The sequence below is a fragment of the Astatotilapia calliptera genome, chromosome 9 (genome assembly GCF_900246225.1).
Source record: "Astatotilapia calliptera chromosome 9, fAstCal1.2, whole genome shotgun sequence".
Lineage (NCBI taxonomy): Eukaryota > Metazoa > Chordata > Actinopteri > Cichliformes > Cichlidae > Astatotilapia > Astatotilapia calliptera.
Window position 1 is genome coordinate 31,454,570 of NC_039310.1, and position 61,517 is coordinate 31,516,086.

Here is a 61,517-nt window from a genome sequence, read left to right on the forward strand (position 1 = left end):
ACTGATGACAGTGACAGAGCAAACATGGCTGCTGGCGGGTGCAGATATTTGGTTTATTCAGGGTAAGGGGCAGAGAGGAGAAGTATCACCGAGAGTGTGTGTGTGTGTAACGTGAGCATTTGGATGAGTATTGTCAGACTCGTCACCTTCACATAAATTTATCACATGTGAGGATGATGAAGATGAAGATCGTGGCCTAGTGTCTGCTTGAAGAAGATCCCGCCTGTGGAAACATTGTTTGCTCACCTGGTACTTAAGGTGCAGAAAATCCTCTTATATTTATATCTTATATCTTTACATTTTACCGTTCAAATCTCTTTGATATGAAAATCATCATCATCGTCGTCATCCTACTGGAGAATAGTTTTAACTCTAACCTCGCTGTGTACAGCATTATGATGTGAGCGTGTTTTCTTTTAGGCTGTTGGACAGAAGCAGAGTTTTGATATCTCAGTTTCAGATTTGTTATGGAGTAATCTGCAGGATTGTAGGGCAGGGATAGCTCAGTAGGTGGGCAGGGATAGCTCAGTAGGTAGAGTGGTGGCCCCATGATCGGAAGGTCGGGGGTTCGACTCCACTGAACGGCTACCCTGAGGTACCCCTGAGCAAGGTACCGTCCCTACACACTGCTCCCCGGGCGCTGCACTGGTGGCTGCCCACTGCTTCACTGGGTGAATGGGTTAAATGCAGAGGAACTATTTCCCTATGGGGACTAACACGCACACTTTACTGTGAGTGTGTGTGCGAGGATCAGACTGGGTGGCTCCGCCGCCTGCCAGCCTCTGAACATAATCATCCACTGATGGATGTTAGCGTACACTGAAGGCAGGTAACAAGTGAGCTGAGGAGTGAGCGATCGTAATGGATCGTAGTGAAAGAGAGGAAGATGAGGCGGTCGAAGAACGTCTGCGAGGACATAAAGGTTCACCCTGAGGACAGCTCAGTGAGTCCTGTCCCGACATGCTCTTGTCAAAACAACATTTATTACTCAGACCGAAACCCGCAGATGTCCAAACAGCAGCGCTTTGATCCTGTGCTGCAGGGTGCTCACTATGAGGCTCGGAGCCCACAAGGGGTCCTTCTGACAGTGGTCTCAGTGATGACTTCACATCCATGTTGCTGAATGAAGCTGGACTCACTAAAGGCCGCCTTCACCTGTGCACTAGGCTTACCTGTGACTCGGAAACACCTGTGGCAGTTTTAGATGTTAATTCGTCATCCTGTTAAACTTTTCTCTAAATAAGCTCTGAGATCAGCAAACTCAAAGAAAGAAAGTCCCACTAACATTCAATATTAATATTCCTGAAAACATCTGCGTGCCTGAATTAGCGTGAACTGTACTGAGGACGAGCCAGGTGTGAGTCGCTGTGTGACAGACGCTGATAACTTCATGGTGTTGTCTCCTTTCCAAGGTCATTGTGACAAAACTGTGTAACCTTGAACCGACTCTGGTACAGGTAGACCCCTGGTTGCCTAGGTAACCATTCAACGTATTAACTACACACTCATGTCAGTCAACAGTATCCTTGTCTGGGTTATTTTGTCTGTTATTGATGAAGGTTACTCACGTTTGGTCTGTTGTCCACTCACTGCTTTACACTTTCTCAGCATCCATTTGAAAACACAGTTTTATTTATACGGTTTTAATTCTGCACAACAGTCCTTCTGAAGGTTTCTGCTGCCCTGTAAAGTCCCTGCAACACCACAGCTGATTCACTCTGCCCCGAATCAGCTCGTTGCTTTATTAAATTCACAATCTGTTTCATTTTATAGTTAGCACAGTCTCACACTAAAGCTATAGGAACCATTTTTATCTGTTTTTATCATAATGATAAAATTATAACTGATGATGTGTACTTATAGTCGATATTGTGTGTTGCTGATTGAGAGCCTGCTCATTTAACCCCTGTCAGATCTTAAAGGGCCATTCCACCAGTTTGTTTCATACTGTTAAAGACATGAGTGTGGGTTTGATTTCAGAAAGAATCGAGAAACAGCAGAGTGTGAAGATCAGCTGCTTTAATGTGTCACTTCAACAGGTTCAGATCTCCTCAGTCAAACGTTGTTTGTTCTTCCAGGTTCAGGAAAAGGCAGTGGCTTTAACAGATAGAATAAATACTCCAAGTGCATACAGGTCATTATGATTTCTGATTGCAGAGTGTTTAAAAGTCTCTCACGTGAAAGTATTTTCAGACGTTTTAGTTCTACTTTATTTATGGATATATATATATGTTTGGATCCAGCTTTCAGTCACATCTCAGGGTCTTCCTCGGCACACAGAGACACTTATAGTTCAGTTTTGATCTTTGACATCGCCCCTTTGTTGCAGCCCTCTGTTTTCAGATGCTCACAGAAATTTGTTCCAGTGAAACTAATAAAATGTTCTTAAAAATATGAAACATGATTAAATGGGTTTTGAAATAAAGGAAATCCAGTCCAACAAACAGTGCGACGTGTGTGCTGGTTATTCAGTAATGAATCTCAGTCTGCTGATGGAGCCAAATGTTCTCATTCTGACATGATGACTTCCTGTACTCACTGCCAGTTTAATTCTGTGACTCTATATCTTACGTAGATGAGATGGGATCTATATAGGTTATACAATCTATGACTATCTCTGTGACATCAATGTGATGTCATATGATATTTAATGATAATTACAGATACAGAGTGTAGTCTCTTTCTCTCTCTGTTCCCTCTGCTCGTCTGATCACAATGGGAGGGAGGGCCTTTAGCTGCTCTGCCCCTCGACTTTGGAATTCCCTACCCCCGGACCTCAGAAATATTAGTTCATTCTCTCTTTTTAAGTCCACCCTCAAAACTCATCTGTTTAAAATTGCCTATTCTTAAATTTCTGTATGTTTTAACTTTTATCTTCTATTTTTACCATTGTGTATATTTCCAGTTTTTATCTGTTGTACAGTGTCCTTGGGTGCTTTGAAAGGCGCTATTTAAATAAAATGTATTATTATTATTATTATTATTATTATTAAAAAACCCAGCAGGAAACCAAGTGTTCAGAGCAGTGAGCTTAGCTTTAGACTGTTAGGCTCTGTTATTTGAAACTTTGGCCAAAGTTGATATGAAGACTATCCATCGAAATACAAATTTGTGTTTTGTGGTGAAAACATAAAACCTTCTGCTCAAATATGCTGTACAGTTTGTTGTGTCTTGACTAGATTTTGGAGATTACCACGAATCAGCGTGTCAGCCTGTTTCAGGAAATATCAGAAAGTTGAAAGATAATAAATAATATACACAGTATTTTAATGATTTATGCTGTTTTTCTTTTGTGAGAAGCACCTAAAGGGTGAGCTCCAGAAACACCAGCCCAGTAACAGGATACTGGTTGCAAATATTCCCATTTGCCTGAGTTCCTCCCCTGAACGTCTCCAGAGGTGATTCTCTGACGTCCGACGTGAAAAAGATCATCGTTTGATAAGTGAATTTTTCCAGAAAGTCTCTCAGGGACCAAAACCTGGATTCAGACTGATCCTCTTGGTACCTGAATGGTCCAGTGATACTAGCAGCCATAGGAAGTTTGCGGCAGTGGTAACAGTGATGGATGTATTGCTCCCTCAGTAGTCGTCGTAGCGGTACGTGTTGGGGTACGAGTAGCGGTAGTCGTAGCCGTCAGCCCGTTCGGTTTTGGTCTGAAGAGGCTCAGGCTGGAAAGATAGAGACTTGATGACTCCACCCGAATCCTCTGTCACCTTCACCTCGGTGGAGTATGAGGATGAGGAGGGGTCGTCTAGTAAGGAGGAGCAGCCAGGAAGGCCAGCAGGTTTGGAGGGAGTGCAGGGCTGGTAAGAGGGCAGGCCGACAGAGGGTTTGGGACACGACTGGTAAGGAGGGAGGGCAGCAGGAGGCTTCGGACACGGTTGATAGGAGACCTGAGGAGGAACACAGGAGGTGATAATGTGACAACGACATTATTTACAGGTGAAACAGATATTCAAGCTTCTATGTCAGCCAATTGTTTTCAGTTTACAGTGAAATACACAAGGTCAACCATGTGCAAGTCCAACTACAAAACACGTATCTCATACCTGACTCTTACGCATGTCTCCTGCAGGCTCTACAAGTTGAGACAAACCTCAGGTTTTGAGGGTTACTCACCTTGGTTGTCGTTGTGATGATGGTCTGCAGTGCTGCTGGTGAACCCGGGTTGTTGCTGGCATAACGGCAAGGGTACTCTGTGCTGTAGTAATGGTGGTTGTCACTGTAGGGGGCAGAGTTCTTCAGCAGTTCTTTCCATCCAGAAGGGGTCTTTGTCTGGGGGTCAAAGGAGGTAGAGGAGGAGGAGAGAGGAGCTGACGATGGAGACGAGGACGACGAGGAACCCAGGACCGGGGCCACTCTGCACAGAAACCAGAATCTGGTTTAAACCTGTGAAACTTTACATGTCATTTATGGTGCATTTTATTATTTTTACACTACCAGAAACTGTTTTGAGGAATATCTGAAGCTAACCTAGGGTCGCAAAGGTCAGAGGTCACAGGATATGAAGGTGAGGTCAGGTATCCTTGGAAGTCATATCCGGGCCTGCTCATATAAAGCCTGGGATTGGCTGGTTTCTGAAGTGTTGGTGTGCTCTCTCCCAGTGCATTGTGGGGGTTGTAGTAGGTTTCTGGGCTTTGGAATGCTGGGTAGTGCTGAGGGAAGTTTGGTTCAATGAAGGAAATCCTATCCGTTGGTTCAACGCAGGAGAGGAGCGCAGGGCCAAGAGCCTAAAGGGAAAATTACAGGGAAACAGTAAGTAAACAGCAGAGATGTGAACAAACAGTGGTTATTGTTTGTGGCTTATTGGTAGCAACCTGTGTTTCAATGAGTCGTCTCTTTGGTGTGAATGGAGGTGAGTTGACTCGTCTCTTTACTGAACTCCTTCTGGCTTCAGTCTCTGATTTGGACTCTGGTCTGGGATGATCATGAACGCCTTTTGCCTGGAGGACAATAATAGTAACATCAAATTCACAAAAATGTCATTTAGATAAATAGATACATAAATAAAAACACTGAATTTGATTTGTACCCTAATTTTGACAGTTGTAGTTTAAACCTGTTTAAAACTGTACCGAATAAAATATGATGGAAATCATTGTTTCATGATAAACAGAACAAAATCAACACATCAAAACTTAAATCTTTTTAAAGATGCAGCAATACATTTCAATAAAGTTGCAGTAAAGGTTGTGCAATAAACACCTGATGGACCAGCAACTATAGATAATTCAACAGTTCAAACCGAACATTGTTAGCGTTAGCGTGATCCGAGCCTTAATCCAAAGATTGATTTTTATCCTTCTCAATCATCCAGGTAAGGAAATCCCAGAAAACATTAAACATTTCTCTCACTGAAAATGCAGATAAACACAATTAACGTTGTGATTCTATCATCAGTGTTTCATCATTTGACAAAAGATTTTGGAGAATCTGAAAAACCTTGTAGACACGAAAAGGCTGCAGTGTTCAGAGGGTTGACGAAGACCCGATGATGCCCTTTGATAACTGCTTTATTCAAATGTGTTGCAGTTAGTTTTAAACCAAACACAAAATGAGCAAATATTTCTTATTAGCTATCATTTAAATATTTATTCATGTTTAAATATTTTAAATACAATTTTTTTTCACTGACAGTGTTACAGCTAGAAAACCAGTTGTGCTGATAATCAAATTGGGGCGATCGTGGCTCAAGAGTTGGCAGTTTGTCTTGCAATTGGAAGGTTGCCGGTTCGAGCCCCGGCTTGGACAGTCTTGGTCGTTGTGTCCCTGGGCAAGACACTTCACCTACTGGTGATTGTCAGAGGGGCCGATGGTGCGATATGGCAGCCTCGCTTCTGTCAGTCTGCCCCAGGACAGCTGTGGCTACAACTGTAGCTGCCTCCACCAGTGTGTGAATGTGAGAGTGAATGAATAGTGGAATTGTAAGCGCTTTGGGTGCCTAGAAAAGTGTTATATAAATGCAATCCATTATTATTAGTCAACCTGGAAGAAGATGGCCTTTCCATCGACTCTCCAGAAGTTGGTGACAGGGTAACCACTGTGACCACGGCATGGGAGCAGCTCCAGAGCAGCATTACAATTGGGACAAAGCTTCTCTGAAACACACAAGAAAAATAAACTGGTCAGGTGAACGTGAACACAGGTGAGGAAGTCCTGAGAAGTCTTTGGTCCAGGCTCTTCTTACTCTGCTGCTTCTGCCGGGCTTTGTCACAGATGGCAGGTCGAAGCTGAAGTCTGGATCCATCAGGCAGTGTGCAGCCTCGAGAACAAACCACCACACCTAAACACGATTTCTTCAAGATCTGACAGTTGTGGTTGTTGGTGTTTCTCATTGCCCAGCCAGACAGATGTCTCTGAGCATTCTTATCTTCAGCTGCAAAACAAAATCCACCAAACAGTGACTTTTAGACCACTGAGCAATTATATTTCCTAATTAAATCATTTCATGGTGTATATTTTAAAATGTATTCAACCAACTCCAACATCTCATTGGTTAGCCACAGCCAATCAAGACAGAAACAGCTTTAGTGAAGGTTACAAATGATCTTCTTATGGCCTCTGACAGTGGACTCATCTCTGTGCTTGTCCTGCTAGACCTCAGTTCAGCGTTCGATACTGTTGACCATAATATCCTATTAGGGCGATTAGAACATGCTGTAGGTATTACAGGTACTGTGCTGCAGTGGTTTGTATCATATCTATCTAATAGACTCCAGTTTGTGCATGTAAATAGAGAGTCCTCTTCACACACACTGAGGTTAATTATGGAGTTCCACAGGGTTCAGTGCTAGGACCAATTCTGTTTACATTATACATGCTTCCCTTAGGCAGCATCATTAGAAGACATAGCATACATTTACACTGCTATGCAGATGACACCCAGCTCTATCTGTCCATGAAGCCAGATAACACACACCAATTAGTTAAACTGCAGGAATGTCTTAAAGACATAAAGACCTGGATGGCCGCTAACTTTCTGCTTCTTAATTCAGATAAAACTGAGGTTATTGTACTCGGCCCTCAAAATCTTAGAAATATGGTATCTAAGCAGATTCTTACTCTGGATGGCATTACCTTGGCCTCCAGTAACACTGTGAGGAACCTTGGAGTCATTTTTGACCAGGACATGTCCTTCAATGCACATATTAAACAAATATGTAAGACTGCGTTCTTCCATTTGTGCAACATCTCTAAAGTTAGAAATATCCTGTCTCAGAGTGACGCTGAAAAACTAGTTCATGCATTTATTACTTCCAGGCTGGATGACTGTAATTCATTATTATCAGGATGTCCAAAAAACTCCCTAAAAAGCCTTCAGCTAATCCAAAATGCTGCAGCAAGAGTCCTGACAGGGACTAGAAAGAGAGAGCAGATTTCTCCTGTTTTGGCTTCCCTTCATTGACTCCCTGTTAAATCCTCACATTTTTAACATCCTGTTAAAAGGGAGTTTTTCCTTCCCATTGTCGCCAAAGTGCATGCGGTGTCCAACTCCAGGCCTCGAGGGCAGGTTTCAGATCTCACCCTGGGTCAACACACCTGAATCACATGATTAGGCCTCTGGAGAACTTCGAGACATGTTGAGGAGGTCATCTAGCCATTTAAATCGGCTGTGTTGGATCAAGGACACATCTAAAACCTGCAGGACAGTTGGACACCCTGCTGTGGGTCTCTACTCTACAACATAAAACTCATGAATTTGGGACTATATTGGTAAAAAAATTTACTAAACTGAACTAAAATGCTTTTTATTTACTTGTTGCCATGGTAAGTCGTGACTTTCTTTCTCTGGTCAGACATGCACTTAACTCAGCTGACTGAACAAACTCCTTTTATTATGTTTTGAGTAATTACCCAAACACTGCAGCATGTTTATGACATTTTAAAACAATTTCACAATAATAACTTGTACATATATATTTTGACATGTAATCATGCTCCCTAAAAGAAAATGACTGAGAAGGTCAAATAAAGTTTAAAAATGATTAAAGCTGAGTGGGAGTCAACCTACAGGCTCATAAATCTTCACATCATGTCTTTTATGTTTGGACAGAATTTAAATAAACAAAAATTTAAAAAAATCTTAGCAACACGAAAAAGTTTCTCACCGCTGTAAATGTACCGAACGTAACCGTCTGTCCACTCCTGGAACGGGTCAAACTGCTTCGTGTCCTGCAGACAGATGAACACACACACGGGTAAGACTTTGAAGCTCTGACTCAATGCGCTTTATGTATTTATTGTTGCTGACATAATAATATAATATGATATAATAATGAAAATAAAGGCGAAATTATGAGTCAAAGGCCGCTACACAGGAATAGATTACTGCAGTGATCGATCAGCTGATGACGGTGTGACGCACCGATGCCCTCACACTGAAACAGACCTGGGCTGTACCCCAATTCAGGGTCTAAAAGTACGCAGCCTCAACGGTCCTCAAGGGCCGCGTACTCAAAGACCGCTAAGGCCGGAAGTGCGAGGCTTGTGAAATGGGCGGTCTAGCCTCCATCGCGCTGCCCAGGTTGCCTAGCAACCATGATAGCTGGAAACGTGTAGTTGACAGAAATGAAGGAGAACATATTTTGTTCATTTGTTTGTTTGTTTCTACACGAGCTTTGTGTGATTTAATAAGTATCTGAGGCTGAGACCACAAGACTGTAAAACATGATTGTTGGGCTTCATATCTGTACTGAACAGTCATATAAGATTAGTTAGTAAATAACAATTAGTTAATGTTGTTCATGAGACTAAAGTCAGTGTAAATATAATATGGCCAATATTATAGTTATTATATTAATCATTATTAGTTATTACAGCAGTGAGTTTGAACTCTCAAATCAAATCACTTCTATTGTCACATCACATGTGCAGGTACACTGGTACAGCACATGTGAGTGAACTCTGTGTCAAACACTGAGCTTCAGTAAAGATTCAAGTTGAAGTCATTTATGTTTCCTATCACCTTAAATCTTCACTCAAAGACACTCAAGTATCTGTGACAGTGTATATACAGATGTATCATATATGAGAGACAAATATTGTTCGTTTAATATGTTGGCATTACTAAATTTGGCTCAATGCTTACAAATATGTGTAAAAAGAAAATGTACGAGCTGTGGTAACTGTGTCTGATAGAATGAAGAGTAGACTGATATATGAAATATTCCTTTATTGGGTGAGAAAATCAGACCATGTCATAACTGCTGTAAGTCACACAGAATAGATATCAGAGCCTTAAACAGGCTGACTTCTGCTAAATGGGTCAAACTGGGCAGAAAGTCTACAAACACATAACATCCTTATAGAATATGATGTAACACATCCTGATCGGATACAGCCCTGAACGCTGTGTGAAATGTACGGTGGCCCCGAGAAAACACACGTGCTTACTGATGTTGGTAAATCTTTGTCTGATTCTGTGAATAGATGTGTGAGCGTTATCAGTAAAGTGTGAAAAGTTTATCTTTAACAAAGAAAAACGCCAGACTCACAGTCAGGAAACAGAAAAAACACTGAAAACGACCTTAAATTCATACAAACATTCAGTTACATCATTTCACTCAAACAAGGAACCGCACATTTTAAACTCGTTTTATTTCCACGTTACACTGGAGACACGTCTCGGCTCATCGCCGTGGTGGGAACACGTCGGTACCTACGCGGCTAATAGAGTAGACCTCGCATCACAGGACAGAAGCCAGCTCCAGTCTGACCAGCACCAACTTGCTGCTTATTATTGTCCTCACTGGGAGGGTTTCTTCAACAAAGTCTTCAGGTAGCAGCGACTTCACACCACGGCCCGTTCCACGGAGTTGCACTCGTGTTTAGTTTGAAACAGCGGCCGGTTTATATCTCCAGAATCCAGTCTTAGGACGTCCAGTCAGAGACATCAGAGGATCATAGTGGGCCAAACCCAGGAGACCAGAGACAAGAGCCCGGTACATGAACCAGCCCACGGCACTTTAAGCGGAGGAGCCCAGATTAAAAACGGCTGGTTCAGTGCGATCGTGGAAAATCCTCTGCACATATTTTCACGCAGCTCTCCAAAAAGCGATTCTTTGAATCACTTTGAGTTAAATGTAGATGACTAGTCAACGGTTTGTTTATTGAAATAATTACTGATTATTTATGTCTATTTATATCTATTAATGTCTCACACAAAGCACCGCAACAATTTCCTAATGTTGCAAATCTGCTCAACGTTTGGCAATAAAACTCTTGATTCTGATTCGTACAAACAAAAAAATCATTTGACCCGATTCGTGAAATGTAATCTCATTACTTAAAATTATTTGGGCGTAAATATTTCTGGAGCAAATTTTGAATTTCTTGTCAGGCAGTGAATTAACAAACAACCAAACCCCGTTTCCACGTGACCCGAAACCATTCGGCAAACATTCTTACCCATGTCCACGTCCAGGATCATGACACGGAGCGTGGACAGTCGGCTGGGAGTCAGGCTGTGAAGCCAGATAAAGTCTAGTCCAGGCCGTGGCCCTCAGCGGCCTCTGAACCACACTATTTATCCTGCATCAGCTCCATCATTTGAATTCGATCTGAAAAATCAGCTCTGAGTGTAAAAGCTGTGTCCCGGATCGATCACAGATATCGATCAGCGTGGGAGCTGTGTGCGATGGGAGATGTGTGTTTGGTTTCACTGGAAACAAAAATATACAAACCAGTTTTTTCTGTTTGAGCAACAACAGAGCGGAGAGCCGAGTCAGCACGGGTCACACGAACCTTCACATAACCTTCAAACAACCTCCAGAAAAACAGAGTCAAAGAGCCGAGTCAGCGCGGGTCACACGGCGGCTTCACGTAACCTTCAAACAACCTCCACAAAACCTCTGACTCTGCACCGGTCTGTGGGAATGTGTGAAACTTTCACGCGTGACACATTCTCCTGATTCAAACCACTGAACTGAAGTAATAATACAAATATTATTTATTATCAATAATAATTATTGATTATTATTACCAAATTAATGAAAACGTGTTTGTGAAGGCTCGTCTGTTTGGATCTGCGCATGTCATGAAAAAAAATAAATAAATAAAAACGTGTCTGAAAAAACGCCTGCAGGAGAAACATGATTTTATTCAACGGACATTTTTCACATTCATTACATTAAAAAGAACTGAAATATAATTTGTTCTGCTTGTTCTTAAATGTGGGGTTTTTCAGTCCGCTCTCTCTCTCTCTCTCTCACACACACACACACTACAAATAAATGTCTTTATTTTTTATTAAATCCTCTGAACAGTTTGTTTAAATAAAGTTTTGTAGAATAAGATACTGGAGAACGTGTTTAATGATGTGAAAGTGACCGATTATCGATAACTGATCAATAATCCAATCAAACTTTCAAAGACTCGACCTGTGAATGTAAATAAAAACAGGTCGATGGTTTGATTATTGATCAAACACGTTCATGTGTTCCATACAAGGCAGAAAAATCCAGAAACTACAAACAAACATTTTCTCGATGCAGAACAGCTGATTTCAATATTGTGTTTTTATTTTGAAGCGCCTTGAGGCGACTTTTGTTGTGATTTGGCGCTATATAAATAAAATTTAATTGAATTGAATTTTGTAACCCTTTTAAACTTCGACCTCTGCCCTCCTCTAATTCCTCATGCACGACTGAGTGTTTGTAATGTCAGTTACTGCATCATATATTCATTATAGATTTTTAGTTAATTATCGATAATTACGTGCATCAGGAATGGACGTGGTTTCGCGCTGGGATGTGTCAAAGCTTCCATGTAAATCACACACTGGACCGTTTTCTTTAGACCATCTCACAAAATCAAAATAAATAAAATAAGAAACATTTATTGAGTTGCTCACTTTGATTTCTGTAGACTTATAAATTCAAATAATGTTATAATATAATAAGCAGTGTGTACGCTCTTATTAATGAACGAATTCCTTTTTATTGTGACACTTATATGTGTGTAAATATTCTGCATGAACGAGTTATTTTTCAGATATTTGTTTAGTTTTCAAAAGCTTATTTTTAAACGTGGATATTTGGGTTTGTCACTGTGTGTTCGCTCACACTCTCAGACCTGCTGCTCTTTCACATTTTTATTTTATTTATTTCTTTTTTTTTCGTTTCATTTTCTCGAAAGCAAAAAATCTAACTAAATTCAAACACTTTTTTTTTTATTTAATTTGAGCTCCAGATGTGACGACAATTCTCCAGAGGTGGCCTGTAATTCTAAAACAAACTCGGATTATTTCTATGCAAATTAAAAACATCTGACTTTAATTTTATTTTCGTGTTTTGCTTTTTCTGTTTGTTTCTTCTTGCCGCGTTTGTGCTCGGAGCGGATCAAACTGTGATCACTGATGAACAAACGTCTCCGGCCCTGACTCCCTGCTTCTCCAGACTCCGTTCATTGTCTGCCTAATTTAAGCTTCCTTCTTATTTCCTCTCAATCTTTTTTTATTGATTACATTTAAAATCAATAAAGGATGACTGGGATCACGTGGTACCTGGGGCAGCTTGGGGTCATTGATGTCCCACGTTAACTTCATCCCGACGGAACACACGCAGTCCGCCTCCTCGCGCTCCTCGGCACGGGACATCCTCCTGCCGCTGGCGGGCCTGACCCTGTCCTCTTCGGCTCTCCAATGGTTCTTTCGAAATCAAAGAATTAGAATCTGAGCCAAATTAAAAGTTTTCAAACCTCTTTTCAAACCGGAAGTCCGCAGGTGAAATAAAACATTCAAAATGATCCGCGTGACTCCGGACAGCGCGTGCAGCTCTGTAGAGGACTCAGGTAGAAGTGAGAGGACAGGTGAGAGAGTCGCGAGCCTGCGGAGGGAAGAGGGAGCGGGAGGGGGTGTGTACAGGTGAGAGAGGAAGAAAAACTAAAAATACAAACGAGACAAAAACAAGTGTGCAGCCTCGTGACGATCACCAATAATCAATCAATGCTCTGAACAACAGCCACATTAATAACAACAGCTGTTTATTATTCTTATTAATTCTTTTTCTTCTAAATAAATAAGCTGATTTTGAAAAAATCTGTCCGTGTGTGTTGTGTAAACACGTCAGTGTTTCTCCCAAAACAAACAAATTCATTAGTCATCTATTAGAGGACACACCTGATGACCTGCTCACCTGCGCGCCCGCCTCCGTGTGTGTGTGAGAGAGACTTTTGGTGTTTCTCATTAAAACAGTTTTTTTTTAAATGAAAGTTGATTTTTAAGATTTTCATTAATTTTATTTACAATTTTTTGTGAGAATCTCAAAGTACACAAAAAAGAAGCCGATATTCCTTCGCGTGTCGGAACTACTTTCTCTGTGATGAGTTAATGACCTCCAGCTGTGCGCGCCCCCGTCACATCAGAAGCTGAGGGAGGACGAGGAGACGCGATGGTAAACTCACAGTTTGATATGATCACTGATCATTAAGTCAAGTATCGATTGGAAGTATATTTATGAACTTTGGTTGTTTCCCTGCTCGATTTATGAAACTCCGAAAACTGCAGTGCGTCATAGATCAGGGTGATGACATCACATACTAGGAATCAATAACGCTTCTATATCGATTCAAAATCGTTTTTAACTTTAAAAACGTGTTTAACAGCAGCTTCTGCGGGTGTTTCTGTTATTTTGTCCACCCCTGTGCCACACAGTCCAGCCTGTACTGCCCCCTGCTGTCCGTCACCGGAAGTGATCCTTTTGCATTTAAACTGGGAGCAAACAAACGTCTGATTCTTAAATCAGAGTGAATGTCAGTGGGGTCTGGTGCAGGGAGCACACTTTATGTCTGATGGTTTTACACACCTGCATCTCCCTGTCGCTCAGTTCGAGGTTCAGGTGGAGGACTGTATGCTCCATGGAGACACGTCCCATCTGGCTTCTCTGCTCTACTATGAAGGACTGACCAGCAGCACCCTCACCCGGCTGGACCAGCTGGTTACCAAGGTAAGGGGGTAACTGTTTGTTCTCTATGCATGACTATCAGACAGGAGTTCTCCATGTTCACCACAAATGTTCACTTAAGCTTTAAAAGTTTATGCATTTAACAAAAACCTTCACCACCAAGGGGCAGTGTCTGCCCACACTGTGTTGGTTTGTTGACCTGTGCCATTAGAAACCACCTGATGCAGTGCCTGTCCTGAGGTCAGGGTGGTGCAACAGTTGGTGCTGTTACAGACGGAAGATTAAACGTCCTGTCTGGGCCAAGCTGACCACCACATTGCCATTCAGGTGCACCTGCCTCTCACCTGGTGACAGGTTAGATCAAAGTTAACATAAAGATGCTGTAGAGCTCAGGCATCATCTTATCCTCCTGTTACAGCTTTTAGAAAACAATGAAGTTTAAATGATGAACAGAAAGGTAAATGATGTCATTTACCTTTAACAAGTCACATGACCTCAGGATGTTTTCTGTGATTGGCTGAAAATCATTGGCCAGAATGAAGTCAGACTGAGCATGCTCCTCAGTCTGTCTGCTAAATGAAATGGGCTTTTGTGTTGATGCCTCTGAGAGTGCCTGGGTTTGGGACTAAAAATCTGCACGATAAGTTCATATTTTCATACCAGCTGATGTGGAAAGTCCACTGATTACATTTAGTTTTGTCCATGTTAAAGCAAGCGCTCTGGAAGGTTCCAAGCAGCCATAAAGACCCGACATGTTCATAATCAAAGTTTCATGTCAAACAAAGTATTCCATGTGGAGGTGTTTGAGTCACGCTGTTGTACGTGAAACGTCTGGCCTGCCTGACGTTAAAAGGCCTCAGCGTGCCTCTGTGGTACGTTTTACTTGGTTTGTAGTAGGTTTGTGTTCTTTATGCTCCTGTTTGTGTAACGTCCGTTTCCACTGCAGGATCAATAAAGCATCAGAGTGATGTGAGCATGACTGAGTCTTACCACACACCTGTTTGCTTGCTTGGTTGTTAGGAGCTGCGTGATTCTGGTTTCAGCAGAGCTATGCTTGTCTTGAAGTCTTTGGGGATTCTGGCAGAGAACAAAGAAGACCTGCAGATGCTCATCGGTCATGGACTGACTGCTAAAGTAATCTGTCTAAATTTGTCAGAATAAATCGGGTCAGATGTCATGCGTCACATTACCTTCATGTTGTTGTTTGCCTTTTAGGCATTGATGTGGTTTGAAGCGGTCTGTGAACGGCTGACTTCTGACCTTCAGAGAATCTCCACCCCCCTGCTGAATCTCACTGAGGAGTTCTTTGACTTCTTCCTGGTGAGAACATTTCTCTACCCAGAGGGCTATAACTGTGGAGCCACATCCATGTGTTAGCTAGCTGTGTCGATAAGGCCAATATTGTTTTACTTGTTGAATCGCCATGGTAACAGATGCTAAACATCTCACCTGGGACTTATTCTATAAAGTGAGTTTAACATACCCAGGGTTGTCTAAGGAGCTTGGAAAGAAAAGCGTCTGGACTTCTTTAAGTTGCTTGAAGATGTTTCACCCCAAAGTATCCCCCCCAAAGAGGTACGAAGGAGTAACCCAGTGGGATACTTCCACTGGGTTTAATTCTGGGACTCTCCACCATTTGACCTTAGAACTGAAGAAGCTTCTCGGATGAGAGGTGAAACGTCTTCAAGTAACTTAAAGAAGTCCAGACGCTTTTCTTTCCAAGCTCCTTAGACTACGATGACGTGGATGTCTGAGAACCTTCACAGACATACCCAGGGTTTTTTTATCTGAATCCACTTACCCTGATGTTAGCAGTCACCATAAACTGTTAAGCTGGTTATCAACTCGCTGTGTTCACACCCTGCATGCTGACATTAAAGGTGGTGTTGGTAGCATTCTATCAATCTGAAAGGAACAGCTTATATGACTTGATGTAGCTCATTGTCTTGCACAGGAAATTATTTCTATCCACTGGTGATTAAAAATCTATAAACAACATGAATAAAATGCTACAGTGTTGTAAAAGGTAGCAGAATGTTGCAGAAAGGTCTTGATGCATGCTCAATCATCCAGGTAAGGAAATCCCAAAAGGCTGATTCTGGACATAGTACAGTTCACAGAGAGTTGGGGAATGGCTGTGATTACAGCACTGTAAGATGGTGAAAGAAGAAACTGACCTCACAGATTTCAGATTGTGTCTAAGGTTGGGGAAACCTGCAGTCAGCTGACACTGAAGAAGTCACCTGACGATGAAACGTTTGTCCCACTAAAAATGTCCAGATGAACAGAATCAAACTCCTGGGATTACAGAAATGGGTTCTGGTGATTTGGTGGTAAAATGCAGTACTGCTGATTATTTCACAGGTTATACGTTAGAGCTGTAAAACCTTCAAATGGATCTGTGTAAATTTAAAGCGCTGTTCGATACCGCTGAATGAAGCCCAGCTCAGACGGACTGTCCATGTGTTCACGTGCCAAGTCTCTGGACAAGCAGAACGCACACAAAGAACACCTGTCCAACCAATCGCATTCATTCATCAGGCTGTGGAACAGGATGCTTTCATGTTTCCATGGGTCCAGTTTAAACTTTCATATGTGTAACTGTTACTTTAGAAATAAAAAGCACCACTGGACATGCTCAGACACACCTTTTTCCACTCTGTGCCCCAAATGAATACATCACACTTCATTTACTGTTTCGTACCGTTAAGTATGTGAGATCAAATCTAACGTCCTGTTGAACACATATAGTGATGGACCTGGAAATGATTCCCTAATGTGTCTGGGTGATTAGGATCTAGCTGTACTTCATTCATCCATGTCACCTCCCGGTCCAAGTCAAATCATTTCTGCCATTGGTTTGGATCCAAAGTCCTGTACTGGGGTCACTGTAAAGATTCTGCTCTGGTCTTGGACTCTGGCAGCACCAGATGTGGTGGCCTTCAAGCTCTCTCTGCTACAGCTTTATTTTAGCATTACAGGTAACCGACACAGTGATGACCACTATGACAGAAGAGCTCCTTCACTTTGTTGTGATGAGAGATGTTCTCCTGGAGGTTGGCCAAAGCTGCATCCAGCTTGTGTTTCTGAACAGTCTGGGATTCATGGTGAGCCTGGAGCTAAAACTCACAATAAATGGCCTGTATTTATATAGCGCTTTACTAGTCCTTAAGGACCCCAAAGCGCTTTACATATCCAGTCATCCACCAATAAGAGGCCAACACTGTAGACAGTTTCTGCGAGCTTTAAGTTTCCTCTCAGTACATGCAGCTCCTGCTAACTCTAACAAAGAGAGTTCATAACGTAAACAGAACTGGTCCTACCGCAGAACCCTGAAGCAGAAAAACCCCAAACATTTGTTTTGTACAACTTTGTGCTCGCTACAGGCTCTGGCTGCAGATGTCTGATTAATGCAGTTAATTTGATCGATTTTATAACTGGGTCAATGCTAAACACTTTGCTGATGGAGTGAAACCGTCATTAAAATCTTTTCCACATTAATTCAGTGTAACATAGGATGTAAGAGTTGCTGTTTGCTGGGAGATGAACCAGGCTCATTAAATACACTCTCTATCGTCTCGTTTCAGCTGCTTGGCCAAGCTTCTCTTCCAGGTTGGTTTCTGTCTTTGCTTTGATCTTCATGTGTTAGGCTTCATTTAGACTTCTGCTGGAAATGATGATGTCCTAGCTTCGTTAACTGGCAGCTCCTTTCATCCCTAAACCACAACCTTCCAGGTAGTTCAGTGACATGTAGGTACATTTCTTGGAAGGTTACAGTGTAGGGATCAAATGAGTTTCTGGTGGCAGTGTAAGTTATGATGTAGATTTCCCACCGAAGCATGAGTCTCACCTGTCCGTCCTGTCATCTACTACCTGTCCGTTTCTCAGTGAGTCAGCTGTCAGTAGTTCTTCTGCAGTTGGTTCATCTGACTCTGGAAACAGAAGTTCACTTCCCATTGAGACTGGAGGTAATGCACGGACACAGTGTGCTTTTCATTGTCTGTGCTGGGCTGTGATGTGTTTTTGTACACAGCTTTGCTCTGACTCTAAAGAACAGCTGGGTCACATAGTATTTGGACAATACAGAGGCAATCTAAGGAGCGTGGAAAGAGAAGCGGATGAACCAAAGGAGCAGTTAAGTTTCTCAAAGAAACTCAAAGAACTCCAGTGGCTTTTCTTTCCACGCTCCTTAGATCACCGTGATCTGGATGACTGACCTCAGTGTAATTTCTCTTGTTTCAGGCCATCAGGACTTTCAACAGCGTGCTGGAGTCTCTGAGCCGAGAACAGAGGCGACTGATCCAGAATGACCAGAATCAAAACCAAATGCTGTCTGTAGTGCACACTGAGATTTTTACATTGAAATGTTTCTAACCAGCACATGTATACCCATCTAAATTCAGTACTATCTGCTTGATTGCCTGTCTGACAGACCCCAGGTGGCTGCAGCAGTTCTGACAGTTGGAGGTGAGTTACAGCAAATCGCACCGAATATTCAACATGAGCGATTCTTGTTTTCTTTATTGGGATTGTTTTCTCTTCACCTGTCATAATGCTTTACGGATATTTAGAATCGCTGTGGTTAAACGATGTCCTGAGGAAGTCTCATGAGTGTGAACAGAAGAGTTTAGAGCCGAGTCTTGACTCTGCACTTGGAACACCTGAGCACACCGTCCCCTCAGTGCTGTTAGCAGTGAATATATAGAAGCGTCATGTTTGTCACCTCTATGTTAGACAGGAAGCCCGTAAACAGGAAAGGGCCTAGAATAAAAGTGTTATTACAGACAGCCACGTTTGTAGTTCTCCGTTTCAGACTATGAGCTGCAGGTCAGCCTGTCAGAAGCTCTGTGTCGCATGACTCCACGCAGAGACCGCATGCAGAAAGCCAGTCAGTGGTTCTCCATCCCTGACATCAGCATGGCTTTCTGTGACATCAGAGATGCTGATTTTGAGTCGGTGAGTTCTCAGCTGTCTCACTCTGTATGTCATTTCCAAGCTTTCTGTTTAAATTCCACAGTGTGATGAACACAACACACACAGTTCAGGTTGTTAAGCCTGTATTGAACCTTCTGAGTAATCAAAGTGAATCTTTAAATTTTCTCCAAGTCTACCTCGGGTCAGCCACAAGATTGGACTGGATTCATACCCTAAAAACAAGTACATCCACAAAGCATTATTAGTATTTCATTAATGTGATCTTGAAGGGAAAAAAATGTTTTTTTTTTCTGACAATTTGTATATTAAAAAAACAAACAAACAACAATCTTCTCTAATATAACTTGAAGCTTTTAGGCTAAACATGCAGCATTAATGTAACAGCTTATTAGCCAGCTATCATTCTGGCATCACTGTTTTCCGTGTTTCACATAAACATTATTTGTGCAAGAGTCATTTGATAAAACACCTTAAGGCAACTGTTGTTATTTGGTCCTATACAAATAAAACTGAACTGACTAAAGTGAACCAAGGTCATTTTGGCCACAGTAGAAAATAATTTATTTTCTGTTTTGTTTTTTTGTTTGTTTGTCTTTTTTGCCTGTCCCGTTTGGATCTTAGGCGTCAGAATTGATGTCTGAAGGCCAAAAAAGATGCCAAGCGGATTTAGTTTACCAATTGGATCATCATGGCCTTGCCATATTGGTCCAATTGGTAAACCTTTTATTATAATTAAAAAACAAACAAAAAAGAGCAACATAATAAATACAGCACCATCACAATAAACTAGCTAACAGTAGATACTAAATATTACATGTTATTGTGCAGTACGCAAGCTCAACAGTGCACAATGTGCTTTGAGGCAGCAGCCAAGAAAGGTGTAGTTTGTGTCTGTGTGCACACCTGTGTGGATCAGCACACTTGTATTCAAAAGGTTTCTCCATGTAATGGTCTGCTAGGGAGTGTGGGGAGCCATAGCCCCGTCCCCCAGGGCATATAGCAAGTATGGAGGAGATCCAGGTCCCAGAGTACAAGAACCCAAGGAGGACCACCAGGGGGGCAACCGTGCCACCCTCCTGGGAAGAGCTGAGGAGAGCCCCAAACGAGAGGTCACCCAGCAGCCACGGAGCAAAGGCCAGAGGGGGTTGCTGTGACGTGCCCGCATGCTTTGCCGGCAGCCAGCTGTGCCAGAGAGGACCGAGCCCCATGCCCACAGGCCTGAGGGCACCCTATCCCCCGGAAGAGGCCCACCTGGGCCACAGGCGCCAGGGCCCGCCAATCGGCCATGAATCGGTACATACATGAGCTCTCGGCCCCAGACACCAAGAACCACAAACACACCAACGTCTGAGGGCATCAGCCACTGGCAGGGAGTGTGGTGAGGTGAGATGGGCCTCCATTCCTCAGAGAGCCTAAGATGTTCCCAGAGAGGTGGAGTCTAGAAAATAATTTCAATAAAAACCCAACCAGACAGCCAATTGCTCTAATCTAACCAGCATGTCCTGGGTCTAGCCTGGACCTCCATTCCTGCAATACCTCACCGAGGAGATGTCACTTTTGATGTGGAGCAGCAGCAGTTCTACCCCTCCTAAATGACCAAAGTCCTCACCCCATCTCAAGGAAGAGCCAGAGGAAGCTATTTTCTGTGTCTTTTAGTCCATGCCACGGCTTGTGACCACAGGTGAGGTTGGGATAAACCAACAGGGTCTCATCACGTCGTGGATCGATGACGCCAACTGAACCGCATATCTGGGAAACTGGCTTAACTGTCTTTATACAGGTTTTTAATTTTTTTATGAAGTAAGTCAGCCATCTGTCTCACTGTGCAGGACTGCAGACGATTCTTGAATTTTGTCAACTGCTACCATGGAAACCAGGGGAGGTGATGAACCATATTTAAATATTTATTAATATAAAGTAAATCGGAGAACTCTGATCACAGTAGTTACCTGTGTTCTGTCTCTCAGCGTCTACACTATTCCCTGCCTCCGTGCCTTTCTCAGTTCCACTCAGGTACATTTTTCACCCTTTGAAAAATAAATTTTTTTTAAAAAGGACGTAATTTTTTTTGGCATTTGTATTCAGACTCTGTATGTTTTCTTGTGCAGCTCTTTCGTCCAAAAGATGAGAAACTAGATGAGTTCTGGATAGACTTTAACACGGGCTCAGGATGTGTCAGCTTCTTCATTGATGAGCCTCAGGTAGTACTCCATACTATGAAGTTTTACTGTAGAACTGACAGACTTTAGGTTGTTTTGGGGGGCTTGCTTGATAAGCTGTATTCAATTCTTCGGCAGCTTCACTGGTTGCCAATAGAAGCCAGGATAAACTCTAAAATCTTACTTCTCACTTGGAAGTGTATCCATAAATCTGCTCCTTATCTCTGTGATCTACTTCATTCCAACACTGTTTCCCGCCTCTCAGATCCTCGTCTGCCATTCAAGTTGTTCCTTCTCCTCGTCTTACCACTATGGGGAGCCTTCAGTTGCTCTGCTCCTCGGTTCTGGATCTCTGTTCCTCCAGCCATAAGAAATGTAGACTCTCTTCCTATATTTAAGTCACAGTTCAAAACCCATCTGTTCAAACTGGCTTATTCACTTTTTTGCTGATTTTTATCTGTTGTCAAGTTCTGTTTTGCAATTTTAACTTATTTTATGGGCAGCACACTGGTTAGCACTGTTGCTGCACACCAAGAAGGTCCTGAGTTCAATTTCACCATCAGGCCGGGGTCTTTCTGTGTGTAGTTTGCATGTTCTCCCAGGTACTCCGGCTTCCTTCCACCGTCCAAAGACATGCAGTTTGTGGGGATAGGTTAATTGATTAAACTAAATTGTCCATAGGTATGAATGTGGGAGTGAATGTGAGTGTGAATGGATGTCTGTGTGTGTTAGCCCTGCGACAGACTGGCGACCTGTCCAGGGTGTACCCCGCCTATTGCCCTATGACAGCTGGGATAGGCTCCAGCGCCCCCCACAACTCTGAAAAAGAGAAGTGGATGGATGGATAACTTGTTTTATAATTATTGCCCCTTTCATTTTTTGCTTTGTAAGGTGACCTTGGGTTTCTGAAAGGCACCCTCAAATAAAATGTTGTGTCAAATAATGCAATAAGGTTTTGTTTAAAAGCACCAAAGGGAACAACTGCCTTGAAGTTTTAGTTGGACACTGAGTTTGGCTGCATATTCACATTTTTCTCCTGCTGTGTTCTGGTTATGTTTTTGTTCAGGGTTTCCTGTGGGGATCCATTCATGTGCCGAAGGAGGAGGTGGATCATTACAGTCTGCAGGTCAAACAGAATGGTCAGAACTTTAACCCTAAAATCCAGCATGTTGAAGCATTCAGGTATGTTAGATCATGTATAAGTAGGACCAGAGCATGAATTGGACAATTCTGTTTTTCCCATGATGCCCTGGGGAAGAGACGGTCCTCAGTTTCTGGCTGAACAATCCCATCATGCACCACAATGTCAGAGGCCAGACAGTGGAGCTGACCTTCAACTCCAAACACCACAAAGAACTGGAAGAGGCAGCTGGGAGAGTGTTCATGGTAATGGTTTGTCTCACCACCTGTCCTGTCAGCCTGCCGCTCTGTCTCGCCAACTCGCAAAGACAGTGATGACTGTTCTGTTATTGGACTTCTAATCAGTTTTTCCTGTAAAAAAACAAACAAAACAAAAACCCCTACCATGTTTGAACAAAAAGGTTTTGATGACTGCTGGTCAAGGATCAATATTTGTAATTGTATCATCAGATCTGCAGTCTGCGTGTCTTAGACAGGTGACACAGGTAGTTTAAATCTGTCAGTGCTTCTCTTCTGATAACCGGTCTCTCTTCAGACTTGAATTTGTACCTGAGCCATGGTTTTATTTTTTGTTTGATTTCTCGGTGTTATGAGAAGCTGCATCAATGGTTATAAAAGTCTAACAGCTGCTGGGAGGAAGGACCTGCCATAACGCTTCTTTGTGTACTGTGGATGCGGCAGTCTGTCACTGAAGGGGCTCTCCAGTTCTGCAACAGCTTCATGCACGGGTTGGGAGACATTGGAGTTCTTCTGTCTCCTACTACCTGCACTGGGGGCATCCTTGGACAGAGCTGGCCTCGTATGGAGCTTATCCAACTGCTTCCTCTCAGCTGTAGAGAAGCTGCTGTTCCAACAGACAACACCATAGATGATGGCCGAGGCCACAACAGAGGTCTTGGAGTGCAGGGTATGCTCCTGAAAAGATCTTGTTGTCCTCAGCAGGTGGAGTCTGCTCTGACCCATACTGTAAATAACGTCAGTGTTGGGACTCCAGTCCAGTTTATTGTTCAGGTGAACACCCAGGTACAGGTCCGTTCCCTGAATGTTCACTGGTGTCAGTGTGGGGGGTCTGTTGTCGTCCTCACATGTTCAGGAGAGGGAGCAGTTTAGATGGCTTGGGGGAGCTGGTGCTGTGGCTCGTCTCCAATTCAGGCTAGTTTGTCTTGTTCTTCTGTCTTCACTGTCGGTTGAGTGATGTGCTGGTGCTTTGAGAGGTTGAGCTGGAGTACTCGCTGTGGTGGGGAGGAAGGGTGCTGGCCTCCAGTTTGGTGCTGCACTCAACACTGGTCCGTTCTTTCTTGCCCTGTGGCAGGGTGTGAGAACTGGCGGTGCTTACTGAACCTCTCTCTTTCCAGGGAGTCCCCAACATCTTTGTGGGGGCGAGTACACTGCACCCGGGATCACTGCAGAGCACGGGGCCACCTGCCCATCCACGCTTCAGAAGGTGTAGGTGGACAGGCCTGGATCTAGGGCTCGCTGCATCTACATCCCTTTGTTATTAAGGGTAGAGGATTGGTCTGGTTGCTGGGTCTCAGAAGGGTTTCTTGATTGCAGCCTCACAATGATTTTTAAATCACTGAACACACACACACACACACACACACACACACACACACACACAAGCTGTATATTTGTTTGTGTGCCCCCTCTGTTTTGTCTTTAGGTGCTGTGTATCATATGAGTGAGCTTTGTTAGAGAACTCTGTTTACTTCACCCTTTTCTTTTATTTCTATTTCTCTGCATTCCTTTTGTTTTACCAATCTAACCTGCATAACCAGCATCCAGCATAACAACCACTAGAGAAGATGAATAATAAAAAAAAACAAAAACACCCCCCCCCCCCCCCCCCCCCAAAAGAACTTGAGAAATTAAAGAAAATGATCCCCATACTGCTTGCAGACTCCAGTGAGTCAGAGCTTGGTGCAGGAGGTAGATGTTGGCATCATCTAGCCCAGTGCTAGGGTCGTAGGCCAACTGCAGCAGATCCAATTAAGACGTCAGAGGGCGAAGATGTTTGAGTACCAACCTCTCAAGGGTCTTCATCAGCTGTTGAGGTCCATCCAGGATGTGTGGTCTTCAGTACTAGTACCACTCCACAGCTGTGGAGCTTCCCCTGCTCGTGCTGAACATGTATGCCAGGATGCCACACAATTGGTCTGCACAGCTCCTCAGGAGCCTGGAGCTGATGCCATCCAGACCTGCAGCCTTTCTCACCTTGACCTTGAGCCATTCCTTGCCTGAAGTACTGACAGGGACAGGATGGTGGTGGAGGAGGGGAGCTGTGAGATGGAGTCTTGTGTAGCAGAAGAGTGGGTGAGGGCTGAGAGGTGTGAAATCATGGGAACAAAAGCTGACATTTGTCGAAGACGCGGGGGTTTGCAAAAGAGATGATTGGGCTGGGGGAGTGGAGTGTCTGTTCAAACCTGTTTGGACATCAGGGTTGGGACAGGTAAAGATCCCTGGGTACTTCACCTTAACAATAAACTGGACACACAACGCTCACGCACTGTACAAGCTGTTTTAAAGTGGGCTCCATGTGCTAGACAGGCATGTGCAGGATATTAGTGAAGAGTGTTTATTACACTGTGATGGCTTCAGCTATCTTTTATGCAGTTGTCTGCTGGGGAGGCAAGGGAGAGATGGAGAGCAACAGATTAATAGGTGAAGAAGGCAAGCTCTATCCTGGACAGTCCTCCAGACCCCATAGAGATGCTGGGCCTTGTTCATTATGGACAACACTGGTCACCCCCTGCATGAGACTGTGGAGGCCCTGAACAGCTCCTTCAGCAGTGGGCTGTTAGTCACGGTGTAGGAGCAGGGTCGTAGGCCCTTCATCCCCACAGCAGACTGCAGTACACAGCTGTGATAGCTGTCTGCAAAAATATTCAGACTTTATTTACTGTAAATAGCATCCATTTGTAAGTATTATAGTGTTTAGCTTTATTGCACACTGTTTGTTCTATTAAGTTTTTCTAGTAATCACGAATTTATTTTCGGGGGCGACCATGGCTCAGGGGGTTGGGAATCGCATCTGTAACCGGAAGGTCACCGGTTCGATCCCTGGGCTCTAGTGAGGTCCTGGTCGTTGTGTCCTTGGGCAAGACACTTTACCCTACTGCCTACTGGTGTTGGCCAGAGGGGCCGATGGCGCGATATGGCAGCCTGGCTTCTGTCAGTCTGCCCCAGGGCAGCTGTGGCTACAACTGTAGCTTGCCTCCACCAGTGTATGAATGTGAGAGTGAATGAATAGTGGTATTGTAAAGCGCTTTGGGTGCCTTGAAAAGCGCTATATAAATCCAATCTATTATTATTATTATTATTATTATTATTATTATTATTATTATTATTATTATTATTATTATTTTGTCTTCCGGTCTCTTGATGTAACAAGTAAATTTCCTGTGTGGAATTAATATTAGTCTGTCTATTTCATGTTGATGATGTCCCACTCTGACAGAAAGTGCAGAATACCCCACATGTCAAAGATCCAGGCGGTACAGCCCAGGCCTCGACTACAAACAAACATGGCAGACGAGCGTATGGCCATAAGAAGGCGCCAAGTAAGAGCCAGCTTAAGAGTGAGTCACATCTTCATTGAACTTGTACATAATTGTTATCACCGCACCATCATCAGAGGGAGATGGCTTTCATTGTGTTATCGTTACAAATTAACTAACCTTTCTCCTTCCATAGTTTTACCTCTGTCGTCTCCGAGCAGTGAAGACGACTCCACTGTATCCAAGGTAACAACAATCGCCAACAAATAAAGTTTGTTTCTGATGTCTAACCTTCAGGGTTCTGCTTTTAGCCTGCAGCCAGAAGTGCAGCGGAGGTCCTGTTTGATCAAATCAGACACACGACGTCTGGATGTCACAGTAAGTTAGCTTCTTCTTTAAGCCCCGGGTTATTTCGAAGTTTAGAGTTACTGTAAAGATCTAAACAAATGAACGTCTCAGTGGTTTATCACTGTGAATCACGGCTATTCAACTCAATCGTTGGGAAAGATTTTGAAACCGAGGAACTGATCTTTTGTTGCAGTCAGTAAGCAGCAGATCATGATCCATTTCAAACCCACACAAGTGAAAAACAAGTAATGTTTATTCTTTTTTTTTTTCCCTGTGAATCTGGTGACCGCTCACAAAAAAGGGCCATTAAAAAGGGGAGCTCTAACTAAACTCTTTGCACATTTGAAATAAAAAAACAAAACATTTTGAAAATTCCCTTTCAAAATAAATATTTTGCTGAAACAGACACATTTTAAAGGACAATGGTCACATCTGCAGTTTCTGCTTTTTTTTGCCTGCTGTGATCTCCTCTTTGACATCACAGAAATGCTCCAGTGCCCTGGCTTTGGACAGCCACCTGGCATCGTTGTGCAACAGCAGGTTATGGTGCTCAGCAGACTTTTCTGCGAGCAGCATGCGGAATAAGCAGTGCTGGAGGCTTGATGTTGAGCGAATAAAATAAACTGCAGCCATGACGCTGTCCATTGTGGTTTTGAGCTCCGCACTTAGTTTTGTGTACAACACAGTCTGATGAACAATGCAGTGCAAGGTTCAAGGTTCTTTATTTGTCACATGCATAGTTATACAAGTATAACACACAGTGAAATGTAGCCTGACACGCTCCTCGACATGTGCAAAAAAGGAGTTGATAGTGGACTTCCGGAGATGCAGAGAAGTACACACCCCCATCACCATCAACGGCGCTGCTGTGGAGAGAGTGAGCAGCTTCCGGTTCCTTGGTGTACATCTGGTTGAGGATCTTACGTGGTCAGTACACACAAACAAAACAGTGAAGAAGGCGCAGCAGCGCCTCTTCTTTCTCAGGAGACTGAAAAGATTCGGCATGAGCCCCCGCATCCTCAGGACCTTCTATCACTGTGCCATTGAGAGCATCCTCACTGGATGCATCACCACCTGGTATGGCAACAGCACCGCCTACAACCGCAAAGCTCTCCAGCGAGTAGTGCAGTGCTCTGAACAGATAATTGGAGGTGAGCTTCCCTCCCTCCAAGACATCTACAGGAAGCGGTGCCTGAGGAAAGCGGGGAGGATCATCAAGGACTCCAGTCACCCCAGCCATAAACTGTTCAGACTGCTTCCATCAGGAAGGAGGTTCTGCAGCATCCGGTCCCGTACCAGCAGACTGAGAGACAGCTTCTTCCATCAGGCCATCAGACTGCTGAACACTTCATAGACACCTCAGCTTCACTACTAGAACTTTAACATTATGCACTCCATACTGTACAGTAACGCCACTGTTTTGCACATGTCTACACTCTGTATATTTTATTTTATATATTTTATTTATTGTTTACTCTATTTAATTTGTAAAATATGTGTGTACACACACACACACACACACACACACACACACACACACACACAAAATATTTAGTATACACATCCAGAAATGCATATACTATTATATATTGTACATATATTTATTAGTTTCAGATGTAGCCATTCTTGTATTTTGCTTGTTTACATTATTGTATTTTGCACAACTCTGTTGCTTGTGAAGCTCGCACACAAGAATTTCACTCACATGTGCTGTACCAATGTACCTGCACATGTGATGTGACAATAAAAGTGATTTGATTTGATTTGAATATATATAGTGTGTGTATATAGTATATACACTGGGTGAATGTGCAGTAGCAGCAAGCAGGTGAATTCTGTACATTAATATGAATAGACATCTGACTATTTTACAGGATAGACAATATAAACATATTAAAGTTAAAGGAATTGAAATGTACATTGTGCCTTGGTTTAGTGTCTGGAAGAGTCCTGTCTCAGTCAGTTATAGATGATGTGAGAGGGCGGGTGTGTGTGTTTAGGGCACGGATGGTTTGGGGATAGAAGCTCCTCTTGAGTCTCTCTGTCCTTGCCCGGATGATGCGGAACCTTCTACCAGATTGCAGAAGTTGGAACAGTTTGTTGCCAGGATGGGACGGGTCCTTCAGTATCTGCGCTGCTCTAGTCTGGCATCTCCTGGTGTAGGTGTCCTGAAGCGGGGGGAGAGCAATCCTGCAGCAGCGTTCTGCTGTACGGATCACTCTCTGGAGAGCTTTTTGGTCCTTCACACAGCTGTTCCCAAACCACGATGTCATGTTCTGTGTGAGGATGCTCTCCACAGCGCCTGTATAGAAAATCCTGAGGATCTTTGGAGAGACCCTGAACTTCCTCAGTTGTCGTAGGTGATACAGGCGCTGCCTAGCCTTTTTGGTCTGGACCTGAATGTGGGCAGCCCATGTCAGGTCTGAGGAGATGTGGACACCAAGATACTTGAAGGACTGCACCCTCTCCACTGGAGCTCCATTGATGATGATGGGCTTGTAGTCTCTGTGCTGACCCCTTCTGAAGTCCACCACCAGCTCCTTGGTCTTGCTGACGTTCAGCTGGAGGTGGTTGTCCTGGCACCACGATGCCAGATTCTTCACTTCATCCATGTAGGCCGCCTCATCGTTGTTGGAGATGGCACCCAACACCACTGTGTCGTCAGCAAACTTCACAATGGTGTTGGAGCCATGGGTGGCCACACAGTCTGAAGTGTAGAGGGAGTAGAGCAGTGGCGAGAGGACACATCCCTGAGGTGCTCCTGTGTTGATGGTGATGCTGTTGGAGAAGCACCTGCCCACCCTCACCACCTGAGTTCTGCCAGTGAGGAAGTCCAACACCCATGCACACAGACGGCTGTTAAGTCCCAGATCCCTCAGCTTTGTGAACAGTCTGCAGGGCACTATTGTGTTAAACGCTGAACTGTAATCAACAAACAGCATTCGCACATAGTTACCCTGTTTCTTGTCCACGTGGCTGAGAGTGGTGTGTAGGACGTGGGCGATGGCATCCTCTGTGGATCTGTTGGATCTGTAGGCGAACTGCAGCGGATCTGTGGTGTCTGGGATGGAGGAGGAGATGATGTTCTTCAGCAGCCTCTCAAACACCTTCATTACTACAGAGGTCAGTGCAACTGGCCGGTAATCGTTCAGGGATGAGGGTTTGCTGTTCTTGGGCACGGGGATGATGGTGGATCTTTTGAAACATGTGGGGACCACAGACTTCGCCAGGGACTCGTTGAAGATGTAAGTGAACACACCTGCTAGCTGGTCAGCACAGCAGCACAGCAGACAGCCGGTGATGCCGTCTGGCCCCGCCGCTTTCCTTGTGTTCACTCTCCTCAGTGCCGCTCGGACGTCATGCTCTGCGATGCTGGTCACCGGTCTCTCGCTGATGACGTCACTGTCCTCGGTAGTCAGGCGGTAGATAGCATTAGCCGCCTGGCTAACCTCGAAACGGGCGTAGAACCGATTCAGCTCGTTGGTGAATGCAGAGTCGGCGTTGATCGGCGCAGTGTCCCTGGCTTTGTAGTCCGTAATGGTGCGTAGTCCGTGCCACATACTCCGTGTGTCGCCCTGGTGGAAGCGGGACTCCACACGTTCCCGGTACCGGCGTTTGGCATCTCTCACCGCGCGCCGCACGCCGTATGAGGCCGCTTTGTAGGCGCTCATATCGCCAGTGGCGAGACCCGCGTTGTAGGAGGCGGTCCTGGCGTTTACTGCAGTGCGGATCGATCTGTCCATCCACGGTTTCTGGTTTGGGAATGTGGTGACTCTGGCAGTGGGGATAATCTCCTCCGCTAGCATATTGACGAAGCATACTGCTACTTCCGTAAACTCGTTGATGTTGACTGCGCATGCTCTGAACATGTCCCAGTCGACGTCGTTGAGTGCGTCCTGTAGCGTAGCTTCTGATTGGGCAGTCCACCGTTTTACCTCCCTCTTGGTCACGTCTTCCCTCTGTATGCTTTGTTTATACTGGGGAATGAGGAAGATGGCGTTGTGGTCAGACTTCCCAAAAGCCGGGTGTGAGACAGCTTTGTAGCCCTGCTTGTATGGCGTGTAGCAGTGATCCAAAATCCGATCCCCTCTCGTTGGACACGAGACATGCTGGTAAAAGTTTGGCATGACTTGTCTGAGGTTCGCTTTGTTAAAGTCTCCTGCTGCGCCCGGGTCCTTGTTTTGAAGCGAGCTCAGCACATCATGTAATTCGGACAAAGCCATACCTGTGTCCGCTTGGGGTGGGATGTAGACCGCCGTGGCGATGACTGAGGTGAACTCACGGGGCAGATAGAAAGGGCGGCACTTAATGCTCAGGAACTCCAGATGTGGCGAGCAGCCGCTGGAGAGAGTAGAAATGCTCATGGCATCACACCACTTTCTGTTTATCATGAAACACACTCCCCCACCTTTGGTTTTGTTCGACTCTGCCGTTCTGTCCACGCGGAGCACAAAGAATGAATCCGACGGAGTTACGGCCTGGTCCGGCATGGTGGGGGTCAGCCATGTCTCCGTGAAGCACAGAATGTTGCAGTCCCTCATGTCACGTTGGAAGGTGACCCATGCTCTTAGGTCATCGAGCTTGTTCTCCATGGATTGTACATTGGCCAGTAGGATACTGGGCAGTGGTGCGCGATGCGCCTGCTGTCTCAGTCTGTTCCTAATACCAGCGCGTTTTCCCCGGCGCTTCTTTGTTCTGTGCCTCGGATGAGCGGCCCGTCCTTTGTTGTTCTCCGCGCCGCGTAGAATCTCTGGCGGCCAGGAAGGGTCAGGTTTAAAAGTGGCCAAGATTAGATGTGCAACCTTGGCACCGATGTTTACAAGTGATCCGCTGTCGTATACTATAAGACTAGAGGATTTTGGGATGTAAACCAGAGCAAAAAATAGGTAAAAAACAAGAAAAGTGGATAGTCGGAGCGGAGCGGTCAGGAAGGCGTCTGGACGTGGCCGCGCCATCTTGTTCAACAGCCAACCACCGTGCTGCCAAAGCACTCACTTCTCCTGCCATGGATGGAGCCTCCTCCGTCACAAGTATACAGACAAGTTTCAAATCCAGACCACTTTCCTCAAAAAAAGCTGAAATCTTCTCAAGCATTATTTCGCCAGCTGTGTGTCCCTTTAGTGGTAGTAAGCCTAGCAATTTGCCATCAAAAAAACGGACATATATGCACAACTGTGCATTATCAGTTCTGTCTGTGAACCCATCTCCTGCTATAGGCATCAGTTTTCTTCAGGTCATCTAACAGCACTTCGAACTCGTCTGATGCCAGAACTTCAACTCTATGAATATTTGAACTGTGTGACAGGTTTTTAATAGCAGATGTCACACTCACTTTAATTTTTTCATCATTTATCACCACATCCACCACGGCCAGCATGCAGTATTTCACTGTTTCAGAATCTGTGAAAGGCCTTTTCTTTTTCACCAAGATCCAGCAAACATGAAGGGAAGCTGCTGCATGTCTCTTGGGCTGTGCAGGACCCTCATCATCGTAGTGCAACTCCGGTTGTAAGATGCAGTTAAACTCGCAATTAAACTGTGCTTTTGCAGCCCTCTCCTTCGATCGCTCTGGAAAGTTTGTATAGGAAGTCTGGTGTTTATCATTGTGTTGCCTTCACACACTCACGGCAAATTAAACACATAGGTTTGGTGTTTGGATTTGGCGGTAAAATGATTAAGTACTTGTCAGTCCAGGCAGGGTTAAACCGAAAGGTTTTCATTGTCAATTTTACGCGTTTGGACTGAGAAAGACATGCTGTTGTCGCATCCTATATTACGATGATTATTTAATATGTTTACGTCACAGTGCATTGTGGGTTAAATATTGCTAGGCTACTAGGAGTGTTTCATTCAGTCTACACTATGCTGTAGGAATTTCAATTTTTAATTTTTTTAAATTAATTTTTTTTTGCGTTTCTTCCACGACCACAGACGGGGCCACTCACAGGTTGCTTCTGGGCTGCATGTGGCCCGTGGGCTGCCATTTGAATAGGCTTAACTGTGGATAATATTGTGCTTTGCTAAAGGCCAGTCCCATCTATAGGAAAATAAATGAACCTCTCTGAACAGGAAGAACTGTAATGATCTCCTGTCCTCTACAGGTCTGTTTTTTGTTTTCTATTTCAGGTTTTCATACTGTCAGCGACGTCACTGTTGAAACTCACCTGCCAGATGCAATAGAACCGGTGTCAGATGACCCTAAAGGGGTGGAGCTACAGGTCTCCCAGGACTTTGAAGAAAGCAGCTTCCCTTTGGAGCAGGTTCATGTCCTTTGATAGTTCTTTTCAGATCCATTGTTCCTTCTTTTTTTTTTTTGTTTTGTTTTTATCAGTTTCCTGTTTCTTCCTGCAGGAAGTGTTCAGGAAAAGAAAAGCTCCAGACTCAGGTGTGCTCTTCTCAGCCTCCACATTTGTCACTTCCAAACTGACTTTCATGACATCTGAAACACCTTTTTAATCATTTGTTTTTGCAGACCTGTGAGAAATGTAACAGAAAAACACTGACAGCAAAAAGAATGACCAAACCCACATGACTCATTTTAGCTGATAATTTCTTTTTTTTTTCTTTCTTTTTTTTTTACTCACAACCTGAAGACTCTTTTTATACACTGAACAAAAATATAAATGCAACACTTTTGTTTTTGCTCCCATTCCCCATGGGATGGACGTAGAGACCTAAAATTCATTCCAGATACACAATATAACCATCCCTCCCAAACAGTGGTCACAAATCAGTCCAAATGTGTGGTAGTGGGCACATCTGCTATATTGAGATAATCCATCCCACCTCACAGGTGTGCCACATCAGGATGCTGATCTGACATCATGAGTAGTGCACAGACCTGCACATTCCAGGGTGGCCTTTTGTTGTGGGCAGTCTGAGGTACACCTGTGCACTACTCATGATGTCAGATCAGCATCCTGATGTGGCACACCTGTGAGGTGGGATGGATTATCTCAATATAGCAGATGTGCCCACTACCACACATTTGGACTGATTTGTGACCACTGTTTGGGAGGGATGGTTATATTGTGTATCTGGAATGAATTTTAGGTCTCTACGTCCATCCCATGGGGAATGGGAGCAAAAACAAAAGTGTTGCGTTTATATTTTTGTTCAGTGTATAAAGGGTTTTATACATTTATCTATTTAGGTTACCTGTTACCTGTTCCTGTATTTAGGTTACCTGTCAGATCAAACTGAGGGTGAGTTGGTCCACAAGAGAAGGGCAGCGTTTCAACAAGAGGGAGAAGGATCTAAACCACTGTCGACAGGTAAATTCTTATACTTTTCACACAGTTTGCCTGAAGTTAAAATGATTGATAATCTTGCTCCAGCTCACCTGGTTATAGACCGCTCACCTGAAGAGCTGGGGCTGTTAACAGAGGAGGCGGGACCACCTGTGGACAGTGAGACTTGTGAGCTGAGAGCAGTGACAGAGTCAGACCTGATGTATGGTATCACAGCTTCCATCAAAACCTTCAGAGCACAGCTGGAGGAACACTTCACTGTCAGTAACCACATCTTATTGATTATTGGTTTTATTATTGGCTGTGATTAGATAATCAGTAACTCAAATTTCAGGGCCACTGGCAGAAAGTTGAAACTGAAATTCTTCTTTCGCTAAAGGAGCAACAACAACATGTGTCCGCCCTGCTCATGGCTCTACATCAACACAGGTACAGCATACACCATCCCTTTCCCCAGAATCCACTTCTCCATACCCAGGATCTCTTTTGACTTCTTATTTTTACATCATCACTCACAAGAAGTTAGTTTTCTACTTGATTAGACAACTCAGGGGTTCATCTATCGAGCTATGAGCATGTTCATAAACATGCACAGCTGTACTGCTAGCAGAGCAACTGATTTTACAACTAAAACTATAATATTATAAAAATCTGAACAAGCTTAGGCAGGCTGTCACCGGGTGTTCACTCCCTCTATGGTAGAATATCACTTTCTGTTCCTGTTACAACACACAATGGTGTTTTTCTGTAGCCAATTTAATTGTTTAGGAAGTCCTGAGGATCCCTGGAGAGAAACTGAACTTCCTCAGTTGTCGGAGATGATACATGTGCTGCCTAGTTTTTTGTTTTTTTGTTTTGGTCTGGACCTGAATGTGGGCAGACCATGTCAAGTCTGAGGAGATGTGGTCACCGATGTACTTGAAGGACTGCACACTCTCCACTGGACCTCCATTGATGATAATAGGCTTGTAGTCTCTGTGCTGACTCCTTAAGTCCACCACCAGCTCCTTGGTCCTACAGATGTTCAGCTGGAGGTTAAGTACTGGGGGTGATCAACCAATTATCCAATCCCAGGACAGGAACCAACTCCACCAAACAACTCAGCAGGCACACCCAGGTGTCCATCCCTAAGAGACAGAGAAAAGGAAAAACCCACAGCCATTGTCTGGTGGGAGGAGTCACACATAAAGAACAAACACTCATAACATTGAATAATGACAGAAGTTATTACAGGTACTGCACTGCAGTGGTTTATATCTATCTAAAAGACTCGAATTTGCACATGTAAATGGAGAGTCCTCTTCACACACACTGAGGTTAATTATGGAGTTCCACAGGGTTCAGTGCTAGGACCAATTCTGTTTACATTATACATGCTTCCCTTAGGCAGCATCATTAGAAGACATAGCATACATTTACACTGCTATGCAGATGACACCCAGCTCTATCTGTCCATGAAGCCAGATAACACACACCAATGAGTTAAACTGCAGGAATGTCTTAAAGACATAAAGACCTGGATGGCCGCTAACTTTCTGCTTCTTAATTCAGATCAAACTGAGGTTATTGTACTCGGCCCTCAAAATCTTAGAAATATGGTTTCTTAATCTGGATGGCATTACCTTGGCCTCCAGTAACGCTGTGAGGAACCTTGGAGTCATTTTTGACCAGGACATGTCCTTCAACGCACATATTAAACAAATATGTAAGACTGCTTTCTTCCATTTGTGCAACATCTCTGAAGTAAGAAATATCCTGTCTCAGAGTGACGCTGAAAAACTAGTTCATGCATTTATTACTTCCAGGCTGGACGACTATAATTCATTATTATCAGGAAGTCCTAAAAACTTGCTGAAAAGCCTTCAGTTATTCCAAAATGCTGCAGCAAGAGTCCTGACAGGGACTAGAAAGAGAGAGCATATTTAGTATTTTAGTATTTTATTTATTTATTGTCATTGTCAGAGAACAATGAAATTGCGTTTGGGGCTTCCGTACAACCCGTAAATAAAATAGTGAAGAAAATAATAAATACCCCTTAAAACCCAAGTGTAAATATTTAACCCAGTGTGACTCCAGTGCAATAAGACAATCCTTAGCAACAACATGAGAACATGACAAGTAATGTTCATAAGAAATTCAGACAAAGACCTGAGAAACATGACATGACATGTACAACAATGCATCCCGTTCAATATTATTGTACTGTGAGATATGATATTTCTCCTGTTTTGTCTTTCCTTCATTGGCTTCCTGTTAAATCCAGAATTCAAAATCCTGCTCCTCACATATAAGGTCTTAAATAATCAGGCCCCATCTCATCTTAATGACCTTGTAGTACCATATCACCCTATTAGAGCACTTCGCTCTCGCTCTGCAGGCCTACTTGTTGTTCCTAGAGTATTTAAAAGTAGAATGGGAGGCAGAGCCTTCAGTTTTCAGGCCCCTCTGGGGGATTTCCATAATGCATTGAGTTTTTCCTTTCGAGTCACCTTTCACTCACTCAACGTGGGTTAATAGGACTCTCTGGTGAATCACACTTGTTATTAATCTCTCTCTCTTCCACATCGTGTCTTTATCCTGTTTTTCTTCTCTCACCCTAACCAATCATAGCAGATGGCCCCGTCCCTCCCTGAGCCTGGTTCTGCCGGATGTTTCTTCCTGTTAAAAGGGAGTTTTTCCTTCCGACTGTTGCCAAAGTGCTCATAGGGGTTCATATGATTGTTGGGTTTTGCCCTGTATGGATTATTGTGGGGTCTACCTTACAATATAAAGCACCTTGAGGCAACTGTTCTCATTTGGCGCTGTATAAATAAAGTTGAATTGAAAAACAGAATAATACAGACTGAAAGAACAACAGCTACAGCAGACTAAACAGCGCTGTGTGTTTGTGTGTTTGCAGGTTATTGCTGCTACAAAGGCTGGAAAAGGGTGTGTCTGATCAGGTGAAGCAATTTGAAGAAAACTCAACAAACCTGAACTCCTTAACCACTCAGATCCAGGTACTACAACAGACTGCAGTAATACTACAGTCTGTGTACATGCTCAAACACTTGAGTGCTAAATCACGGCCTCTGATTTGCAAAGTTGTAGTTTGAAAATTTATTTTAAAATGTTTAGCATTTATGCATAAGCTTCCATTTCTCCTCAGCTTAACCCCCAAAGTTAAGATATTTCCTCTGCACATCTCCAAACCATCTCTGCCTCGCCTCTTTAACTTTATCTCTAAACACATTTCTCTGCCACTCCTGAAAGTTGCTCTCTTGACACTCTATCATCTGCTTTCACATCTGTAGTGCTCTCTTCATTGAGATTGTCAAAGCAGGCCTAAAGCTACGTCCACTTTGGAAGCATTTCATGGTGATGTGGTGACAACTCACTGCAACTTAAAGTGACCGTGGCCCAAATGAGGACTGGTGGTGGGGAACAGGGCAGGGCCCGAGAAACTTATCTCTACTTCTACTACTAATGACAGTGAGGTGTATTTGAGGAATATATGAGTCTGTAGTACATGCACTGAACAACCAAGAAAAACATAAGCTGATGAAAAGTTGTGGCTTCTTCCAAACCAAAGGTTGAATTTTTAAGACCTGATCCAAAAATTGTTTTTTCCAGTCTGAGATGCAGCGACTCAGCTCCTTCTGCGCTGAACAACAGCAGAGGTCAGTCTGATTCCACCTGTTCACACGGAAAGATCGAGTTTGAGTTTTGTTTTAAATCTTACACTTAACTGATCCAGACTAGTTTTAACTTGTCAGACTTTAAATCTTCAGGATTCATTTTTTGTCACCTCAGGTTGAAGTCTTCGGAGGGTGGCGAGGCGGGGGTGGAGCATCCAGCCAGCCAGTAAAGAAGCATATGTCTTTGAGAGACACATTTCAGTTTCTTTTGTTAGAACACAAAGTTTAGTATTTAAGTTTCTCCTCAGAATACGGACAAAATATATTTGAAGACAACAAATAAAAACAAAGAGCAGAAGTCAGTGAGTTCATTTTTATTTGTTGTAGTAGTGATGATGATTTTATTTATAAAGTGCTTTCAGACAAAGTACACCTCTTTGAAAATAAAGAGATAAATAAAAGTGATGCACAGCAATACACGTTTAAAAACACAAGTTAAAAATAACTTCTTTTTTTTTTTTTTTTTTTTTTTAAAAGGCAGCGAATTAAGACATGTAGGATCGGATGAACAAGTGAGTCTTCAACTTAGCTTTAAAAACCCCCACAGAGCATGCCTGCCTTGCACCATCTGTAAACCTCTAAAACTTTTCTTTGGTAGCCTAGAAAGGAGAGCGTTACAATAATCGATACGTGCTGACATTTATTTGTTTATATTTTATTTCTTATTGTCTTTAGTGGTAACAGCTCATTGCCATGGTTAAAGTTTGAAAGGCTGCAGTGACTTGACCAATCCACCAGGTGGAGACAAACTTGGTGGAGCACTTGAGAAATGATGTCTGTTCCAAAGAACAAACGCAAACAAAATATTTTAATAATCACAATAAATATGAGGGGAATAATGCCCACAGTTAAAAAAAAAAAAAAAAAAAAAAAAAGAAGCGCTCCTTGAGCCTGCACAGGTGGTGAAACGCTGAGTGTACTGGTCCCTGTGCAGCAGCGCCCCTGCTGCTTAAACAGTTTATGGTCTGTATCACACGCATGCAGCTCAGAGTAATCAGCCAGAGATTCAGAGCTTTCTGCAGTTTGGTGTTTAAAACAGCTGCAGTTGGTTGTGGACAAAAACCTTTATTTATGATTCAGATTACACTGACTGCATGTGAGCCACATGTTAATGTCGCTGCATGGCTGAAGAAATAAAAGGAGTTCAGGTGTTTGTACGAGGAGCTGCTGAAAAAACTGCAGTCACGTTATCTCCCAAAGCTTCATTTATTTCAGTAAGGTTACAAAGGAAACTCATCGCATGTTGAAATATCTCAGATTTGTCTTTCCGAGTTTTATTCCTGCACCCGTTTCCTCCCAAACATCAGTTTCGACCTTTTATCTGGACTGGAGTCTGTTCTGGTCCAACAGAGTCCTGCCTGAAACCAGTTTGTTTTTGTGTCTGTGCCACTAGTCGTCAGGCAACAAACTGACACAAGAGGAAAAACAGCAAAGATCCCCCAAAGGAAAGGAGATGGGGAGATGCCTAATGAGGCACCGTTAGAGACCTTAGAGGGGAGGCAGGTGGGAGAGAGCTGCTCAGGTGTGTCACTACTCAGAGAAGAGCACACCCGAGCAGCAGCAATCTGCTCCGTCTGCCTGAACTGGACTGAAACCGGACCTGGGCCAACAACTCTGTATTCTTCTTCTTCGTGGACTTTGATGGCCGGACTGATCCTGAGCTGCTGAGACATCACGGGTCGGTACCTTTCAGACTTTTAAACTGGATCAGTGCTAGGGTCCTGTACCCAGCTCATTTACAGTTTAGAATGTAGTTTATCTCAGAGCAATCAGTTTATTATAAGAGTGAAAACTGTTTATTTACATTTTTAAGATTTCGTTTTCCATTCAAACCCATTTCCATTTTTCCTCTATGGTTTGTTTTTGTTATTGCTTGTTATAAATCTACGTGAGTGTGACAGAGAGACCTGTCAGGCATGAACCAGGCTGTGAAGACCAGAAAGTATTTGTGAAGAAGGGTAAAAGCACAAATACACAAATCCTTTGCTGTCTGTGATCCACCATGTAGGATGTTTCCAGGAGGAAAAAGCAAATCCAGTGTAGGAAACGTTGTTTGGCTCCGTGTCCCCACACGACTGCAAGGATTTTAAATCTGGTTTGTGTTAAACAACTTCTACAATTTAAACTCAGCATTTCAATTAAAAAATAAACTACCTGTAGCATTTAAAGTAAAAGTACTCGGAACAATTATACACATTCTTCAAATGCTCTTCACAGTAACACTTTCATCTACTGATATCAGATTTCTATTTTAAAAAAACTCCAATACTGAAAACCAAGATCTATGCTACGCTAGATCTTGGTTTTCAGTATTGGAGATCTGCTTTTTTAGTACAAGTGTACTTAAGTAAAGCACTTGAGCAGCGGCAAAATACATGCAGACCCATACACACCAAAAACATTCCTTTTAGGAATGAAGCTAGCTAGCTAACACTGAAGAAACTGCTTGAGCTTCCTACACTACGAGTTTCATTAGTCTGTCTATCCCAGGCTTCACGTTTTAATGGAGCCATCCAACCGTCTTACTGCTCGGCATCAGCTGGGGGGCGTGCTCCTGGACCAAATCATGAAATGAGGTGGGGTGAGGCGGGGCCAGAAGCTAACTGGATTTATTCCTCCTTGCCAAAAAGAAAACAAAACTAATGTTGGTAAACAAATGTTATTTCTGTCAACGATCCTTAAAGTGGACTTTTCTCCCCCTTACGCCGTCCCTGCTACGATGTGCCAAGCTGTCAGCCAACAGTCAAAAACATGAATGAAAAAGCAGCCAAAGAAGAAGTTTAAAGGAGCTTCCTCAAAGCCTGAACAACAACTGCTCAAGACCACTTTAAAAGTCACCAGGAAGTTGAGCTATAAAAAAAACCTGAGGGATGGCTCAAGAATTTACACACATTAAAAAAAAAACAAAGATGCGCTGTGTGGTGGGTCTTTGTCCGGTTCTTACTGGTTTCTATGGTTCCAGTTGAGATGGGCTGTCTGGGCGGCAAAACAGATGAAGAACGACTGGATGAAAAGGCAAAGAGAGAAGCAAATAAGAAGATTGAGAAGCAGCTGCAGAGGGAACGACAGACGTACAAAGCTACACACAGACTCTTACTGCTTGGTGAGATGCCGCCGTCTCTTTCAATCTATTTTTGTTTGAGCAATTTCAGAATTAACTTTAAAAAGTAGTTCCAAATATGGGGCACAATAAGGCTATGTTAGGCTTTCTGTCACAGTAGCACCGTCATGTCACCAGATTTTGGGTCCTCTGACAAAGCTTATATAATATTTTGAACTTTAGCCAAACATTTAGTTACCCAACAATAAATTATGACAATACTTGACATCTCTAATCAGACTTTAGCTCTTGAGCTCGTCACCCATGAAAGCTATGAGACTCCATGTGTTTACACCAGTAGGTGATATAAGAAGAAAAAAGCAGCCACTCATTTTATCCACTAAAACCTGGCTCAGCTTTCTGAATATTATGTGTGAGGAAGACCATGTTGACTGTAAGGATCGCATCTGTCCATCCATCTCTCTGTAACTGTAGGTGCAGGAGAATCGGGTAAAAGCACCATTGTCAAACAGATGAGGATTCTTCATGTGGACGGCTTTAATGCTGAGTGAGTTTATTAAAGCCATTAGCACATACACATTCGTACACGCATGCATACATCACAGTGTACATAACCAGTAGGTGTTGGCTCATGGAAACCTACGTCATGAAGCTTCTGGCTCAGTCTTTGTGCTGATGTTAATCCCAGGCTAGGTTGAAACTCTGCTGTTATTGAGTGAGCAGTGCGTCTGGGACTTAGGCACTCTGCCCCTCATGTGCAGTAGACACTGCACCCTTTTCTATCTGAGAATCAGAAGTTGGACTTCTCATTCCCACTGCTTTACCAATGCACCCGGTGCTAAAAGAATCACATAATCCACAAAGTGCAGAGAGATCAAAGCAGATCCCTCCATCACTTGGATACGCCATGAAGTTCTATGAACAGACTGACAAAAGGCGAGTCTGGCAGAGCCCACCAAGAATGAATAGGATGCAGAACACAGCTAGTAAGGTAAACATACAGTGGGGCAAAAAAGTATTTAGTCAGCCACTGATTGTGCAAGTTCCCCCACTTAAAATGATGACACAGGTCAGTAATTTGCACCAGAGGTACACTTCAACTGTGAGAGACAGAATGTGGAAAAAAAAAATCCATGAATCCACATGGTAGGATTTGTAAAGAATTTATTCGTAAATCAGGGTGGAAAATAAGTATTTGGTCAATAACAAAAATACAACTCAATACTTTGTAACATAACCTTTGTTGGCAATAACAGAGGTCAAACGTTTACTATAGGTCTTTACCAGGTTTGCACACACAGTAGCTGGTATTTTGGCCCATTCCTCCATGCAGATCTTCTCGAGAGCAGTGATGTTTTGGGGCTGTCGCCGAGCAACACGGACTTTCAACTCCCGCCACAGATTTTCTATGGGGTTGAGGTCTGGAGACTGGCTAGGCCACTCCAGGACTTTCAAATGCTTCTTACGGAGCCACTCCTTTGTTGCCCGGGCGGTGTGTTTTGGATCATTGTCATGTTGGAAGACCCAGCCTCGTTTCATCTTCAAAGTTCTCACTGATGGAAGGAGGTTTTGGCTCAAAATCTCACGATACATGGCCCCATTCATTCTGTCCTTAACACGGATCAGTCGTCCTGTCCCCTTGGCAGAAAAACAGCCCCATAGCATGATGTTTCCACCCCCATGCTTCACAGTAGGTATGGTGTTCTTGGGATGCAACTCAGTATTCTTCTTCCTCCAAACACGACGAGTTGAGTTTATACCAAAAAGTTCTACTTTGGTTTCATCTGACCACATGACATTCTCCCAATCCTCTGCTGTATCATCCATGTGCTCTCTGGCAAACTTCAGACGGGCCTGGACATGCACTGGCTTCAGCAGCGGAACACGTCTGGCACTGCGGGATTTGATTCCCTGCCGTTGTAGTGTGTTACTGATGGTGACCTTTGTTACTTTGGTCCCAGCTCTCTGCAGGTCATTCACCAGGTCCCCCCGTGTGGTTCTGGGATCTTTGCTCACCGTTCTCATGATCATTTTGACCCCACGGGATGAGATCTTGCGTGGAGCCCCAGATCGAGGGAGATTATCAGTGGTCTTGTATGTCTTCCATTTTCTGATGATTGCTCCCACAGTTGATGTTTTCACACCAAGCTGCTTGCCTATTGTAGATTCACTCTTCCCAGTCTGGTGCAGGTCTACAATACTTTTCCTGGTGTCCTTCGAAAGCTCTTTGGTCTTGGCCATGGCGGAGTTTGGAGTCTGACTGTTTGAGACTGTGGACAGGTGTCTTTTATACAGATGATGAGTTCAAACAGGTGCCATTCATACAGGTAACGAGTGGGGGACAGAAAAGCTTCTTACAGAAGACGTCACAGGTCTGTGAGAGCCAGAGATTTTCCTTGTTTGAGGTGACCAAATACTTATTTTCCACCCTGATTTACGAATAAATTCTTTACAAATCCTACCATGTGAATTCATGGATTTTTTTTTTTTCACATTCTGTCTCTCACAGTTGAAGTGTACCTCTGGTGCAAATTACTGACCTCTGTCATCATTTTAAGTGGGGGAACTTGCACAATCGGTGGCTGACTAAATACTTTTTTGCCCCACTGTATATGGTACAGGGACTGGATAGTTAACCCTACACTACTGATGCACCCTCAGCAGGACACAGGACACCCTGTTTCCACACCACAAAGCACATGAAGGTTGGCTGTGAAAACTTTCATGCATCCTTAAATATAGTTATGCTTCTGCTAAACCAACACATCTAAAAGAAAAGTTTGAAACTGCACAAAGCAGATCCACTTGCTTTAAAGCATCAGCTGACTGCAGTGCGGTTGGTTAAATACATAACCCTGGCCAATAGGCATGATGTATAGGTCTTAGACAGAACCATGGTTTTCTCCAAACATGCGCATTATAAAAAAACAAATATCTTGACTTTGGTATTGTATAAAAGTGTAAGTGTTCTGGTTTAATACGATGCAGCTTTGCAAACTGTCCATACCTGTTCAGTCTTTGGGGTGAATTTGCTGGGATGTCCATTCCTAGGAAAATTGTCAGTAAGTAAAATGTTATTTATATAGCACGTTTCTAGATAGAAAGATCACAAAGTGCTTCACAAAGTATAAAACAAAAACTGTCAGCTGTCTTCCGCTTGTGAAAAATCCTTAAAAATGTTTATGAATGGCCTCGGTAGATGCTGGAGTCACTATATTTAATCCCTCATTAATGTCAAAGTGTTTATTATTATAATAAGTGTTTTTTGGATCAATATTTCTAATAATGACATCATCACAGGTGGAGACGCCCAGATGTGTCTCTGTTTGTGACTTGAATTGGAATAAAGTTTTATCTTGTGGAGTGTAGCTTGAATGACAAGACGTTGGGTGTAGATGGAGACTGAGGACTAAACAAACTGCAGCTGAACATGTTCAGACTCTTGAGGCATCAGGATGTTTTACCTGAGCCAGTTTTCATGTTGGTCTTTCAGGGAGAAGCAGCAAAAGGTTCAGGACATCAGGAAGAACGTGAAGGACGCCATCGTGGTGAGTGACATGATGGCGAACACAGAACCTCAGTAATTGGTTCAAACATTTGAAAAACAATTTCCAGTTGGAGGTTAATCACAGGTGGTGACGGACAGCTGGAGCAAGTGTGTGTGTGTGTGTGTGTGTGTGTGTATGTGTGTGTGTTTTAGACAATTGTGTCAGCTATGACTATTCTGGCTCCGCCCATTCCCCTGGGTAACCCTGGTAACCAGTTCAGAGCGGACTACATCAAGAGCATCGGTCCTCTGTCTGACTTTGAATACACCGAGGTAACACACACACACACACACACACACACACACACACACACACACACACACACACACAGGTGAGGCTGCTTACCTGTAAAGCTGGCGCAGCGAGCATAAGCAGGCGAGTTTCTTTCAGTCCTGCAGGAAATCAGACACGTCACATGACGGTCGGAGGTCGTGTGGCGTGTGAACGTTTGACTGGCTGGAAGAAAGAAGTTGTTAAAGGTGTTTCTGTTTTAAAGGTTGACGCTGGTGGATTTGAAGTGGGTGACATCACTGGGGTGTGATTGTTGTGTGAATTGTCAAAAGGATTTTCTTCACCACTCTGTGTAAAGATCAGTTTGTGTTTAAGTTTCCAGCCATCACAGAAATATAAATAATCACTGAAAGCGATGAAGTTAATCCAACATCTCCGTATTGTCACCTCGTGACCAATGGTCAGGACTTCCTGCAGGACAGGTGAGACCAAGGTGTGACACATACAGGCAGCTCGGCTGAAGCTGTCTGCAGTCGTCAGCAGCTAAGAGAAGACTTACCTGATTACAGGTGAGCTGCACCTTTAAAGCAGCACCAGGAGACCTGCTTTAAATCTTGTTTGTTTTAATGATGTTAATGACATGATGTAACGGCTTCACCTCAGCCGCACACACACCTGCCTCAGGGAATCACCTGAGGCCTCATTATCCAAACAGTGGAGTCTCTGAAGACTCAGACTCAAAACAAATGTCGTCCTGCGTTGCTTCACTCTCACACGCTTCACGGCGCAGTCACTGCTGTCCAGTCAGCCGACATCGCCCTGCCAACGTGTCAGCCGCCCTAAAAATATTAAACTGTGGAAATCACAGCTCCTCCTCAGTAGATTAGGTGTGGACGCTACTGTAATAACCAGCAACATGAGCTCTGTTCATCCAGCCTTCAGTCAGCACCACATGATTTATAAATGATAAAATCAACTACCTGTGAGTTCATGTTTAACAACATCTGCCCACTGACATACCAGTGTGGCCGGAGGGTTACAGAGCTGTGACATTCTACTGCGTAGACAGGAAGCCTGGGTTTGAACGGCAAACACGTGAAAATGAATGAAATAAACTACCTTTGTGTCCCGAACTGGATCAAGGTTTCAGTGTGACGGGATCACTTTAGTGCTGCAGCAGTGAGTTCATGTTAAACCAGGAAAGACTGTCCACTTTACTGTCTGTAGCAGGAAGTGCTGCACTGAAACAGCTGTTAGCTGTGAGGTTGGTGTTTGTGTACGAGGAGTGTGGAGGTGGAGAGCCTGTTTGAGTCCCCAGACCCGACGGCTGGAGTCCGACACTCCAGTTTTTCCCTGCAACACCGGGTGTATCGAGCCAATCAGCTGGGCAAAGCAGATGATCAGCTATCAGTGCTACTTTATGCTATAAATGAGTCTCTTAGCCAACACAACCAAACAGTTTACAGCATCACAGGTTATCACACAGCACAAAATATTTCCTACTGAAACACAATCATGCTAACATCCATCAGCATGTCCACAGGGAAAAAAATCTCCATGTTACGGTCTCATCACATTTGACTTTGCTTTTCCTCACTTCTGATATGAAGTCGTCCAGTCAGTCAGACGATGTAAGGGAAAACACATCTCCAAAAAGTGTGCCGTCTCTTCCTCGTTGTCTACGCCCTTTTCCCCCTGCAGATATGCTGATGGATTCACAATCATGCTTCGACAGGAAACGTCAAAGCTAAACTTTTGATCTTTCAGGAGTTCTTTGAGCATGCTCAGAAGCTGTGGGAGGACGACGGTGTGAAGGCGTGCTTTGAGCGTGCCAATGAATATCAGCTGATTGACTGCGCTCAGTAGTAAGACACTCACATTCACATGTTCCAGTCTTTGTGAGGGCCTTCATTACACCCAGGGCACTGGCACACCTCAGCACAGATACCGCTTCTGACCCTCACTCATGTTACAACTTGGTTCAAAAGCATAAATGTGGAGACTGAGACCAGAGTTTCAAGAAGCATGGGTTTTATTTTAAATTACAAAAGAAGTTAGCTGTATCATTTGGTAACCCAAAGATTCTCAGGCATCCCATTGGCAGGTGTAGTCAGTTCACAATCAAACATAGGCCCCACCTGAATGCTACTGCACTGTCACTGCAAAGAGAACTGTGTCCTCATAAAGATATACAAACCATCACACACTCTGCAATCTCAGTGGACCAATCACAACACTCCTGTACAGCTTCTCATCATTATCTCATCCTGTGTTTCAGCTTCCTGAATCGGCTGGAATCAGTTCGGAGGCCCGATTACTCACCCACCGACCAGGTAACGAACCAGCCAATCAAACAGCAGCACCCAGCATGACTCACCTATTGCTGACTCGCTGTTCTCCTCCTGCAGGACCTGCTGCGCTGCAGAGTTCTGACTTCAGGGATTTTTGAAACCAGTTTTCAGGTGGACAAAGTCAACTTCCAGTAAGTGGAACGACCAGCAGAACAGTTTCACGGACAGGAAATTAGAATCGGAATCAGAAAGGGTTTTACTAGGGGACTAGTAAAAGCGCTATACAAATACAGGCCATTTACCAGGCCAATGTTGAGCAGGTTTACAACATTAGGAAATTGCTGTGGTACTTAGTGCAAACATACTGTCAGACAACGCTGAAATAAACAAAAATAAAAATAAGTGCTAAGTAGATAGATTTATATACATGAGTGCAGGTGGTGATCAGTGCAAACATGGAATGATGCAGTGAACACAGCATAGGGTCATATGTTAGTGGTGCCAACAGTCATGTGGTTATTGTTCATGAGTCCAACAGCAGAGGGGAAGAAACTGTTCTCATGGCGAGAGGTTCTGGTGCGAATGGACCGGAGCCTCCTGCCTGAGGGGAGCAGGTCAAACAGACTGTGTCCAGGGTGAGAACGGTCAGCTGTGAGCTGAGCTGTACGCCCCAGTGTCCTGGAGGCGTACAGGTCCTGCAGAGATGGGAGTCTGCAGCCAATCACCTTCTCAGCAGAGCGCACAACACGCTGCAGTCTCTGTTTGTCCCTGATAGTGGCTCCAGCGTACCACACGGTGATGGAGGAGGTGAGGATGGACTCGATGATTGCAGTGTAGAATTGCGTCATCGTCCATGTTGGCAGGTTGAATTTCTTCAGCTGCCTCAGGAAGTACATCTCTGCTGGGCTTTCTTTATGACGGAGGTGATGGTGGGCTCCCACTTCAGGTCCTGGGTGATGGTGGTACCCAGGAAGTGGAATGAGTCCACAGTGGTGATGGGGGTGTCAGTCAGGATGATTGGGGGGGGGGGGCTGTGTGCTTCCTGAAGTCCACAATAATCTCCACTGTCTTCTGGGCGTTCAGCACCAGGTTGTTGTGGCTGCACCAGGGCACCAGACGTTCAACCTCCCTCCTGTAGGCAGACTCATCCCCGTCCGAGATGAGTCCAATAACGGTGGTGTCATCTGCAAACTTGATTAGCTTGACAGACTGGTGGGTGGAGGTGCAGCAGTTGGTGTACAGGGAGAAGAGCAGAGGAGAAAGAACACAGCCCTGAGGGGAGCCGGTGCTGATGGTCCGGGAGTCCGAGACATTCTTTCCCAGCCTCACATGCTGCTTCCTGTCCGTCAGGAAGTCAGTGATCCACCGGCAGATGGGATCAGGCACATTCATCTGGGAAAGCTTGCCTTGGAGATGGTCTGGAAGGATGGTGTTGAAGGCAGAGCTGAAGTCCACAAACAGGATCCTGGCGTAGGTTCCTGGGGAGTCCAGATGCTGCAGGATGAAGTGTAGGGCCATGTTGATGGCGTCATCTACAGACCTGTTGGCTCTGTATGCAAACTGCAGGGGGTCCAGGAGGGGGGCCGTAGGGTCTTGAGGTAGGAGAGAACCAGGCGCTCAAATGACTTCATGACCACAGATGTCAGAGCCACAGGTCTGTAGTCATTTAGTCCAGTGATCCTAGGTTTCTTGGGGACAGGGATTATGGTAGAGGACTTGAAGCAGGCAGACACATGACATGCCTGCAGTGACGAGTTGAAAATGCCAGAAAACACTGAGGCCAGCTCGTTTGCACAGTGTCTGAGGGTGGCAGGAGACACACCGTCTGGGCCAGGAGCTTTCCGAGCATTCAGACTCTTAAACTGCTTCCTCACATCTGTTTGAATATGAAGAGTTGTGGGGTGAGGAGGGGGGTGTTGTAGGTGAAGTGTTTGAAGGTGGTGATGGCTCTATGGAGGGGGGAGAGGTGGGGGAATTAGTGTCCAAAGTGTCTCTATTGTTGGGGCCGTTGGAGGTGTGAAGGCTGCCTGATAGCTCGTCAAAACGGCAGTAAAAGTCGTTAAGGGTGTTGGCCAAGAGCAAGTCATCGGTGGATGGGGGGTTTTAGGCTTGTAGTTGGTGATATTCCTAAAACCTTTCCACACAGAGGCCGAGTCATTCTCTGAGATCTGCTGCTGCATCTTCTCAGAGTGCTGATGTTTAGCAATGTCCACTTCTTTAGTGAACCTGTACTTGGCCTCTCTGTAGCAGTCCCTGTCTCCGCTTCTGAACGCCTTTCTCTTTTCCAGCTACAGCTTTTTGAGTGTAGGAGTAAACCAGGGTTTGTCATTGTTATAACTCACCCTGGTGCGTGATGGCACAATGCTGACCTCACAGAAGTGGATATAGGAGGTGACAGTGTCCGTAAACTCGTCCAAGCTGTTAGAAGCAGCCTTCATTGTGTCCCAGTCTGTAGACTCCAAACACGTGCGAAGCTCCTCCACAGCCTCGTTGCTCCAGTTTTTTTTTGTTTTTTTTTTTTAGCCCTCACGACAGGTTTGGAGAGCTTCAGCCTCTGTCTGTACGCGGGGATTAGGTGGATCATGACGTGGTCAGAAAGTCCGAGTGAACCACGCGATAGACCCCGCTGATCGTGCTGTAACAGTGGTCCAAGGTCCTCTCCTCTCTGGTCGGGCATTTAATATACTGCTTGTATTTGGGAAGCTCTTGGCTCAGATTGGCTTTGTTTGCTTTGTTACTTACTTAATTACTTCTTGTTCCTAAAGAAAACCATAAGCCCCATCAGAGAACCTGATTGTAGATCACTGATGAATAACCACAATGCACTGCTGACAAGTGTTGGGGAGTAATGGAATAGATGTACCGGTGTTACGTATTAAAATGCAAAATATGAGTAACTGTATTCCATTACAGTTACCCTTTAAAAGGTGGTAATCAGAATACAGTTACTTTGTTGAAATAAATGGATTACACAGCGGTATTTCCCTGTGTCATATATTAGGCTATGGCCTCTCTATTTTTGGTAATTCCACACACAGTGGAAACCCAAACAAAACACGCATTAAGAGGCTCTAATGCCCGTGTCTCAATCTCGCGGCCCATGTCACCTCTACTTGCGGCCCAGATAATGATGTGAAGAAATATTTTTCAATTCAATTTTATTTATATAGCGCCAAATCACAACAGTCGCCTCAAGGCGCTTTATATTGTAAGGTAGAGCCTAAAATAATACAGAGAAAATACAGAGGAAAAAACCCAACAATCATATGACCCCCTATGAGCAAGCACTTTGGCGACAGTGGGAAGGAAAAACTCCCTTTTAACAGGAAGAAACCTCCGGCAGAACCGGGATCAGGGAGGGGTGGGGCCATCTGCTGTGATTAGTTGGGGTGAGAGAAGGAAAACAGGATGAAGACAATCTGTGGAAGAGAGACAGAGATTAATAACAAGTATGATTCAGTGCAGAGAGGTCTATTAATACAGTGGGGCAAAAAAGTATTTAGTCAGCCACCGATTGTGCAAGTTCCCCCACTTAAAATGATGACAGAGGTCAGTAATTTGCACCAGAGGTACACTTCAACTGTGAGAGACAGAATGTGAAAAAAAAAATCCATGAATTCACATGGTAGGATTTGTAAAGAATTTATTGGTAAATCAGGGTGGAAAATAAGTATTTGGTCACCTCAAACAAGGAAAATCTCTGGCTCTCACAGACCTGTAACGTCTTCTGTAAGAAGCTTTTCTGTCCCCCACTCGTTACCTGTATGAATGGCACCTGTTTGAACTCATCATCTGTATAAAAGACACCTGTCCACAGCCTCAAACAGTCAGACTCCAAACTCCGCCATGGCCAAGACCAAAGAGCTTTCGAAGGACACCAGGAAAAGTATTGTAGACCTGCACCAGACTGGGAAGAGTGAATCTACAATAGGCAAGCAGCTTGGTGTGAAAACATCAACTGTGGGAGCAATCATCAGAAAATGGAAGACATACAAGACCACTGATAATCTCCCTCGATCTGGGGCTCCACGCAAGATCTCATCCCGTGGGGTCAAAATGATCATGAGAACGGTGAGCAAAGATCCCAGAACCACACGGGGGGACCTGGTGAATGACCTGCAGAGAGCTGGGACCAAAGTAACAAAGGTCACCATCAGTAACACACTACAATGGCAGGGAATCAAATCCCGCACTGTCAGACGTGTTCCGCTGCTGAAGCCAGTGCATGTCCAGGCCCGTCTGAAGTTTGCCAGAGAGCACATGGATGATACAGCAGAGGATTGGGAGAATGTCATGTGGTCAGATGAAACCAAAGTAGAACTTTTTGGTATAAACTCAACTCGTCGTGTTTGGAGGAAGAAGAATACTGAGTTGCATCCCAAGAACACCATACCTACTGTGAAGCATGGGGGTGGAAACATCATGCTATGGGGCTGTTTTTCTGCCAAGGGGACAGGACGACTGATCCGTGTTAAGGACAGAATGAATGGGGCCATGTATCGTGAGATTTTGAGCCAAAACCTCCTTCCATCAGTGAGAACTTTGAAGATGAAACGAGGCTGGGTCTTCCAACATGACAATGATCCAAAACACACCGCCCGGGCAACAAAGGAGTGGCTCCGTAAGAATCATTTGAAAGTCTTGGAGTGGCCTAGCCAGTCTCCAGACCTCAACCCCATAGAAAATCTGTGGCGGGAGTTGAAAGTCCGTGTTGCTCGGCGACAGCCCCAAAACATCACTGCTCTCGAGAAGATCTGCATGGAGGAATGGGCCAAAATACCAGCTACTGTGTGTGCAAACCTGGTAAAGACCTATAGTAAACGTTTGACCTCTGTTATTGCCAACAAAGGTTATGTTACAAAGTATTGAGTTGTATTTTTGTTATTGACCAAATACTTATTTTCCACCCTGATTTACGAATAAATTCTTTACAAATCCTACCATGTGGATTCATGGATTTTTTTTTTCACATTCTGTCTCTCACAGTTGAAGTGTACCTCTGGTGCAAATTACTGACCTGTGTCATCATTTTAGGTGGGGGAACTTGCACAATCGGTGGCTGACTAAATACTTTTTTGCCCCACTGTACATAGTGAGTGAGAAAGGTGACTGGAAAGGAAACACCCAATGCATCATGGGAAGCCCCGGCAGCCTACGTCTATTGCAGCATAACTAAGGGAGGATTCAGGGTCACCTGGTCCAGCCCTAACTATATGCTTTAGCAAAAAGGAAAGTTTTAAGCCTAATCTTAAAAATTTTAAAAATCATTATTCAAAAAAAAAATTTTAATGAGGGGAAATAGGCAGAGCTTTCCAGGCTCTGCTCGACTACTCATCACCTTGACAATAATCGACTGGTAAGACTCGACTGTACACTGTGTTCGTGTTTTCCTCCCAAACAATAAGTTCAGTTGGAGCAGCCTTTCAATGCCTCTCTGTGTCTCTCGCAAAGTCGACCCAGACAACAAAGTAAAGCTAGTTTTCAGCTACAAGCCCAACACGAACCCAACGTATTAGCCAGAGGTCCCTTTACTATGGTTCGGAGCCGCGGACCTGTTTTATATACGTGCCAAACAGTTTTCTATACGAGATTGCTGCAAAAAGTGCAGCCTTACCTAATGTCCACCTACTGTTACTCATTTATATTAAGATTTAAACATCTAGCTGGTGTTGGTATGGAGAGTAACCTTCAGTAATAGTAATAAATCACACAGCAATTGGACATTCATGTACTATTCAAAACACGTTACTCTCATTGAGTAACGTAACAGAATAAATTACAAACTACATTTTGGGGCATGTAGTCGGTAGTGGAATACATTTTTAAAGTAACCTTCCCATCACTGATGCTGACAGACAGCTCTAACCGTGTTTGTGTGTGTCAGTATGTTTGATGTAGGAGGACAGCGGGACGAACGCAGGAAGTGGATTCAGTGCTTCAACGGTGAGGAAAAAACAGATTCTTTATCGATCGAGCCTGAAAGCAGCAGGGAGTTTGATGTGTGTGTGCACTTGCGTCCAGATGTGACCGCCATCATCTTCGTGGCAGCGAGCAGCAGCTACAACATGGTGATCCGTGAGGACAACTCCACCAATCGGCTGCGAGAATCTCTGGACCTCTTCAGATCCATCTGGACCAACAGGTTCTCTGACTGACTGAAGTTGCCAATTACACTCTGATTGGCTGCCTTAAACAGGGCAGGGATAGCTCAGTAGGTAGAGTGGTGGCCCCATGATCGGGAGGTCGGGGGTTCGATTCCCCTGAACAGCTACCCTGAGGTACCCCTGAGCAAGGTACCGTCCCTACACACTGCTCCCTGGGCGCCCAATGGCTGCCCACTGCTTCACTGAGTGAATGGGTTAAATGCAGAGAGGGATTTTCCCCACGGGGACCAATAAAGTACACTTTCTTCTTCTTCTTTCTTCTAAACACTTCCTACCAACTGAGTACATGTAGTTGACTGTCCTGTTCTCTGATTGGCCGTAGGTTCCTGAAGACTATTTCAGTGATCCTCTTCCTGAACAAACAGGATGTTCTTGCTGAGAAGATTCTGGCTGGAAAGTCGAAGCTGGAGGATTATTTCCCAGAATATAACAACTACCAGCTTCCTGCTGATGGTAAATATCCAAAGAGTGTGGAAAGTTAATGTCCTTGTCTCAAAGGTTTGCACTGAATTTCAAACTTGCTGCTCCTTCCTCCTGGAATAGGCTGCAGAATGTGCAGGAGACTTAAGGTTTGACTGAGTTTAAGGCCATTTTAAATGAGCTGAATGCAGTTAATTCAGGATGCAAATGGTTTTTCCTGAATATTATTAGCTTTGTTTCTGGCCTTGGAGCGTTGCTTCTGAAGGCTTATTGTGACTGAAGTCTGTACGTGATTTTCCCCCCCCCCTCTTTGTGTGATTGACTGCTGTATGACTTGTGTGTATATATATGTGTAGCTTACGCCTGTAATGCTGTCATTCTTGGTTGGGACTTTTAATCTTGAGACTTTTTATTTTTTCCTGGTTGAATAAACACAAATTGAAATCTGTCCCACCAACACGTGAGTGCGCCTCGAGCATGTGAACACACCTCTTGACCATGCACACTTGTTTCAGCTGTTCCAGACACTGATGAAGACCCCAAAGTGATGAGGGCCAAGTTCTTCATCAGAGATGAGTTTCTGGTAAAATCGCTTCCCGCCTTGACATCACGCTATCACACGATGGCGTGTTCAGACTAACATGCGACTCCCGTTTCAGAGGATCAGTACAGCGAGTGGTGACGGCAAACATTACTGCTACCCTCACTTCACCTGTGCTGTTGACACCGAGAACATCCGCCGTGTCTTCAACGACTGCCGTGACATCATCCAGCGGATGCACCTGCGGCAGTATGAACTGCTCTGACTGCTGGGCGCCGCCTGGCCCCGGCCACTCTGAAGAAGCCGATAAGTAATGGAAGCAGATTGCCGATCAATGCTCATAGCGTTTGTGATATTTATTAGTGATTATAGATTAGGACAGACTCTTATTAGCTGTGTGTTCCATGTTCTTTATGTCCTGCAGGGCATTGTGGTCAGAATTATTGGCATGGCAGCAATGTGTCATGTGGGAGGAGGTGGAGTCTGGAAATCTATTTTTACATGTTATTTGTGTTATCTTTGCTCTGATTGGCTGATCCATTTGAATAATTAAACACCTTTGTTTACCTGTGAACTTGGGGTCAAAGGTCAGTCTTTATTCAGAAGCTGTTCAAATGTTTTTATTTGTTATTCAGAGAGCTAAGTGTTTACCTGCAGGTTGCCAGGTGTGTCCTGGCTCTGCTACGCCACGGTAACCTATAGACTCAAGATTCATGTCCACAGCAGATAGAATATAACGTGACAGGAAACGACTCTGTCTTCTAATCTGAAGACTCTTTCCAATTAATTTCCAAATTAAAATTCAGGGATCTTTCCCTTTAAAAAAAAACAAAAAAAAAACAAAACCTCTTCACATTTTAAGAGCTTCACGTTGTTGATTTTGAACACTTTCTCAGAAACACAAGCTGTGACGATGTTTTCACTCTTTGAGAAGCAACAGCACACAGAGAAACTGGGGACTTTGAAGTGAGACCAGATTGTTCAGCTTTCTGCTCCTGAACAACTATAACATATCTTTATGGTTTGATCCAAATGAAACATACAAATAAAATTTTTATTTTTTATTTTTGTTGCTGATCTTCAGATGACAGTGCATCTAAATAAAGGGCACAGAGACACAGAACTACTACTCTGTCATTAAAAGAGTTAGGAGAGAGTAATGTAGCTTACTGCCAACATGTAGATGAAAATGAGCTGATGGTAACTAACCTCAGGCTGGCAGTATTATACCTGCTGGCTTTAATGCCACAAACTAGCCAGGTGAGCAGGTGCAGATGACTCTGCCGGCTTGAGGACTCTGATCACCAGAGCAGGTACGAAGCACTAAAGTGATCTCGTTTATCCTCAGTCTTTACTAAAAATAATAAACTGTGAGAGGATGAGATAACTGAGCTATGCTGCAGAATCATGTACGTGTGTCTGGATTCTGACTGCCACCAGGTGAGAGGCATGTGTACCTGAGTGTGTCACCTGCTCATCACCAGGCACACCTTTACTATCCCATAGTTTGGGCTGTGGGAGAACAGAGATATCTTTGAACCTTCTTCCTGTAACAGCGCCACTTGAACTTAGGACAGGTACTTTATCAGCTGGTTTATACCTGCACAACTAAGCACGCAACACTGCCCCCTGATGGTGAAGCTTCTCTTAAATTCTCTGATTAAACATTCTCACATTAAACATTTCCTGTGGTCCGAGTCAGCTGATGGCTTTGTAAAGTTTCACATAGGATAAGGTCAGATCATGTGAACGCCATAAATGAATGCAGTGATGGGAAAACAAATGCGAGTCTGACTTAAATGGGCTAAACACCATAGGTGTGAAAACACCCTAAGACTGTAATTGGAGTATTCTCAGTAATCTGAGTAATCTTCATGTAAACAGTTGGTTTTTATGCTGTGTTGTGGACTGAATATTTTTAAGTATCGGAGTACCTGTAACAGCTGTTACCATGGTTACTGCTCATCATGTACTAATGTTCAATCGACTTGAAATAATCCACTTCCTGTACAGATGTTTCTAACATGGTCGGCAGGTCAGAAGGGTCTGTGGCCACATTTTCTACAGGTGCACCAGATCTTCTGAACTAGTCAAAAGTAAGTGGACAGACCGACATGATCTGTCACTCTGTCTTCCAGTGAGTCAGAGAATGACTCATGACCTGTATGTGATGCCAGTGATGTTTAAAAAGAAAAGAAAAAGCTTTTATTCTGAAGAGTATTACATTTTTATTTCGCCTGTAAAGTCAGACAGGTACAGACAGGTGGGACATTCGGGCTCTGTGCCTCCTTCACCAACTCCAGTAACAGGTGAGCACATCTGTCAAGATTTCTTCTTCTCTGTTATTATTAACTGCAGGTGACCTCACGGTGTGTTCAAAGCTCTCTGTGTAAAAACTGCTTTTCTGGAACCACTCCTCTGTCCGTCCACTGTTCTGGTCACAGAGATCCATGCAGTTCTCTGAGATCCTGACTGCGTGTCGCTCGGATGGTGCGCCTGCTGAATTTGGACTAGTTGCAGCTGGATAGTGTAGTGGTAAAACTACACACCTCTGGAGTGCAGGTCACAAATTCAGTTCCCACCCAGTATCCAGTAAGGGTTCGGGCTAGATCCCTCATTCTAAAAACCAGCCCTGGAGTGACGCGGCTATGTCTGCAGCCTGTCCGCAGTTCAGGACACAAGCATTTCACCACATGTTCACTATATGTTGTACTGTGTATGTGACAAATAAAATCTGTGTCTGATAAAAGGGTGGAAATAGAACGATAGTGGCGTTCACGAGAATGGGACATAAAAAAAAAAAGTTTAACGTTTGCAGCCTGTCTGTGTTTTTCCAACACTGGCTTTCACCTCCAGTCTCTGATGTTAGAGGGCGCTCTCCTGCGCGCCTGGTGGAGGCAGTGTTGCCAACTAAGCAAGTTTGTCGCTATATTTAGCGAGTTTTCAGACCCCCTTAGCGACTTTTTTTCTAAAAAGCGACTAGCGATAAATCTAGCGGCTTTTTCTGGTATTATTGGAGACTTATTTATGACGACTTTTTGACGTGAAAGTGCGTATCGCTCTTAGTCTCAATAAGCAGCGGTGCTGCCGTGGGCACCTCGCCCGTTCCAAAGCGCTCACGGGCGGAGGTAGTCCTCCCCCAGCTGCTATCAGGGCAGAAGATGTTCACACCTATGCGTCCAAACTGCAAATGAATTGCGCATGAGCGAAGCCGCTGCTCCTGCACTGACTGTAACGCAGTCAATTCTTTTACTCTTATGCTGTTTTATGGATCACAAGGTTTAAAACTACTTATAAACCAGAGGCGGAGCCAGACATTTGAAACACCCGGGGCTTAGCCCTAAAGGGTAGTATGCATGTGGGATTTTATTTAATTTATTTATTTTTTTTTTTTGGGGGGGGGGGGGTTTAGAAATGACTGAAAGATTAATTGGCTCTGTTTTGAGTTTTGTTCAAAAAAGTGACTTCATATGGGGAAAAATATATATCACATATGCAGGACACTTTAAACTAGTTTTTTAATTAAGCAGCAAGGCAGAACAAAGTCGGGGCTGTATCAAGACACGAGGACTAAACCCCAATTCAACCAGACCCAGAACTGATCCGGAATTAAAACAGGACTACAACAGTTCAAAATCAGGACTACTGAGGACTTAACCAAGACAGAACCACAATCAGAACTAGATGATAGACCTGCACTACACTTATTTTTTTTAATTCTACCAAAGTCCACTATTTAGATTGAGAAAAGTTTCTATAATTATTTAGCCTTGTTGTGCAAACAAGCCTGCATAACTTAATAAATACAGAATTTGAAAAATAACAAACCTAAAAAGAAACACTAGGTACGAGATACATGAGTACCTATGATACGGTGATACTTTGGGTAAACAACCATTTGACTAACATGTCTGTCTCACCTGCTCTTGTTCATCTCTGTTCTGTCCTCATTCTCCATCTCCCTCTCTGTTCCTCTCTCCCTCTTTGTGCTGACAATCATCAAATATACAGTTGAAACCAGATATTTACATGCTCTTCAGATAAAAACACAAACACTTATTTAAGGTAAAACCTCAAATTAGACTAAATGTTTAATTTATATTTGTTAAATTTAAGAGTAAAGAGAGAAACTGTCTGTGTTTTTTAATTGCAAATGACACCCAAATTGTATTCAAAATTGAGCCACACTTATGGAGCTCCACAATTCTTTTCCTGGTGTTTTGGTTGACATCTCTTGATTTTCCCATGTTAAAGAAACAGGCTCTGTGTTTTGCCTTATATGCATCCACAGCTGTGCCACCAATTTACTCACATGGACTCTACTAACCTATCAGAAGCTTCTTCAGCTCAGAATGGAATCGTCTGGAGTTTTCATATTAATTAACAATAAACTTAGTGTATATGTACTCCTACATTTGATGAAAGTGATAAAAATAGAAGCTCTGTCTCTCTTTATTCTGACATTTAACTAATTCAAAATATATTTCAATATTTATCTAAAACAAAAGTTTACTCTAAATTGATGTTGTACAGTAAAAATGTTTTATGTTTTCTCCCTAAAGAGTATGTAAATATCTGGTTACAAATGTGAATATCCTGCTGTGTACTGAAATTCCTCTTGTTTTGCATAGAAATATACTGAACAACATACAAAGCATAATATATAAAATAACATTTACCTGAGTTTTTTCTTTGAAAGAACCCTCTAATGTCCATTCTTATATTTCAGTACATTACTGAAACCGATTTAGTCGGGGAGGGTAAGAACTGAAAATATGAAATAAACACACGTAAGCTAAGACTCTCTAAAAAAATAGCATTTGTTCGGCTTTTCATTTCGCCATTTGTTGATTCACTTGAAGAGCAAGTAACGTAATATTGGTCAAGTGATCAGTTTGATATCAATCTTTCATGATACACCGTTATATTTACATTATTTGTATGGTACGAATGATTTGCTTTGGTACCTGGTCAATCTTAAGGTCTCCTTAGTATGGCTGACTCCGTTTCTCCAACAGCGCACTCACAGGCAGCAGCTGCCCCGCCCTCTCGCTCAGTCGCTTAGTGCCTGAGCTCGGATCATACCAATAGAGATTGAAAATGTGACGTCACTCAGGGGTAAAACCGCAAAGAATTCTGGGAACTCGTGGCAAGAGGTACTAGCGCACGCAGGCTTTCAATTGAAATCAGTTATACAGCGATAAAAAGAAACACAAAAAATGGCAAGAAGCTGTTGTATTATTAACTGCAATAGCCGGTCACATGACAGCCACGGAAAGCCGACGGGTAAAGAGATCGGTTGTTATCGGATTACGTCGTTGAAGAGAAATAGTTCGAGCCGTGTTTCCGAAGTAACGAAGAGGAAACGGGTGGCCTGGATTGCAGCCATTCAAAGAGCAAATATAACGTCCCAGAACACTCCAGCTCACAGGTTAGTCTGCTCCAAGCATTTCCACAAAGGTCAGTCTTCTGTTGTAGTTAATACGTCATTTTTCTTAACTTAATTGGTGATATAGGTTACAAGCAAGTCTGGCGCTGAACAGAAATTGTCGCGCTATGCTCCTTTATTTATTGTGCATAAATAGTGAATTGTCCTGACACAATATTGTGTTTCGCTTCTGTTATTACCATGGTACATTGACAAAAACATATACTTTTATTCACAGGATAAAACAGTTGTTTTGTATCACTAATTGCCCAGTGCGATTACAGCATACAATATTATTGTCACTGCTACATTTCTGTGATGCTACCAGAAATTATTTCCACTACTAATTAATTACCATTGAGCTCAAAGGTCCTATTAATAAACGGTTAACGAATGTGTATTTATGAAGACGATTTGTGAGACTGGTAAACTTATGATACGTACGATGGTCTTTACTTTCTACACAGTGCATTTCAAGGTCCTGCACCCATCCGTCGGTAAACTGTACCTAGGCTTGTTGCAGTGACCGGAAGTTACTAAACTTCACAAGTGTATGCACTCACTCCAAGAACCGTATAATTATAAATATGAGCGTGGTGAAAGTTGGGCAGCACGCTAACGTATTTTGTCCCTCTGTGTGCTGTAAGGATCTAACACTTTCACTGGTTTGATTTTTTTCCTCGTATCTTTTCTTTGACTTTTCATCAAGTCTGTCTTTGTACAGACCGGCATTGTTCTCCTTCGTTTTGTACAGAACCTTTTTGGGGGGCAAAGAAAAAGCAAGACTTTATTGGAACCGAAGAATGAACGTTTTGCGGTGCTGCAAATGCTTGCATTTGATGCGGTACTTGGATTGTTTTGCCACGAGTTCACGGCATGCAATGAGCGAAAGTCACGTGGTCTGTCAATCTCTATATCAGGGGGGATTCACGCACAGTCGTAAATTCCCACAGTGTGCACTATGTGCTTCGAATATTGTGTGTACTTTTTGTTTTATACAGTTGTCAGCCAGGCATCTAACTATGAAAAAATTACACTCCAAAAGACCCCGGGCTTCTGACAAAACAACCCGGGCTGAAGCCCAGTAAGCCACCCCCACGCTCCGCCCCTGTTATAAACACACACTCACACAGAGTAACTCCACCAGGGTGCTAATTTCGGGTCACTGTTGCCGGTCCAGGCCCGGATAAAGGATCGGGGTTGGAATTGTGACATTTAAAAAAACAATAATTGCTAAAAGAAATGTAATTTTTAGTTCTAAATAAATTCTAAATGCATTTACAACGTTTTCTAATCACTTTATGTCTCTTCAACGATGTTATTTCTCTCTCCAACAACGTGGGTTACAATTACATTAGCATGACCAATTATGCAAATTAGGCAATTACGTCATTTAGCGACTTCTAGCGACTTTTAGGGCAGCCAGTAGCGATTTTCCTTACTGAGGAGTTGGCAACACTGGGCAGAGCCCCCCTTCATGTAAACGCAACATTGCTCCATCAGCACGAGCCGTTCAGAGGCTCTGCTGTGGTCACGTGACTGCACTGCTTCCAACGCGCGCAAACACATTCGGGGGGACCAAACGGGCGCGTTCGGAGCCCTGTCCACAACAACTGCACTGCGCATGCGCGTCTCCCACAGGGGTTTGGCGCGCTGCCTGCGTGCCTCCGCAGAGTGAGCGTGCTGGCGCAAAGCTCGTCACCGTCACAACAACAACAACAGGAGGACAAAGTGTCGCGACCTCCCCCCCCTCCCCGCCGGAACCGACCCCCTCCCCCGACGGACGCCCCCGGTCTCGTGTCACGGTAAGACTCGCTCGCGGACCCGCGCGCCCCTGGTCCCGCCGCGGTCGCCGTTTCCGCGGGGATGCTGCGCGCTCTCGAGCCGTTCATGGCCGCTCGAGCTCCGTGTGGCCGAGGCCGCGGCGCCGTGGCTGCTCGCGTGCCTGCGTGTCCGTCCCGGGGACGGCGGAGCGGTGGCCCGCGAGCCGGTGAGCGCGCGGGTTAGCGAGAAACTCCATCTTCTCTCCGTCCTGCCCGCCATTTCACGCGCACTGACCGGGGCCCGCTCACGCACCGGTACCAAGTACAGATGGCGGAAGTACCGGTGATCCGACTAACGGCAACGCGACTTTCCCCGATCCTCACCAAGCGCCGTTCAGACCGGAATTGGCTGGCTTTATCCCGGGTTGGACCGGTACCGGGACAGGCTATCCCGGGCCGGGCTGTACCGGAACGCTCCGATCAACGATCGATATTAACGGCTACATGCTAACAGCTAGCCTGCTCTCGTCTCCTCAGCTCGACTCGCAGCGTGCACGCGTTCCATGCGCGTGTCCGCTGTATAGAAGCTGCATGTACTGCGCGCGCGTGTACCCGAGTCTGGTATTACAGCAGCACGTGACAGCTGGATCAACGACAGCATTGATGATTATCAGCGAATTGATCTGCTGATTGAACATTGATCACGTGTTGTTTGTTAAGCCAATTGGCTGCAGTTCTGCTCAGAGTTCCTGGATTACAGCAGTTGGAAATAAAGCTGTTGAAAAGTGTTTCACCTTTGACCTCAGCCTTACCACTTCCTATGTCCTAGCCTTGTTTCCTTTCCTTAGAGCAAGTGTGGAATCGTCCCAAGAAAAACCTCTGTCCTCAGACTGTTCGTCAGTAGGTCAGAATCAGATATCAGAATACTTTATTAATCCCTGGAGAAATTATTTTGATTACAGTGCTCCAGTACAAACAGTAACAAAGACAGACATTACAAGAAGTAACTAATAGACACAATATACTATATACTAGAGCAGGGCGATATGGCCAAAAATATTTATCACGATATATATTTGAAAATTTGCGATAACGATATAACTGACGATATAATTGATGCGAGACAAAATACAACTCCACAACATTACTAGCGCAAAAAGACA

At 44.0% G+C, this 61,517-nt stretch overlaps 3 protein-coding genes across 17 annotated transcripts; 2 read left to right on the forward strand and 1 right to left on the reverse strand.

The window, feature by feature from the left end:
* Positions 1-3,250: 3,250 nt before the first annotated feature.
* gcm2 (glial cells missing transcription factor 2) lies at positions 3,251-12,826 on the reverse strand. 5 transcript variants are annotated; one of them, XM_026180523.1, is made up of 8 exons: positions 12,503-12,826; positions 8,109-8,172; positions 6,188-6,376; positions 5,986-6,098; positions 4,818-4,943; positions 4,474-4,730; positions 4,120-4,360; positions 3,251-3,893 (listed from the first exon to the last, which is right to left on the reverse strand). In XM_026180523.1, exons 1-8 carry the CDS (start codon positions 12,593-12,595, stop codon positions 3,579-3,581), a joined length of 1,398 nt encoding a protein of 465 aa, XP_026036308.1. In that variant the 5' UTR covers positions 12,596-12,826; the 3' UTR covers positions 3,251-3,578. The 5 variants fall into 5 exon arrangements, with proteins under 5 accessions (XP_026036308.1, XP_026036313.1, XP_026036312.1 ...); XM_026180528.1 differs by lacking the exon at positions 12,503-12,826 and adding an exon at positions 8,390-8,460; XM_026180527.1 differs by lacking the exon at positions 12,503-12,826 and adding an exon at positions 8,366-8,460.
* Positions 8,174-37,209, forward strand: sycp2l (synaptonemal complex protein 2-like). Of its 9 annotated transcripts, none has more exons than XM_026180502.1 (26): positions 8,174-8,198; positions 13,824-13,943; positions 14,922-15,035; positions 15,117-15,221; positions 16,883-17,008; positions 17,489-17,513; positions 17,790-17,869; positions 18,144-18,232; positions 18,334-18,368; positions 18,715-18,857; positions 20,666-20,718; positions 20,804-20,849; positions 20,945-21,037; positions 22,062-22,134; positions 22,254-22,381; positions 25,593-25,713; positions 25,829-25,878; positions 25,944-26,010; positions 32,107-32,240; positions 32,332-32,365; positions 33,162-33,254; positions 33,318-33,490; positions 33,565-33,659; positions 36,130-36,229; positions 36,843-36,889; positions 37,023-37,209. In XM_026180502.1, exons 2-26 carry the CDS (start codon positions 13,848-13,850, stop codon positions 37,075-37,077), a joined length of 2,175 nt encoding a protein of 724 aa, XP_026036287.1. In that variant the 5' UTR covers positions 8,174-8,198; positions 13,824-13,847; the 3' UTR covers positions 37,078-37,209. The 9 variants fall into 9 exon arrangements, with proteins under 9 accessions (XP_026036287.1, XP_026036285.1, XP_026036289.1 ...); XM_026180500.1 differs by lacking the exon at positions 8,174-8,198 and adding an exon at positions 13,232-13,391; XM_026180504.1 differs by lacking the exon at positions 8,174-8,198 and adding an exon at positions 13,232-13,391 and having other exon boundaries at positions 36,130-36,172.
* A 753-nt stretch (positions 37,210-37,962) lies between these two features.
* Positions 37,963-53,737, forward strand: LOC113029580 (guanine nucleotide-binding protein G(olf) subunit alpha-like). Of its 3 annotated transcripts, XM_026180540.1 has the most exons (13): positions 37,963-38,585; positions 38,916-39,002; positions 39,870-40,010; positions 40,443-40,515; positions 43,462-43,516; positions 43,669-43,788; positions 45,515-45,612; positions 46,026-46,080; positions 46,156-46,229; positions 51,923-52,180; positions 52,525-52,655; positions 53,138-53,205; positions 53,282-53,737. In XM_026180540.1, exons 3-13 carry the CDS (start codon positions 39,875-39,877, stop codon positions 53,426-53,428), a joined length of 1,215 nt encoding a protein of 404 aa, XP_026036325.1. In that variant the 5' UTR covers positions 37,963-38,585; positions 38,916-39,002; positions 39,870-39,874; the 3' UTR covers positions 53,429-53,737. The 3 variants fall into 3 exon arrangements, with proteins under 3 accessions (XP_026036325.1, XP_026036326.1, XP_026036324.1); XM_026180541.1 differs by lacking the exons at positions 37,963-38,585; positions 38,916-39,002 and having other exon boundaries at positions 39,573-40,010; positions 51,923-51,981; positions 52,060-52,180; XM_026180539.1 differs by lacking the exons at positions 37,963-38,585; positions 38,916-39,002 and having other exon boundaries at positions 39,573-40,010.
* Positions 53,738-61,517: the final 7,780 nt, after the last annotated feature.

What these genes read in the sequence shown, in the direction of transcription:
- gcm2 (XM_026180523.1), bottom strand. Translation starts at nt 12,595, where the DNA reads ATGTCCCGTGCCGAGGAGCGCGAGGAGGCGGACTGCGTGTGTTCCGTC. An exon ending in TCTGACCTTTGCGACCCTAG is followed by an intron (nt 4,361 to 4,473) that starts GTTAGCTTCAGA and finishes GTTTCTGTGCAG; the next exon opens with AGTGGCCCCGGTCCTGGGTT. An exon ending in TCATCACAACGACAACCAAG is followed by an intron (nt 3,894 to 4,119) that starts GTGAGTAACCCT and finishes GTTCCTCCTCAG; the next exon opens with GTCTCCTATCAACCGTGTCC.
- sycp2l (XM_026180500.1), top strand. An exon ending in ACGACTCCACTGTATCCAAG is followed by an intron (nt 25,879 to 25,943) that starts GTAACAACAATC and finishes TTCTGCTTTTAG; the next exon opens with CCTGCAGCCAGAAGTGCAGC. An exon ending in CCTTAACCACTCAGATCCAG is followed by an intron (nt 36,230 to 36,842) that starts GTACTACAACAG and finishes TGTTTTTTCCAG; the next exon opens with TCTGAGATGCAGCGACTCAG.
- LOC113029580 (XM_026180539.1), top strand. Translation starts at nt 39,860, where the DNA reads ATGGTTCCAGTTGAGATGGGCTGTCTGGGCGGCAAAACAGATGAAGAA. An exon ending in ACGTGAAGGACGCCATCGTG is followed by an intron (nt 43,517 to 43,668) that starts GTGAGTGACATG and finishes TGTGTGTTTTAG; the next exon opens with ACAATTGTGTCAGCTATGAC. An exon ending in GTGGACAAAGTCAACTTCCA is followed by an intron (nt 46,230 to 51,922) that starts GTAAGTGGAACG and finishes TGTGTGTGTCAG; the next exon opens with TATGTTTGATGTAGGAGGAC.